Source organism: Ruditapes philippinarum, unplaced genomic scaffold, assembly GCF_026571515.1.
Source record: "Ruditapes philippinarum isolate M1 unplaced genomic scaffold, ASM2657151v2 ctg14851_1_1_1_1, whole genome shotgun sequence".
NCBI lineage: Eukaryota > Metazoa > Mollusca > Bivalvia > Venerida > Veneridae > Ruditapes > Ruditapes philippinarum.
The window spans coordinates 934-73,022 of NW_026861581.1; the positions used below are offsets into that span (position 1 = coordinate 934).

At 32.6% G+C, this 72,089-nt stretch overlaps 1 protein-coding gene across 2 annotated transcripts; it reads left to right on the forward strand.

The window, feature by feature from the left end:
* Positions 1-10,874: 10,874 nt before the first annotated feature.
* Positions 10,875-46,768, forward strand: LOC132716246 (uncharacterized). 2 transcript variants are annotated; one of them, XM_060699481.1, is made up of 3 exons: positions 10,875-11,029; positions 11,799-12,030; positions 43,983-46,768. In XM_060699481.1, the coding sequence occupies exons 1-3, from the start codon at positions 10,901-10,903 to the stop codon at positions 46,427-46,429; spliced, it is 2,808 nt and encodes a 935-aa protein (XP_060555464.1). In that variant the 5' UTR covers positions 10,875-10,900; the 3' UTR covers positions 46,430-46,768. The 2 variants fall into 2 exon arrangements, with proteins under 2 accessions (XP_060555464.1, XP_060555466.1); XM_060699483.1 differs by lacking the exons at positions 10,875-11,029; positions 11,799-12,030 and adding an exon at positions 32,718-38,747 and having other exon boundaries at positions 43,983-46,766.
* Positions 46,769-72,089: the final 25,321 nt, after the last annotated feature.

The following is a 72,089-nucleotide window of genomic DNA, read 5'->3' on the forward strand; positions in this document are numbered from 1 at the left end:
GATATCATTTATTTTAAAAAAAAATGGAGCATATAAAGGAGTCATCGAAATTCATATGTAGGTTCCAATCTGTTCGCTAGATATACATGTATCACTTTTATATTTGAATGTTAAGTTCTGCTAAAGCCGATACAAGGGTACATGGGCGGTAGCTTGCACTTACACAAGTACTGTTCATGAACATGCTTAATCAAACTGAGCCTGCAACATTTTTAATCATGCTGTCTTGGGCGTTCTTTGGGAATTCCATAGTTTTATTTAATAATAGTACAAAATGTACACATTTTCTTTTATATTATCATAGTTGAAAAAGACAAAGTGTAATCTCTATATTTAACGCTAATTATTTACAACTAAATACTGACAATACAATGGCTATATTCAATAGTTTAAGATAATTTCATAGTTTTTATGAAATATTTTTATGCCATTCTATCAAAGTGTAAGTAAACTCTTCACAAAAGTAGGCGTGTGTGTCCTTTACAGAAAAGCAATGGCGGAACTATTATTATAGAACATTTAAAAAATGAATTAGTATCAAGTTTCGTATTCAAGGATAGTTATATTAAACTTAAAATAATTTTTAACGATTTTCGTCTCTTCTACGTCAATAAAGGACATAACTTTTAAATAAATAGATATCAAATGTATTAATATTGAAGACAAGTTTTTGATTTATCCTTTTGATTTTTTTTATTTGCATACCATCTTCAAGACATTGTAGGCTTGCTTCAAAATAGCCGAATAATGTAGGATAACCTCTAACAACCAAAACATCAAAATATAAATATTTTGAATCAAAGATCATTGTAAACATAAATCATAAAATAGTAAACAAAACATACAGCACTTTTATTACGTTTAATGCTTGTTTATTATAATAACAGTGCATAATTATCGTAAAATATTGTTTTTATTGTAGTTATCTTTGCTTTGAATGTAAAATTGAATTAAGTAAAAAAAAACGCATTGTGTAAATAATTTAAGGTTCAGCGTAATAGTACCAATGTACCGATATGTCTGTTTATATGTCACCTTTTCAAAGTCAGATCTTTTGAACAAGCGTGTTTACGACGATAGGCAAAAGTGGAATCAATGAATTAAAAAGACATATTACATTATAGCTAACATATTCAGGTCTATTTATTACATATGAATACATATAAAAGACAACGTTTAAATAGTCTGTGGACTCAAATGATGTGTCGGTAAAGGTTTTTAGATCAACCAAACTATCAATTTATTTTTGAACGGAAATTAGAAATCGTTGATGTTTTGAAAACATAGTGGATGTCGAGTGTACATATGTCCCTTAAGTACATAAACAATCTTCAGTTCGAGCAGTAGTTAAAATTTTCATTTTGTTTAGTTAAACTTGTTTCATTTAATGTCTAAGCAAAAAATTTTTAACAACAAATCTGGGATCTTCAGAACAATTTGTGTGTGTCCAGCTAAGCCAACCACATTTGCATATCAGGTTTAAATTGAGTAAAGTGTTTAAATCATCCAATTCATGTTTAATTGGCGGCATGTCGCTACGGTGCAAGTCAGTCAGAAAAGACCAACATCGTTAGAAAACAATATTATCATCATTTTACTTAGAATTCAAAAGTATATGTATGGAATGTAACTGGCAATATGATATGTGTTAAAGATTTGATTCATATTTAAGTTTTCATGAATAGAATAAGTCAACCGCATATTTTTTTTATCAAAACGTATGGAGCTGTCGGAAAACGAAAAAGTAAACATATGCAAAAGATGACTAGTTTCAAAAGATGTTATAAGCATTGACCATTTCATAATGAAATTTATATCAAGAACATTTAGAGCATTTAAAGTAATATCTGTTACATATACAAATATAACTTAAAATGTTGTTCAAGGTTAAAACTAGTTGAATATTATATCATCATTTACCAAACATAATTAATGGTTTTAATTGTTTCTCTTCGGCCTAAAGAGCAAAACAACTTTAATGATCAGTTTGTTTCATGTCATATTTATTTCGTTATTTTGAGATCGGATGAATGAATGACATTTTTTTCGGCGACATTTTGGTCACGTAGTTATTTGCTTGGACTGAAGACAGTCTCTCAGTTTATTGTTTGTTCAAAATGGTTTAAACAATAAATATAACAGGTATAAGGACATCAGAGTTATTGTTATATGGAAATAAGATCAACTGCTTTCATTCATTTAATCAATTAAATACATAATTTGAGTCTTCTTATATTGTTTACGTTTTAAATCTCACGATCTCACCTGTCATATGTTTTTTATTCGGATATGCAAATTGAATACAGAATGATTTTTATAGATACCATTCATGTCAAGAGACCGTAATGTATTGAATGACTGCGGTTGTCTAAGTGGGATATACTTGTATAGTCTGAATCAGACGTAGTGAATGACCATGCTATTTAAAATGTACTGTAGTAAACAAAACAGAAATATGATATATGCATTGACGTATTCGCTTTTAAGTTAATCTATAATAAAACCTCCTGAGGTGTTTGGCTTTCGTCGGAGTACAGGATATTTAAAAAGTATTGTTTGATTTTATTAACTTGTCAATTACACAGTGGTTATATCGTCAATGCACACAATATAAATCTTCGATAGTTTTTCAAGAATTTCCATGAGATGTACGCAGATGTGTTTTATTTAATTTGTTAAATAATTATACTGAGCGTTACAGCGCAATACGGTAAACAATGTGTTTATGATTTCGATATGTCTTACGTCTTGTAAGATCGAAACGGCGAAGGTCCATGTCTTTTTCAATTTTATATTTACAACATGGTTGACTTGTATTATTGTTTTTTATGTTGTCCATTTTGTGTTAATATATTTTTCTTTTTTGGTCCATACTCTTTGTTAAGAAATTATTTTTTACAATCCATTCAGGTTAAAATCAATAAATATCATTTCAATGCCGTAAAACACAACACATTTACTGCAAAAATTAAGAAAGAGTAGGTCTAAAACAATAGCAACGAGAGGGATCGAACAACATATCTCTCATACATAAGGTCATCACTTAACCGACTGTGCTATTGCGGATATGACGCAGAAGCATACATTAAGCTGATATGCCTTTTCAAAACATATGGTTATATACTGTATCCTAATTATACACGGACAGAACCGAAGTGGAACCGCATATTAAAATCAGTTCTTTAATATATTCATAACTGTCAGGTCAATAAAGCCAGACTATTGTTTGATTTTATTAACCGGTCAAATGCATGCATATTATACGGTCAATGCACACAATACATACATCTTTGATAGATTTTCGGTAAGTTTCGTGAGATGTACGCAGTGAAATTTAATTTAATTTAATTAAGGTCAATGCGCAATAGGGTATATTGCAGTTTTACAGTTTCTAACTGTCCATGTTTTTGTTTTTTGTTGTTTTTTTTTTAATTGATTAATTGAAGCTATTGTTGTTTTATGTTGCTCGTTTTGTTTTAATATGTTTTGCACTTAGTATGGCCCACTGACCTCAAATATAATAGGCAATCACTTTACCGACTGTGTCATTGCGGAAGTGACGACAACTTTAACTTTAAGCTGTTGTGACTTTCAAAATATAATTTATTTACTCCATAGTAATTTTCGTAAACTACACGGACAAAACCGAAGTGGGATCAAGTATTAAAATAAGTGTTATAATGTGTTCATACTTGACTGGTCAATAAAATCAAACTAAACGAAGCTCGAAACCCTTACCATCATAGTTGCGTGCATTAAGTAATTGTAATGAACGTAAGAGATCAATACACACCGACCGACTGATGTTTACTTTATGTTATAAAGCGTTTACATTTTTAGAAGCAAACTTTACATTGTTTACTTTGTTCGGTTTGTTCTTTTAAATTATTCTTGGACAACCCAAAAACCAGACCAAAGACAAATATTAAATTTTGGTATAGTTTCTTTTTATGGATCAAAGAAACTGATAGAATCATAACAATGACTCATATAACATGATAACTTTATAAATTAAAAGTATAAAAAAAGTAGTGGCACAACTAAAAAACTATTGTAATAGTTTCGATATATTTGTATACATTTAAGCATTGAAAAATAGCCAATAAACCAATAACCTTTTTATAAAAGTTATTTCATATTTATGTTATAATTTTATAACCGGCCGAATATATGAATGTTCCATTCGGCAAAAATATTACCTCGCTCGCATAATATAATTTTATTCAACTCGTGCAATAAATTCAATATTGAATTTACACTCCTTCAATATCCTCTATTTTTAAAAAAAGAAATGACAAATTACGGAACGTCCGTTTAACTATACGCTAAAAAGAACGTGGCGTTAATGCGGAAAAAAAACTATGTGAAACAAATACAGAATCTTTAATGAACATTAATACAATAAATTACACATATAATATGGATCTGCACATGTGATACAAAAATTCTCATAATTTATAATAATAAAAAAGCATTGATATGAGATATACCGGTAACATACTATATGTATATGAATACAGACTCAATTACATGCTTGAAAGAAGACAAAGTTATATATTGTATAAAACGTTTGCATTCTTACCATTAGGAGATCATGTGTTAAGCTTATGAATCCAGTAAGAATTTTGTAATAAGCGTTCCATATCATCGGAGACAATCTGTATAGGCATACGTTTAATCTTAATACAATGATTGGCTTTATTTAAGTATGTAGCAACATTGGTAGAAAATAACGGAACTGAAATTTTGTTGATATCAAACCTATGGCTATTCATGCATTTAGACACTTGATGCTTCGGTTGACCAAAATATTGATCTTAATATTAATCACATGTGACAAGATATATAATAAAATTTTTCGTAGAACAATCAGTATAAATATTAGTACTACTAAATATATTACTTTCAAAATGGAGCTGCAATGTGTACATCTACTTCTATTACATCTGGATGAACATTTCGCAGTTTTGTTAGTAGACCTTACATTAGAATTAACAAGAATGTCTTTAAGATTTTTCGGTCTGTTAAAAGCAAACATAGGTTTACTTTCATGAAGCTTTTGTACTGAACATTTAAGTGAAAGATTAAGTTAATCCCAATACATTTTGATGATATTACCAATATTAGGTAAAGTTGGGTTATACTCAACAACAAAGGGAATAACACTGCCATCACTTGTTTTGTTATTAGTACACAGGGTCTAGACATGAAGCCTTCCTACGCGTATTATCAATAATATTTTCTGTTCTTGATTAACAACAGGAAACAATCGGACGTCCAGGATAACCTAAAGGGTATAGCTCACTATGCAGCTTATGACTGACTTTTTTATGTTTTTTTTTTAAATCTTTTAATGTTTGTATATACATCATACAAGAGGGTGCCATAGACCCGTCCATTGCTGTTTCCATGTTTTTGTATATTGTGATCACCGTTGAACTGAAAGTTTTTATTTTCTAGGACTAAGGAAAGAAGTTTACATATTTCATTACATGAAAGTTTCTTTGGGGACATTTTTTTTTCTAAAATATGTTTGCAAGATTCTACTCAGTCTGTATGGGGAAAGTTCGTATAAAGAGACGTTACATCTAACGTAACAAAGTAATTTTCTCCAGGCCCAAGAGAAGTGGTTTTTAGTTTGGCAATAAAATACGTGTCCCTGATATACGAATGTAGATTATGTGTTAATGGCTTTAAGATGGAATCTTAATTGATACTAAGAAATATTTTCTGTTCTTTAAGTTTTTGTTTTAATCTTTTAATGTTTATATATATATCATTATCATTATTTAAGATAAATCAACCCCACAATCTGCAGGTAAATTGTTTATCAATTATTTGTGTTCAATTTCGTTTATGGTTGTCCTATGTAAGTTTTATCAAAACAATTGTTTCAGTAACACCTTCCATTGCCTTGTTATATATAAATATAATTTCATTTATTTTACTGGCAAATCGGCATTATAAATGCCTTTGACCATTCACAATAAAATAACAATAAACAAAACAAGTATAAGCTAAGTGATAATGTTACGACGAAATAAGAAATTAATATATTATAATAATTATTCTGCTTTGATCCGTTTTATGCATTCATTGATTTATAAAAGACTTCTTATACATAAAATTGTTAACGCTTTAAATCCCACAATCCCTTCTACATGTTTATATTCATTCATGAATACAAATTGAATAAAGATTGATTTCAAAGATATCATTCAATTCAATAGAACTTCGTGTATTGAATTTAACTTTGGTTCTCTAAGTGGGGTATAAATGTATATGAAAATACTTTGCATATCCTTATTATAATCAAGGAATAAAAAATATTTCAACGATATAAGATATTTTTTGTAAATCGAAATATCCACCCGAGAAAAGAAGCATTGTCAATAAGGATACAACTACTTTTTATTATAATTTATACCGTGCTATTATGAACATTAAATTGTTTTATTCTCTCAATCTGAATGACAAATTTTGATACTATTTTAATCATTAAAAAATTACTTGTAGGGAAGCATTGTTTACTCGTATTATTTTTATAAATAAAGTTTCAATATTAAATTAGTTATAAGCAGATCGGCTGCTATTATACATGTATAAACTTTGATTCGCTACACAGAAATATGACATTTTCATTGATTAACGTGTTTGCTTGTATGTTTTATCTGTAAATAGACAAGTCCAGACATGTTTGAGTTTCATTGCTGTATAGTATAGAACAATGAATCAAAGGAAAGTCAAAATGATAATCAAAACTAAACAGAAAACAGAAGGGGCAATAGGATTTTACTATAGGTGTAGGGCGCGTAGCCCGGTGAATAACAAGTAACCTCTACTCAAGGCCAATCTTTAACCAAACAAAAATATAAATATGAATATGAAATTATTCCGAAACACAATAACAAATAAATAGAAAAGAAATACAGTAATTTGTTATTGCAATATGTTTTATCACATTTGTATATTAAATAATAGATCTCTGAAACTTGTTGACAGTCAAAGGTCAAGGTCACATACAAGGGCAATACATGTCAGAATGGTGTCCAATCATAATCATGTAAATTGTTTATCACTAAGTCTTTATATTTAACATATTGATTGGTTATAATAAGTTAAAGACCCTTATTGATTTTGGGATCATTAGGGCAAATGTCATTGTTCCATAGAACTTAAATGTTAGAATGGTTTTAAATCATTATCTTAAAAAGTACTTGTTATCAAGTCTTTCTGTTTCACATTTTAATTGATAATCACTAGCAAATGACCCCTCTATTGATTTAGGGGTCACTAGGTCTAAGGTCAAGGTCATAATAAACTTGAATATTAAAATGGTTTCCTCTTATGCTCTTGACACCAATTAGTTACAAGTCTTCATATTTCACATATTGATTGATCATATCTAGTAGATGACCATATTATTTTGGCGTCAATAGGTCAAAGGTCAAGATCACAGTAACCTCAAAAGTATGTGTCAAGGGTAAGAAAGGGGCATATCTGTCGTTCGATATTTCTTTTTTTTTATATAAACTAAATCGATCGGTTGTGTCGCGAATACATGAAACCGCGTAAATTTTATTACACAACATACATTATACAAAATTATATCTGATATAATATTGTTCAAATTGGGATCAAGTTTGATAATAAGTACTATAATTGATTTCAACATAATTAATGTGTGCAATTTTTTATTTATATAATAATAAAGGTATAAAGGTTTATTAACAAATTTGTCCAGGTCCCTTTTCTCATGAACATTCAACACAAAAAGCTAACATAATTTTACGACAATTTCAGCATATATTGCACTTTACATCTCTTATTGTTTAGATAACAATAAATGAACGGTCAAACTGTGATCAGCGGTAATTTTTGCACTTAACTTCAGGTATTAAGGTGTTATAAACAACTATATAACACCTTCGTTACAAGTATTAAATGTTGTATCAAATACTCTTTTAACAAACAAAATCAAAGTATGGCAAAGGATTAAAAGCCCTTTCACAATAAATCAAATATGTTGCTATATGAAATAAAAAACTGCCACTTTATGTGACAATATTAAAAGGTATAAATTCGGCACAGCGAAAAACAATGCAAAAAAAAAGGACAATAAGATATCTGACCCTGTCCCTCTTGAATTCATAAATCGGCGAAATCATTCGGGAAGGGGGTTTTGTGAAATGAAGATCACGCAAATATGAGTGAATATAAGTGATTTACAATATGAAATTGCTCTGCTGAAATGCCGAGCTGTCAGGGCAATCTTTTGGGGCATTTTTAAATTGATTTGATTTTCTGCTGGAATGCCAAGGTAGCAGAGCAATTTTGCCGGAAATTCCTAAAATAGTGTATAAAATGCTTAGCTGGAATACTCAGCCAACACAGCAATCTAGTAGAGCATAAAAATGCTCTGTTGGAATGCTCAACTGGCCAAGAAATCTAGAGGCACCTTCTAAAATAGTATGTAAAATGCACTATGCTTAAGCAGAATATTCTGAAATATAGATTAAAAATGTTCAGTTATAATAATCAGTAGGACAAGCAATGTAGCGGAAAATTGCTTAGCGATTAAAATCAGGTGGACAAGGAATCTAGCGGGAAATTAAATAATAAAGTGTAAAAATGCTCTGCTGGAACGCTCAGCTGGCTATGCATTATAGCAGGGCATTCTTAAAAAAGTGTACAATGCTCTGCTCGAATGCGCGCAGCTGTCTAGGTTATTACGTATGGCATTCCCAAATGAAGTGCTGAATAGGCAATCTAGCAGGCCACACATAGATAATGTGTAAAACTGCTTTGCTGAAATGCTGAGCTGACAGGGCAATCTAGCGGGGCATTCCTAAAAAATAGTGTAAAGCATGCTCAGCTGGCTAGGCAATCTAGTAGAACATTCTGAAAGATCGTGTAGAAATTCTCTTCTGGAATGCTCAGTTGGTAAAGCCATGTTGCGGGGTATTGCATAGTATTGTGTAAAAATATCCTGCTGGAATGCACAGCTGGCAGAGCTATCTTGCAGATGTTTCTAAAAAATATTGTAAAAATGCACTGCAGGAATGCTAAAATGGCTAAGCAATCTAGTAAGCATTCTGAAATATTCTGAAATATAGTATAAAATGTCACTGCTTGAATGCTCAGCAGGCAGAGCAATCTTACAAAGCATTCTTAGACATAGTGTAAAATATGCTGTGCTGAGCTGGCAATGTAATCTAGCAGAGCATTTTAAAATACATTGTGATAGTTTCTATACTGCAACACTTAGGTGTTTAATCATCTAGCAAGATATTCTTAAATACGGTACGAAAATTGCTCTGCTAGAAGGCACAGCTGGCTAAGCAATAAAGAAGAGTATTCTAATATATAGCGTAAAATTTCTCTGCTGGAATACCGAGCTAGCAGGGCATTCCGAAATACAATGTATAGTGTACAGAGGCTCTGCTAGAATGCTCACCTGGATTATAGAAGGGCAGTTTTAAATACAGTATGAAATTTATAAGCTGCAATTTCAAGCTTGCTGAACAATCTAGCGGGTATTACCAAAATATTATAAAATGCAAAGTTAGAATGCTCAGCTGACAGTGAAATAAAGCGAGGGATTCCAAAATGTAGTGATAAAATGCTCCGCTGGAATTCCTAGCTGGCTATACAATCTATCAGAGCATTACTTACTAAAAATGTATAAAATGTTCTGCTGGAATGCTCAGCTGGCTTGGCAATCTAGCACGGCATTCTTTAATATAGTAAAAATGCTGTGCTGAAATGCCGTCTGCAGCTGCGACTGACATCCTCGCAGACTCCCAGGATTTCTTGTACAAATAAATTTATAACCTATTTTGAGTTTAAATTAACGTAAGGAGTCTATTTCCTTCGTCTGCGATTGATTGTTGGGCACTCGAAAACTTTCAGTATTTTTCAATGCAGGTGATGACATTTGTAACTTCTACGATCCCTAATTTCGCTGGTCTGCGACTTAGTCTGGGATACTCGGAGAGTTCACGATCTTGTGTCATTTTATTTACTTCCAGGGACCCTCCAGAGTCCAGTTATCTTGTCTACGACTTATTCTGAGATAATTGAAGACTTCTAGGATCTTTTTTTTTGCCAACTGACATGGCATTTTCGACATTTTTGAAATGGACTCTGGATGGTTCTTAGAAGTCAAAAATATCATTATTCCCATTTGCTCAAAAGATACTGAAGGTCTACGAGTGTACAAGAAAAAGTCATAGACCAATAAAATGGACGCTGGATGGTCCATAGAAGTACAAAGATGTCATTATTTGCATTTACATCAACAACTTCTGAAAGTCTTTGAGTGCTTCAGAACCAGTCGAAGACCATCAAAATGCACTGAAAAAGTAACTAGAAGTCAAAATATAATGTCCATTGGCATCAAAAATTCCTGAAAGTTTGCGTGTGTCCTAGAATGAGTCGCAGACCAACGAAATGGACTCAGGAGTGTCCCTATTCGTTAAAATTGTCTTTAGCTGCATTGGTAAGTCGACGAGTGCCAAAGGATCAGTCGTAGACCAACGAAATAGACTCCTGAGTGTGACTTGAACTCAAAATAGGTTATGTTCCGGTAAAAAACGCTCTCGAGATGAACATTCCAGCAGAGCATTTTACACCTTATTTTGGAATGCGCAACTACATTGATTAGCCAGCTGAACAGAGCATTTTTACACTATATTAAGGAATGTCATGTTAGCTCACCTAGCAAGCTCAGCATTCCATCAGATCAATTTTATACTATATTAAAGAATGCCGCTATATTGTTATGCCAGCTGGGCTTTCAAGCGGAGAATTTTTCACCTTTTTAAAATAATATATTTTAGCAGAGAATTTTATATATATTGATAAAGAATAGATGGCTGCACAATCTACATAACCAGAAATGGAGGTTTGGCGTAACGTCTTCGATCAAAACACGAGGAAGCTCAAAATGTATCTCATCCCCGATGACATTATTGACCTGGACACAGAGTTCGAATTGTTCTCCTTCACTGACAGACGGGATATTAAGGTATAACATCAAATACTTTTATGATACGCTACACTGCACATTGTCTTTCTGATTTAAATTCATCTTTATAGTATTTATACTAAATGCCTGCTAAAATTTTCTTCAGAAATGGAAACAAAATGGAAAAATCCTGAATCATTATAATATTATATGAACCAAGAATCCCAGGGTCAAGAATAAAGTTTGTCCCTGGGATACTTTTATTACAAAGAACCGTGTTTGAAAACATCTTTACAAAGATGTTTTTCTCTTACACCACAAGTGATAGAGCGTAGATAGTATCGGGCATCTAGCTTAGCTAAGCCGACAATATACCTTTTGAAGAAAATTTGGCACTAGTGACAATAGAATATATGTTAAATTATTACATGTACAAGTACACTTTTTTAATGAATAGAATTTTCAAAACGGGTTTTTGTCATTACGAGGACTAACTTCCATAATATCTATAACAGATGGTGTATACAAAAATTAAATACACGTATTCACATTTGGACATTATTTTAATATATTAACTTGAATAGGTTAAGCGACAGTGAGTCTTGTGTGTAGTAACTACCTTTTACTTATCCTTTACTTTATTCAAAGGCTGTTTTATTGTTATTTCAAAAGCTTTATAAAAGTTATAACCAATAAATTTGATAATATTTAAAGATAATTTTGTATGCGGCTACGAACCGTGACCATCTGATATCTGTATCATAATATAAACAGCTTTAAAATGTATATCTACAGTAGATTTATTACAAAAGCAAGTACACTGTTACAGGAAGAGACAAATACAACAAAGAAAAACGAAGCCATTATAACAAAAGTAAGATCAAAAGGCGAAGATGCTTACAAAGACTTCAAAGAACGTCTTAAAATTACAAATCAAAGCAAGCTTGCAGATCTTTTGATTTACTCAGAGAGGGGATTAAGTACAGAGGAGATAGAGCAACAGCTTGACAAAATGTTAGAAGAACAAATAACACGTACGGTATATGGTAAACAAAAAAGAGGTAAGTGAAAGTTTATATGCACAGAAAAGTGTAGGGTCTAGGTGCTTATACTTAGGAGTTACTATTGTTAAGTTATCTTAACTTGTGACTCATTATGTGCAAATGTTTTTTTTTTGTTTCAGTACTTATTGTCCTCATAATATTGTCCTCATTATTTGTTTTCTCAGACTAGTGAATCAAGGAGAGGTGTTGGGTTTCAGCATATCATAATTTATAATCTCCAATTTCGGTGGTAAAAGTGAGCGTCTGACATTAACACATTCTACGTCAAACGTTATTAGTCTGCTCATTTACTGGAGGATACTAAGATGCCTTTCCCTCATGGGTTTGAACGCCACTATGCAATTTGTTATGCACTTCATTCCGCCCAAAATCAGGAAACAACTATAACCGTCGGGTTACCATACAATTCCTGCCGTTTATAATGTCACATGGAAATAACCCCAAATTTCGGTACGTTCCTTTATCCGTTAGTCCAAAAAATATGTTGCGATGATTTATTTAATACATGTAATATTTTCATGAAACATGGCTTAAAAAAAAGCATTTTTGGGGTTATATAGATCTTTAATATGTACATAAACTTGAAATCCTTTTTAAAATGTGATAAGCTCAGTTTTATTTTGTTTTGAGAAAGCATGTTGGTATAAAGAGTATCGTCCGAAGTGATCGTGATTGAGCTATCTATAATTGTCACTGTTTTGTTGTTTTGAGTTATTTTATACTCAAGATGGCCTCACAAAAAAGTGATTATCACGTGTATAACCTGTTAGATGTAAAGTTAGTCTTCAAGAGGCTGGCTAGATATGTTACTGAGCATGCGCAATATGTATACACTTTTAACTTACTTATAGCTGATACTATTAATATAACGTCATATAAGAACAATGTATTAAATGATTTGTGAGTAATTTTTATTAAACAATCTCTAAGTTTCAGCAAACATAGTTAAGCATTATCTACAGGGATATCATTTTGTTAAGTATGCATCATTTTTAATCATTTTTTAAACCATTGTCTGACAAAATACCTATAAGACTGCGTTTACGATAAAGTGAACTTTTTTCTTCATTTTTTTCTGGAGTAGAGATTATATGAATGACTGAATTAATTACTCATTGAGAGTTTTCCCGACGTTTAAGCTCTGAAAAGGATGTTGCATTATTTGCATTTATTAGCTGTGATCAAGGGCATTGCTGATATGGGTAGAATAATGAAGTTTAATCAATACTACTGACGAAACTCCTAGAATAAACTTGCCGTCTCCCCTGCTTTTCCCAGCTCTCATTTTTAAACAGAACGAAATACCCCCTCATCTTTAGTTTCGGAATATTTAAGTGGTCACTGTAAATATATTGCACACTGAAGTGGTTACTGTTACATAAAGTACACCTGGTAGCTGTTATATATGTACGATAAGTGGTTACAATTATAAAAAAAACACACGTTTATGGTGACTGTTATCATACAGCACATTTTTATGGTAACTGTTATCATAAATCACACTTTTATTGTCAGTGTTATCATACAGCACACTTTTATTGTAACTGTTATCATAAATCACACTTTCATTGTCAGTGTTATCATACACCACACTTTTATTGTAACTGTTATCATACAACACACTTTTATGGTAACTGTTATCATACAGTATACTTATATGGTTACTGTTATCATACAGTACACTTTTATGGTAACTGTTATCATACAGCACAGTTTTATGGTTACTGTTATGGTAACTGTTATCATACAGGACATTTTTATGGTTACTGTTATAATACAGTACACTTTTATGGTTACTGTTATAATACATTACACTTTTATGGTTACTGTTATCATACAGCACATGTTAGTGGTAACTTCTTTACTGAGATTTGTGTTGGATAATTGGATATAACGGTAATAAGTATAAGCTATTTGGTAAGTGGAATATAAAGGTTGTATGTATATCTCCTGTCGGCAAGTTGAATATCACGATATATATAGCTTCTCATGACTGTATAGCTTCTGTCTGCAAGTTGAATCAAAGCACTGAATGTACTGATGGGGAGGCTATGACAGACTTTTTAGCTCACCTGTCACAAAGTGACAGGGTGAGCTTTTGTGATCGCTTTTCGTCCGGCGTCCGTCGTCCGTCCGTCCGTCGTCCGTCGTCCGTAAACTTTTACTTTAAATGACATCTTCTCATAAACCACAAGGCCAATTTCATCCAAACTTCACAGGAATGTTCCTTTGGTGGTCACCTTTAAAAATTGTTCAAAGAATTTAATTCCATGCAGAACTCTGGTTGCCATGGCAACCGAAAGAAAAAACTTTAAATATCTTCTTTTAAAAAACCATAAGAGCTAGAGCTTAGATATTTGGCATGAAACATCTTCTAGTGAGTGTCTACCAAGTTTGTTCAAATAAAAGCCCTGGGGTCAAAATTGGCCCCGCCCCGGGGGGTCATTGATTTTCCCTATATGCATATAGTGAAAACTTAAAAAATCTTCTTTTAAAGAACTCAAAGAGCTATGGCTAAGATATTGAGCATCAAACATGTTCTAATAGGTGTCTATCAAGTTTGTTCAAAGAAAAGCCCTGGGGTCAAAATGGCCCCGCCCCAGGGGGTCATTGATTATCCCTATATGCATATAGTAAAAACTTAAAAAATCTTCTTTTAAAGAACCAAAAGAGTTAGAGCTAAGATATTTAGCATGAAACATGTTCTAATAAGTGTCTACCAAGTTTGTTCAAATAAAAGCCCTGGGGTCAAAATTGACCCCGCCCGGGGGGTCATTGATTTTTCCCTATATATGCATATAGTAAAAACTTAAAAATCTTCTTTTAAAGAACTCAAAGAGCTATGGTTAAGATATTTAGCATCAAACATAATCTAATAGGTGTCTACCAAGTTTGTTCAAATAAAAGCCCTGGGGTCAAAATTGGCCCCGCCCCGGGGGTCATAGATTTTCCTTATATGTGTATAGCAAAAACTAAAAAAATCTTTTTTGAAAAAAACCAAATAGCTAGAGTTAAGATATTAAGCATGAAACATCTTTTAGTGAGTGTCTACAAAGTTTGTTCAAATAAAAGACCTGGGGTCAAAATTGGCCCTGCCCCGGGGTCATTGATTTTCCTTATATGTGTATAGCAAAAACTTAAAATCTTCTTTGAAAAAACCCAAATAGCTAGAGTTTAGATATTAAGCATGAAACATATTCTAGTAAGTGTCTACAAAGTTTGTTCAAATAAAAACCCTGGGGTCATAACTGGCCCGGCCCCAGGCGTGTCATTGTTTTTAACTATATGTGTATAGTAAAAACTTTAAAAAAATCTTCTTTTAAATAGCCCAATGAGCTAGAGCTTAGATGTTTAGCATGAAACATTTTCTTATGGGTGTCTACCAAGTTTGTGCAAATAAAAGCCCTTCGGTTAAATTGGCCCTGCAATGTTTTTTTTTTTTTTGGGGGGGGGGGGGTTGGGGCGACCTATATACAGGTGAGCGACCTCAGGGCCATCATGGCCCTCTTGTTAAGACTTATAGTTTCTTTTCTTTTTGCTTAAAATGTGCTGTAATTTCAACTATTACCAAAATAAGAAGATCTGTCCACTGCGCCATTTATCCTTACTGTTGTGTTCAACCATTCATATACTAGTATATGGTTAATATGGTGGACTATTCATTTTGTTTATATTCCAGTACTTTTCATTGAGGTCTACATTCGGACTGTTTATCATGCAAATTTTGAAAAACCTAAACTGCTTATATAAATGACATAATAGCAAGCATGACGACTGTTCATTATAAGAGCACAATATCATTTTACAACTGACGGTTCCTTATCAAAATATTATAGGACTGTTCAGCAAAAATTATTTATGTCATTTTATTATCATTGACTGCAAGTTATGCGTCATTGTTATTGAACATAAAAAATATACATATTTACATGTACCATAACTGATATCAATAAAGATACTGTCTTGTAGGCTACTGTCTTGTGATGAGTATTAATATTCATGCTCTACGAACAGAAAGTTGTCCTCTCCCGAAGCAAATCTCGAATAAAATCACGTTTCAGAAAATTATTCCCATTTCATTACTCGTTGCTGACTAAATATGTCTTGAAAAAATACATATCTACAAAGCTTATTCAAAATTGAATCAACCTAAGTGAAAACTGATCAGGAAGTTATATCTTCTTTTTTTTACCGGCAACACTCAACCAATTTATGGTAGTGTCGTAGCGTAAAATATTTCTGAACAGAAACAAACTCGTTTCAAACAGACGTAGGTTCGATGTTTTAATGAATCCAAATAAAATGGTCTAAAAAATATAATAAAATAATTATACATCTTACAAATACAATTCATATAAAAACAAAATACAATGAAATAACAATATATGCACAATCGACGCGGAATAAGAAAATACAAAAATACATAAGAAATACAATCAATATCTTAGTTTTGATATAATTTCTTACCACAGCGTCTGTATGAAGATATTTACTTATATAAATTCAACTATTTCAATATAAATTGAAATAATTAAAGTAAATGTAGATCTAATGTTAAATGAACTAGTTTAACTATACGTCTGTCAGACTCGTAAGAGATGACTGTAAAGAGTGAGCGGGACAGGAAAAGCAAACAGTGCGCAGAAGTAAAAAAATATTTAAAAGAACCAATGCACATCTCTCTCACATAGAAACATTTACAACAAACAAAACAATTGAACAACAAGTACAACAAAGAACGAGTGACCAGTGTTCACGATATTGCACGGGTGAGATCGACAATGTACATCATTGACGGAAATTGTCGATTTTCCCCCCGGGGGTTAATAGGAAGTTAAAAATTTAGTTAAAAACTGAACCAAAACCGATTAAAAAGCGGGGTGCTAGATGTTTTTTTCCCCTTTAAAAAAAAACATGGAAAGGGCCCGGCTGCCAATTTTTTTATATAAAATTTCCCAAACTGTGACATTAGTTTATTTGATTTGTTTTTAAATTTTAAAATGTATGGGAAAAAAATTTGTTAAAAAGGGTTTTTGGGTTTTAAAAAGTAAATTTTTTTTCAATAATAACAAACATATACAAATTTTATAAAAAACATTTTTAAAACAGGATTTTAAAAGGAAGTCAAAAAAAGCTTATTTTAAAATTTTTTTTTCCTGTTAAAATTGTAAAAAAAAAGAAAATTTATAAAAAGTAAAACAAATTTTTTTGTTTTTTATACCAGTTAAATTAAAAATGAAAATAAAATTTTATAATTAAAGGGGGAGAAAAAAGTGAAATAAGTTAATGAAAAAAACAACAAAGGAAAAGAAAAAAATTTTTGAATAAAAAAAAAATGGGGCGATTATTTTATAAAGAGGAAAAAAAACTTGGAAATTTTTTATTAAAATAATTTTTCAACTTTTTGATATGAACACTCAAAGGGAAATTTTAGTAAAGAAGAATCATTAATTTGAAAAAAAGTTTAAAAAACCCCTAAAAGGGGAAAGAGAAGTTTTGGGCAAAAATTGTCCCTTTTAATGGGAAAGATAAAGGGAGTTTTTTTCACGGCCCAAAAGTTTTGTGATGATTTTTTTTTATTAAGAAAAAAAGGAAATTTTTACTTATTTTTTCAATATAAATTAATTTTATTTTTTTTGTGGGTTTTAGGAAAAATTTTTTCAATTTTGGATGTAAAAACCTTTTGTATTTTTATTAATTATTGTTACATAAGAGACAAATTATAAATCAATGATAATATAGTAAAGGATGAATTAAAAGAATGTTTGAATTATGAAAGCACGTGATCAACGTTCGTAAGTACACCAATTTATATTGTTTATGAAATTATGTAAGGAGTTTAGGCAAAGACAAAAACCCGGCTGTGTGCTAGAATATATATTCATGTACAAGATCAAATATTTTGGCATTTGTTTCATCGCTGTGACCTCTATCGCCAATAACAGTATAGTTGACAATGTAACTGTTGTTATTTGTTTGAAGCTGTTCCTTGAATATGGCTTCACTGGCGGGAAAAATTTGATTACAATTAAAAAAAAAAGTGGCATGAATCTCAATCTTCACCGCACTGACAGAAGGGGTCATCAATATATGTTTTTAGAAAAGAGATTCTTCCTTTAGAATGCTGCAATGGGTTCTAAGTCGTGTGGGGACTTTTTCGGTTTACCGTTTTTGGTAATAGTATATGGGTACTTTTGAGAAAGTGTTAAAATTTAAATTTTTTTTTAAATGTGCCCAAAGTTTTTTTAATTTTTTTTAATTTTTTGACTTCCAAAAGGTAGTTGGGTTCCCCTCACTTGTAAGGGAAAGGAAGAAAAAAATTTTTGAGAAAAATTGAGTTTTCAATGTTGTTTTTTTGGGGATTATGGCCATTTTTTAAGATTTTAAGGAAATGACATTCAAAAGATTCAGGGATAGAGAAAAAATTTTAAAAATTTGGGGGTACCAGGGAAATTTTTCATTTTTTTAGTTAAAAATTATTTAATTTTTTGTTTAAAACCTTTTTAGTTTAAAAGGGTTTTAAAACCCGTTTTTTGTACAGAAATTTTATAGTGGGAACTAATTTGGTGGCTCCAATTATGATTCGACTGGGTTTTTAAATTTTTTCTGTTTTCCCAAATTTCCATTTTTTCCTTTTTTTTCATTTTGTTTGACCCCTTCCTTTGTCAAAGCTTTCGACAAAATTCAAAAGTGAACCCAAAGAACTTTTAAGCTTAAAAAAGCAAATTGAAGAAAAGTGCTGTAATCAAACAAAAGAAATGGATAAAGAATAAAATCAAAATGAACACCACTAAGAAAAATTATTTTTTGTTTGGTTGTAAAACCCCAAATTTGGGAAATGTTAATTAAAGAAAATTGATATTCCCCCGGGGGAAAAAAAATTCAAAAAGTTTAGTGTCATAAGATTCTTAAAGGGGCCTACTTAGACGAAAGGGGGAAGATTCTCAAAAACATGTTAAGACCCCCAAATGTAGAATGCCCTTTTTAAAATTATTTTTTTAGAATAAAGAAACATTCGCAAAAATTTTTGACTCCGGAGCACAAAAAATCCCGGGATTGTCGGGGGTTTAAAATTTAACATTTGGATTTTTTTCAACCCCTATTTATTGTTTGGCATTCAGAAAGAGTTTACAGAAATTTACAAAGGCGTTATTCTAAAGGAAATATGTTGCGCTTAACCTTTGTTTTTTGGCAACGCGGAAACATATGAGATAGTTTCCCATTAGAACTCTATTGTTGGGAACTGGCATTGGTTACCAAATTTAAAGGCTTAGGATCAATTTTAAAAATAACTATATAACAAATTTTGTATAAAAAAACTGTTTTAATGGGGCATGGCTCCGGTTTTATCTAAACAGGAAAACTTGTAGACCCACCAAAGGCCTGTACATTAAAAAAGACCCCAGAATCTATTCAAAGATAATGCTTTGATAATATGAGATTAAATTTTGCTGTTCCCTATTAACCAAAAAAAAAAAGAAAAACAAAATTTTAAAACACAGGGGGGAAAGTAAATTTGAGTTACCGTGTTTCAACTACTCTGGCGAATTAAAATTGTCCTCTGAATCTATAAAGGAACAGTCTCTCGACTTTGGGACATTGTTTCCAAGAGAGGGAAAAAAAAATGTGTCAAAAACCTTACTATATTTTAGAGGGGATTTTTGTATACCGGCATTGTTGTTAAAGGATTGTGGAAAATAACTGCTTTACTTTTTTAAACAGTTTTTTAATAACTTAATTATTTTACACGGCTTATATTATTTAAACTTATTTTTTATGTTAGTACATATTTGTCATGGGCTTGTTTTTCTTTTATCTATATTGTTTTCACATTTACTTATTATATTATTCCTTTTTTATGTAAACAACGCCATTGGGGGGGGGAATATGGTAATATAAAAAAATAAGGCGTTTTAATTAAAATAGAAAACATTTTCAGTTTCAGTTTTCAAAATTGTCCAATACGACGGTCTGCAATGTGCTTAATATTGGCCCTAATTAAAGGGAAAGAAAGTTTAAATAGTTTTTTATGGGGACTTTTCTTGTGCTAGGGTAAATTTTTAAAAGTTTCCCATAGATTAATTGATTTTCTTTTGCAAAAGCTTTTGTGGGTTTGTAATATAAAGTATTAGTGTTACAACACAGACCGGTATGTTTGAACCAAACGTATCTCCAAAGGATGTTTTATGAATTCATTACTTTCAAGAAATTGCGAATTATATTTCATAAAAAAAAAGAGTGGATGAATTATGTGGAATCGGATGTTTATTTTAAAATTTAGTTAAAGATTTGATTTATGTTTTGATTCGGGATTGAAACTTGACAAAGGGGCCAAGTATCTGCCCAAATACTTTATTGTTATTTTAAGTGGGGTCTGAGGTTCATGAATTTCAGCAAGTGGGTGGTAAGGGTTAATATTTTTTAAAAACGATAAAGAGTTTTAAAGAAGATGTTTTACATCCAGCAAAAACAGTCTAATGATTGATGTGTATGGGTCCAAGGGGCAAACGGTCATTTGATATTAGACAAATAAAACCCAAGAGTTCCCCAATTTTGAGGCCTTGAGGAAACACTAGCGTTGATATTAAGTTAAGTTGAAAGAAAGATCCAAGAAGTACAAACTCGTTGTTTGTCGAAATTCAGTTTAAATAGTCTGTTGAAAGGCCATTCAAGAAGTTTACCCCAAATATATAAACCTGGTTAAAGATAATTTTGTATTAGACCTTGTTTGGCCAGGGAACCCGATCAAAGCTGTTTGAAATACTCACAAAAAATACAGGCTCGTAAACTTCCTTTTATTTGCCTTTCATCAAAGAGGCTTGGACAGGAAAACAAGTAGATAAAAATTGAAGTCGAGTTAATTTTACAGTAGAATCTTGGGCAAACAAATCCAGGGGGACTGGAGTTGAAGAAAATTTAAGCACAACCCCCCGGGTTTTTTTTTTTTTTTTTTTTAGGGGAAAACGTGTTACAGTAATGCGGTTTTTTATTTCGAGTTAACGTATATGGAATTTAAAGATGGAGGATTAATTTGTTGGAGGCGGCAGGTAGTTGATTTTTATTCCGGTCCATTACATACAAGTAGTTTAGGTTTCTCAAAAAAGATGTTTTTGTGCCTTTGGCTTTGTTAGGAAACAAAGAATCCGTATCTAGTTTTTCATATATTTTCTTTCAGACCCTGCCACGCAAAGGGATTTATCGCTTATCTGTCTCATTAAAAAAAAATGGCAGATTGGGACCCCAGTTCTTATGGAAAATTTTTGGATCAGGACCAAAACGGCATTTTTTCTCCATTCCGGGGACATTAATTTTTATTGCATTGGGCCTAGTTAAAATTATGGCAAAACGTTAGTTCCTTTTTATGTTGGGGAAACGTTTAATAAAAAAGTTCAAAATTGGCACCAGTTGAAACCTATTTGTTTTTCCATTGATTGGTAAAAATGCGTTTTTGGAAAAAAAAAAACCCAAAAAAAAACAATATTTTACATTTATAGAGGCGGAACGAATTGGATGCAGGATTTAACAGGCATGACCTAGCGATTTGTATCCGATGTTTGTTTCAGTTTAATTTTCCCCGCAGCATTTTTTCGGTTTAACAGATTTTAAAGCTTCGTAATTTTCTTAATAATCTTAATTACTAAAAGTAAGAAAATGGTATGAAGTTTTACATAGACTTTTAAAAAATTTCCTTCTTTTGTGAGCGAAAATTGGTCCTTGGCTATTTTGTCCGTCCAGTTTGTACACATTTTGTGTGTTGCCCAATTCTCAATTTGCCGTCAAGTTTAAAAACCTACTTGAAAACTAAATTGTTATTGAAAAATTTTTACATGGACTTTTTACCCCAATTAAAGTTGATTCCAAAATTGTTTCGTTTTGCAAATCGGATACGGGAAAAACAAAAAAAAAACATAAGATTTGGACAAAAGGCAATGGTTAAAATTTAAAAAGGGGACCCTTCATTGGGAAAAAACCAAAAAAAAAGCATTCCAAACCAAAATCATTTGATTTCCTGGGCTTCATTCGAAATGCTTCTTTTGTTGGAAAGTTTTTTTCGATTATTTTTGTCATTATTTAAGATTTAAAAAAAAGTCCTTTTTATTATTTTCAGGGACAATTCCTGTTATAGCAGAGTATTCATGTTCTGAAAAAAGAAAAACCCAAAATATTTGGGAAAAAGTTATAAGAGTATAAAATTAAAGAGGTTCAAAAGGGGGACAATTTTTTACCCCAATATCTTCTCTAGTTGAGTCTGGGATGGTGGTTTAAACATAATAGTGGCCAGAGGTCGGGGGGATAAGGCCGTCGACTTCAAATTATGGAAAACCCTTGACTGTCTCTTATGTTGAATCAATTTTTTTATTTGCTATTTGTTGGAATGGATTGATTTACTATAATTTGTCGTTTAAGCATGTTAAACATGGTGCCCAATATTTACATTCATATTATCTTTTCCAAAAACTACCACCGCTGGAACTTGTTCAAAAACAGCATGAGTTAATTTGTCAAATAATCATGATAAAACATCTGTGGCAGGAAACAAAAAACCATGTTTTAACCTTGTCCCAAAAGGTAACATGATACTTGTTTTTCAAAACAAACATGTTTAAAACTTGTCGGGGAAGTATTTTTTTTTTTCATTGAATGGGACTTTGTGCAAACGAAATGTTTTAACCTTGGTTTCAAAAAATTTGTTCATGATGACATGTTGCAAAAACAGGCATGTTTTAAAAAACTTGTCAAAATTATCGTGATGGACTTTTGCTCCATGGATAACTTTGAGAAGTTAACATTCGTGTTTTTGCCACCCAAGTCAATCACGATTTACTTTGACAATTAGGGCATGTTTTGTCTGCACCAAATCCATTTCAGGATATTTTTTTTACAAGTTAAAAAAACATGTTGTCTTGCCAAAAAAGTTCAATTTCATGAAAATTTTGAACAAAGTTAAACATGGGTCGTTTTCAGCAAAATTCAATTTTCCAGATACTTTGAAAAAGTTTTAAACGTTATTTTTGCAAAACAAGTCATTCACGGATACTTTTGAGCAAAACATTTAACATCTTTTTTTGCCCACATTGTCAGTGCATGATATTTTGACAAGGTAAAAAACATGCTGTTTTTGGAACAAGGTTTCAGGCATTAAATTTTACTTTGACAAGGGGGAACAGGGATTGTAAATTTTTGCCAACATGTTAACATTGCTTCAAACGGGGGGGGACAAGATATAATTTTTCATCGTTTTCCACCATGATAGGCAAAAAAAACAATGGATCACATTAAGGAGACCAATTTTCCAGGGGGGCGTCCATATTCAATTCATCTTTTCAATTTTACCTTAAGCCTCGTTTAAGTTGGGGAAATTTTCCTTCATGGACTTTTGGGATTTCTTTGTATGGGGGAATCTATTTCAAAGCTAATTTACGGAAGGTTCGGTGGTTCTAGTCAGCGCTCGTTTGTCTGGAAAATGGTGTTCACAAGGGTATTTCTGGGGGTATTTTCTTTACCAACTGAAAGCAGGGATGTTTTCCCCACCATGACTTCAGTTGTCGTTTGAAACTTAAAAAATCCAAAAAGAAAGGCCAAAAAAACCTTTAACCAAAACAAAATTAGAGTTAACAGAATCCAAAAAGAAATTCCAAACACCAAAACAAAATTTTAAAATGTTCATAAAAACAATTTTTAAAATTTTTACTTTACAAAAAAAATACATTATGGTAGTATGGAAATTTCCAAAAAAAAATAGAAATTTGAAGGGTTGGCAGTATTTGCTTTTTCAGTTTTTAAAATAAACTAGTTTTTAATCATTCTTAGGGTATTGGTCTGCTGGTAAATTGTGTTCTTTTGGACAGCCTTAATCTATGGGGTTCATGCAGGGGGCTTTTCCAAAATTACCTCGCCGATTACCCCCTCTCAAAATTTTTTCATTTTGTTTTAGTTTCACTTCCATTTGTATTTCTCGTTTAGGGGACATGCAAATTTCTTTTAAAACCTGGGGGTTAAATTTATTTGGCCGCGTTTCTTAGGAATGGCCAAATTACCGTTGGTCTCGGTTTGAAGGGTTTCCATGATAAAAACCGCCAATATGAACACATCCACAACAGGTGTTAAAAAAAAAATCTGAAGTGTACCCAGTTTTTTATGTTATCGTGGGAATTCTGCGGAAGGCCGGTTGCTGGGAAGGTGTTTTCCGTTGTTGGGACTTTCTGTTTACAGGATTCTTTTTTCTCTATTTTTTATTTACTTAATAGGATTTTATAATTGTGTTTTATTGGCAATTCAAAAAGGCAAATATTTTTTTCGTCTCTTCACATTACATTCGATTAAAAGTTACTGTTGTTTGTCGTGAAAAACCAGTACCTTACCTAGGACATAAACTTATTCTGCAAAAAAAAAAAAGTCTTTCAATCTGGAAAAACTTAAAAGTAAGAAAAATAGGCAAAAACATAGAACTTTTTTTTCTGCTGAGGAAAAAAAAGTTTTAATACAACCTTTTCAAGGAATGTATTAAATTAAGAAAAAGTATGAGTTATTTCATTAAAAAAGATAATGGGGGGGAATACACGAAACTTTGTTTGAAAAATTTGGCAAGTAATTCTTAACTTGTAACAGAAAAATCTGGATAAAACTTAAAAACCAAAAATTGGATCAAAGTCCTCGCTAGGGGTTCTTAATGCTTGTTTAAACCCTTTAAAAATTAAAACCTCCGCCTCTTTATACTTTAAAAACATTGTTATTATTTCAAAACGGCATTTTTTAACCACAGGGGGAAAAAATAGGTTTCAAAACTGGAACATTTTACTTTTTTATAAAACGTTTCTAACATTTTTTAAAGGGGGGACTAAAACGTTATTTGTAGATTTTAACTTTTATTTATGGGCATTGCTAAAATAATGGGTCGGGAAAATGGAAGAAATGCGTTGGATCTTCTCGATTTTCAAATTTTTTTAAAACTTGGCAAAAATCTGCCACCATTTTAATATTTGTGGACACACTATAAGACAGACAACCATACCAATTTCTTGCGATTATGGGGGGCAAGGGGTCTGAAGAAACTTTAATATGGGACTAAGGGATAAACCGGATTTCTGTTCCTAAAAAACAAGACAAAAAAAGCACAAAAAAAAACATTCTTTTTTATAAAAAACTAAACCAAACTAACTTAGGTATATTGACCCTTAATTTTTAAAAAATTCCAACCATACCTCTCTTTCCCATAAAAATAAACCTCATCTTAAAAAAAAAATTTTCTATAACTTAAACCGAAAAAAGGGCGGGATTCCGTTGTAAAAACACGTTTCCTTACAGTGGATAAAGTGTTTGTTATCAAGAACAAGAAGTTGTAAACCATGTTGATGAATAAAAAATTTTTTTCCATTACTTTATTAAGAAGTGGCTAAGAAGTGGAAGATTTGGTTCTATTTTAATTAAGAAAATATTTTTGAGGAATCTTCCCATTTTTTTTATTTAACAACAAGCACCATGACTGGGCTAAATTTCCCACTGTTTTGAAGGAACTTCACCAGACTGTAAAGGGGAAAATGATTTTAATAGGCAAAACTTAGTGTTGGCAAGTTTTTGAGAGATTTCTTTTAGGGAATTTTTATTGTTTTATTTTTTTTTGAAGTCTAAGGGGAACCTTTACCAGGGTTAACCAGGAGTTTGCGCATTAAGATACGTAGGGTTTAACCTTCGACCATTTCAGGGGGCCCAATAAAGGATTGATCAAAACCGTCAGTGCTTATTGAATGGTGGTTACAGATAGCGTGTTTTGGAAAAAAAAAGGAAAAAAAAAAAAAAAGGAAAAAAAAAAAGAAAAAAAAAAAAAACAAAAAAAAAAAAACACCTTTTTTCTTTGCCGGGTTTAAAATGTTTCCAAGTGTTTGTAAAAAAATTTGGAATTTACGAAATTTCCTCTTATTGGGGACCGCCCTAATTAATTTTTTAGAACCACAAATTTAATTAGGTTTTATTAAAAAAAAAAAAAATTATTCAAATTTAAAAACATGGAATCCAACTTTCAGCGGGGGCGGGGGGCACAATATCGTTTTTTCAAATCAAAGTTGTCCGGTAATATTGTTGATGAATCTCCCGAATGCTTGACTGTAAGTCATTGTCGGTATTATTACCATGCCTTTTTTTACTTTGTTGTTTTTTAAAAAAAAAGGCCTCTTGTTTCTATATATATATTTTTTATTGTATCTGTATTTGAAAAAATTTTGAAAATTTCTACTTAACACATGGCCCTTTCCCCCCAAAAATTTATGGATCGTTTTTCCTAGAAATTGGGAATAAACTTTTCTTTTAAAATTTACAACAATTACGGGGGGGATCATTCATTTGATTTAAAAGAAACTGATTATTTTTTGGCGCCTTTTCCTCTGAAATAATATTTTCCTTGTTAAAAAAAACATATTTGGGAACCCACATTTTCTGTCATTTTTAAAACTGTTCACTATACTTCCGATTTTTGTTTGTACAGGAAAACAACATGTTTTTTATTGTGTTTTCTAATTAATTTTGGATCTATTTTTAAAATCCCAGTTTGTAATGAAAATCCCCACCACCGGGTAAACGGGAACTTACGTAGGGTTCTTTGGTCATTGTTTTTTTTATACCCCAAATAGTTTTGAATGTTTTCCTATTGGGGGATTAAAATGAGGGCGGATTTAGTTAAACTAAAAAACAAAAGTGGTGTATAAAATTTCCCTGGGACGCTGTTCTTTTAATTACTTTAATTATGAAAGATTTAGTTGAATTACTATAGGACTTTTCCACCACAACATTATTTCTAAAAAACAAAAAAAGCCCAATAATGGTTTTAAATTTATTTCTTTATTTTTTCAAATTAAAGATCAGGAGTAGGGAATCTATTTTCCCATTGTCAGACGTATTTTTTTTAAAAAAAAGGATACTTTTATGTTAAAAAAAAAGTTTGATTGATGAAAAAATATGTGAGATTGAAAAAAATATGGAGTTAAATTTGTTTTTTTTTTTTATTTTTCCAATGTAAAAATGTATTTCTTTGTTGCTGGAAAAAATTTTGTCGGAGGGTCCTTTTAACCGTGTTATTTTGTAGGTTAAATTTTAATGTTTTTTGGAGGGATAAAATGGTTTCAAGAATTATAAATGTTTTCAAAAAAATATATGTTAATTTTCACCATCCAGGGGGAATTCTTAAAGGTTAAAATTATGCAAAAAATTAATATAAAAACTAAACAGCTATTTAAATTTGATTATAAGCGGTTTTTATTGGAGGCGGGTTTTTTTGCGTTACAGCCTCCTAGGGGTTCTTTAATGAAGTAGTTAGTTCATTTAGTTATTCACGCAAGGGGGCATTGATCCAAAGCGAACAGTTTACACCATTAATATTTGTCTCTTTTCTTTTTAATTATCAAGGCCAATTTAATGAATTTATTTAAATTGCATGATAAATTTTTTACGAGGTGTTTGGCAACGTTCTTAGTTAATGGACCCGCATTAAAAACCGGTTTGGTCCGCTGCGAGTTAATTTTCGGGGGGGGGGGGAAAATTGTTTTTCAAACAAATTAAAAAAAACCCAAATATTTTTCAAAAAATAAATTTCAAAATATTCAGTACTTTTTACAATAAATGCGTTTTGTTTATTCATTTTTTCCCCCAATATAGTAGTTAAAAAAAGTATTAAGGGTTTTAAAATTTTCAGAAACTTATTTTATGAAACCGACTGTAATTGGACCGATTTAAACCAGACCCGCCAGTAAAAAATCCACTTACTCAAACATTTTATTAAATTTTAGGAAAAAGTTTAAACCCAAGCGGTTTTCTCTGAGAGGAAATTATGAAACTTTAACCCCAGAACCAGGCAAGTATTTGGGATGGTTAGAAAACAAAAAAAACTTGTTATTTTAACTTGTTTAAAATTAACAGTAATAACAGTGTTGATGAGTATCAAGCTAAAAATATCGAGGCCGGATTAACCGCTGCAAGAAAAGATTTGATGAACCGGTTCTACGTGAAAAATATTGCAAATCTGGTATTTTTAAATTATATATTTCAATCTGAACCAAAAAACAAAACAAAATATCCTTTATAATATTACGGTCAACGGTCCGTTGGTTTTGTTTTGATTATTTTTCCTTTTGGGAACGTAATCCCTAACGTTGATAAATTAAACCCAATTTAAATTTTCAAAAAAATTCACGTATTGTTGTTTTGATTTTTTTTTATAAAATCCTTCAAGTATTATAAAAAATTTTTTGAGCCTACACTTAAACATTATATTTTTTGTTTGTAAGGAAAAACTGGAGTTCACCTTTTACCTGAAGGGGGAACATAAAACATGTTAGCTTTAATGAATAATACAATTACATCTTTCATTGTGTTTTTAACAATAAAGATTAATTTCAAACAATTTTTTACTTGTAAATTTATTTAGGTTCAATTGTTATGCAGGGGACTATGCTTAAAAAAAAAGCCATTTTCTATTTTAGTTTCCTTGGAAAACTATTAAACCAAAACAATAGGGCCAATATTAAAAACCAGGGAACTAGAGTTTAAAAAAGCTTTGGTCCAAGCAGCCTCTTATTTTTTAAAAAAGATACTGATTTTTTTTTGCTAAGGGAAAATTTTCTTTTAAAAGAAAAAGCAATTTCAAAATTTTATTTACTTTTTTTAATCGGGAAGTACTTTAATTATACATTCATTTGTTTAGTTCGATTTTGTTAAAGGAAGCTTTAAGCTTTATAGAAACACTCTGTCCGGGAATCCCGTTTCCTGGAAAAAAACGGGGACCAGTTTAACTTGAGGGGGCAAATGAGTAGTTAAAGTTTTCTTTGCTCAAGGAAAACACAACGACTTTGCCCCTTTGACGGGTTTTTTTTGAAAAAAACCCATTGCGGCTAGCGATCATAAGGTTATTAGTCTGACGAGTTTGCCACTCGACCAAAGCCGCTACTCAACAAGTACTTTGGCCCCATGGAGTACTTGTTCTCTATATCAAATTTGAAAATAAGTTGAAAGGTGGATAATCCTAATACGTCTTTCCTTTATTATTTGTCCTTGATTTTCTCTAAAATACCGTTAAAAGGAAGTCACTTCAAAACTTGTGGTGAAATATTTGTTGACTTTTAAGGGCAGACAATCTGATAAGCATGTTTTCAGAGTTAGATCCTTAAATTCCTTATTCTATTTTGCTTTATTTTACTTTATTTCATACTTTCAATGTTTTTACTGTAATATATCAGATGATTATATTCTGATATATCACTAGATCTAGACAATCTTACACCGCCTGCCGGTACAGACCGGAATATCTAGTTCCAGCGGTAAACGAGGCGCTGTAAGAACACATTTGTCTCGGAGCACCATTTGTCTCACGAAGTGTGACCGATGTGTTCGTAAACATTCATATTTGCGACAAATTGGAAATGAGACAGATGTGTTCGACACACAATAGAAAGGACACTCGAAGCACATTTGTCTCACATTTTTTTCCATAAAATTCTTGAAAGGTAATAATTATGTTCATCTGTATACAGGCTAACCAGCCATTGATCTGTGTTTTCTGTATTTATAATACCGTTTTAAGGTCACTTTCGGTCAGTCAAAAAATTTCCTGCCTCTGGCATAGGAGACATATATTAACTTAAAGAATATCCCTGTTCTGCATGTCACAATGAAAAATGTCTACAAGTGCAGCATCCAGAACCTAAACACTTATGCAGCAAGTCAATTTTTATCGTTATCAATTGTGATACGTTTATTTTCAATGCTTAAAGTTTTATAGATGATTTATGGCACTAGAAATATTCTAAACAAAAACAAGGTAGTATCTACGGTGGGCATAAAGGGGACAATACAATTTTCTTATTTATTACGTGCGCACACGATAGCTTTTCCGTGGCCACGTGGATACTATTACGTGCGCACGAGAACAGCTATTACGTGCGCAGGCGCATAGGTATTGCCACATTTGGACCCTGACCGGGATCCTCGCATGAATAGCTCGACACCCGTGTATGTGTCGAACCTACAGCGGTTAGGGGCTAGTGGTTATTTGAAATCATTCGGCCACGGAGGCCCTTAAATGATCTATGAAGAAAATAAGAAGACAATTACACACGTATTTACTTTTTCATCAGAAATATATGTATAAAATCGTCATACAAAAATTGCGGCTTTAAGATTCGCCATTTAAAAGGCACTTACAACATATTAACATGCATGAGTTTCTAAAATAATGCAGGTAATGCCATAATTATGGAATATCGGGCCACTCAGAATAGGGCGAGACGCGACATTCCGATGAGACACGAAGCGATGCACGATATTGTAACAGGGGATCTCGCAATGTCGAAGTATACCGTACCAAGAGATTTCAGAAATGAATAAATTACTAGTTTAGATAGGGCAAGTATGGATTTATTAATATTCATATAATGACTTCTGAGGAAGTGAGATGCTTGTAACCAAAAGAAATTCGCGATAGATGTGAAATAATGCGTCAAAAAAAAAAGTAGCAAAATGCATACAATGTAGTATTTTGACTTTAATACAAAATTCTAAATCACTTCAACTGTACAAACTGCAAAAAAATCAGCAAGTGAAAAAATGATTCAGGTAGTAAGCCAATGAGTAACATTTTGGAGCTATAAAAGTATACCCAAAAAATAAAAAGCTTTTAAGGAATAAAGATAAAAGCATTTCTCAGGCATAATAGGCCTTTAAGTGATTTTATGTAGACTATAAAGGGAAAAAGTTCTTAGCGGTATATGATCTGGAATCAAATTTCTTGTCTCGCGTCGACGAACGGGATGCGAAGCGAGACGCGAGATTTCGCGAGACGCGAGATTTCGGCGAGATGCGAAACGAGTCCACGATATTGTATCATTCAATATCAACCGATTACGGTGTTCCGTTTGGACATAAAGTAACATTTTTTTGTCTCCCTGAACAGCTATGCACAATGGAACAAAGGTGAAATTGAGATTGTACGATGGTGCGATGATTAAAACACAATGGAACGAATGGTGAAAATCACGATGCTGCGATGACACGATAGCTAAATTATATCGCGTTTTCATCAGCATGCCATCGCAGTTTCATCATATCGTACCATCGTATTTTCACCATCGTAACATCGTCTTTCACCGTAGTACCATCACGTTTTTCATCATCGAGCCTTCTTTGTTTCACCATCGTACAATCGTTGTTTCACCATCGTACAATCGTTGTTTCACTATCGTTACAGTCGTTATTTCACGTTCGTACCATTATGTTTTCACCATCGCACCATCGCGTTTTCATCAACGTACCATCATGCCATCGCGCAGTCACCATTGTACCATCGTGAACGGGATTTAGTATGTTTCAGTGTACGCCTTTAGATTAAGCCAATCAATTTCTTGAATTAAAAATGTTATAATTAATAGTTCACTGTAGGTTTTCATAAAAAATGCATAAGTAAATCTATTGATGATTACACTTGAGGTAAAACGGCGAACCTCGATTCTAAAAATAATTTCTGCCGTGGGGAAATAATGTGACAAATAATTCATTAATAAAAATGACATGAGACAAAATGTGCTCACTTGTCCCTTAAAAAACTTGATCGGAGCACATTTGTCACACCAATGTGTTTTTTGGGTTAGACATTGGAGGTCCCATTTGTCTCATGTGGGACAAATGCGACCGCATCGGTCTTACGTAAGACAAATGTGCTCCGAGACAAATGTGCTCTTACAAGGCCCTGCCGAGTTTTCGCTAAACAGTTACCCAAGAGCTAGATATTCCCGTCTGTACCAACAACCGGTGTTTGATTCTTTTTCTTGCATATTACATGTCAATTATTTTCGGAACAGAAATCTTGAAAACTGATATTCTCACTACGCACTTTTTCTTATAGTAGCGTATGAACATACAACTTCATTCATAACATAAAAATGACGTCATCCTAAGAACGCGATTCATTCATAAAAGTCGCGCGTCAATGACGTCATTTAAAGCACGCGACTTGTCTTACATGGGGGTGTAAGACAGAGTTTTCTAGCACCGGTGTAAACGGTAGATAATGCTTTCACTCCAAAAATTTAAACATTTTGCAAGTTATATCATTTTCAAATAGTTTGTACACAAAATGTTTGAAATATGTGTAAAAATGTTTCCATGCCCCACCCACTTTAAACTTAAAGGAACTCCACTGAGGTTAATAACCCTAAAAACATAAAGAGGATATTTGTTTAGTTCAGTGTAAGATCGGAATATATTTCACCGAGCGAGCACCAAAAGGTATATTTCACGAGTGGCGCAGTGATCTTACACTAAACTAAAACAAATTGTCTTTTTATTACATGCAAAGTAACGTTTTAAAAAGGCATTAAAACCTAATACTGAATGAAAAGCGCGCCAAATAATAATACAATGTGACGTCATTTACGACGTAATGTCATTAAGTTGGTACCCAGTACTGTGCACGCTGGTAATTTCACTGAAGCAACGTAAGGGGCTTAAATTCAAAACAGTGAAATTATCAAAAGTGGTAATTTCACTGTTTCAAACAGTGAAATTACCAATTTGTTATCACTGATATATTTCTATAAACCACCGAAAAAGCATGTAATAAATTTTTTTAATTGTTCACATAGATCAACACGAGCTATTAAAACAGAAATATAAAATCAAATATAACTAATCTTGAGACATACAGTACAGGAAATACATTAAAAATCGTATGTTTGTGCTATTCTCTGTCCGATTCGAGTGAAAAGCGTTTAAACGCTTTTCAATTTTTGGTCATTTTTCACTATTATAATTATTATTTTGGAAAAACGGAATGAGCTAATGATCTGAAATTTTGCACATAAGTTTTTAGTATAGATCTACATCAAATATAGTAATAATCTCAAATAACTATTTCCAGTCCCGTCATGTCAAAAAACCTCAGTGGAGTCCCTTTAAGAAGTCTAAAAATACCTAAAATTGACAACAATGAGTGGCTGTTTTCAAAGTTAGACTTAACTTTCAGAAATATATTTTGATTGATATTCCAAAATATAAAATACTTTATTTATTTTTTATTTTATTATACTTTGAAAATATCAGGTACCATATTTGCTATTAAATGTGGCATTATTTAGCCAATAAATACCTACAATAATAATATAATAAAGATCAAACAATTTTCCTTTCCAAAAGGGATTTGAGAGATACATTAATAATGTTAAAAGAATAAAAATAATGAAAAAATTTGCCCCTTCTGTGGTTTAAGCTCATGTCACACAGTTACAATGCTATTGAAAGTAATTCTAACCAATTTGAATACTTTTCAAGGCGGAGGTTATGCATTAGGGAAATCTTACCTTAATGTCGCAAAATCAACGCTAAATATCGCAATTAGTTTTATTATACACTTCACTGTCCAGGAAACGTTAAAGTACTTACAAAATAGTATGATCACTCAGATGTCTGTTTCAAACTTTTGTAATGTGCTCTAGCAACGTAAAATATCGCATCGCCTCTAAATTTCAAAGGATGGCTATAAATGCCACAATCGCCTTGATGGTAAATATTGAACTTTCAGCGCTGAATGCCACACACAAAAATTCAGGACCGTTAAATGTCGCAATGTTAACGCTAAATGTCAGTTTTTTTTACTCTCCTGTAAAAAATTAAAGTACTCCCAAAAAATCACTATTTTGATGTAATGCTATCATCATTATGATAAGCTACACGTCATCGTGCTAGTAGCTTCCGGTGTATTCACTCCTGATAAATGCTTATATGTTAATGTACGAAAACTGTTATGAAACTGAACATCATTTTCATAACAATACAGGGCTCACTTTGTCTAAAGCTAAAATGTTGCTCATTAACAACACTGTTTTCAAGTTGCTAACAGAATTTTGCTAATTTGTAACCACTTTTGATGTATAGCCTTATTAGGGTACAAAATTAAAGATGAATTAGGTAAATTTGGCTACAGAAAAATTCTGGTCAGTGCAGGCCCTGACATGTTTCCTTTACCTAGTCATCATCAATATCATGGTCTACATCAACATCATCATCGTCATCATCACCATTATCTTCGACATCATCACTATTATCCATGATCATCATAATCAGCAGGAGCAGCAGCGACAACATCATCATGATCATATTCATCTACGTGCACATGTGACATTTCATGATTTTGTTTAACGGTTATAAGGGGTTACCTTTTAGTGCTACTGTCTAATTTATGGTGTCTGATTTGAGCCATTCGTGTTTTCGCCCCGACCCTGACAAGCGAAAAGTCGAAAATTAACAAGTTATAATGGCCAGGGCGCGGAGCGAAAACACGCTAATTAGCAGTGGTGTGCAGCACGGGTTGACGTTTCATTTATATAACTAATTAGCTAATTAGCGCACCCCGCCGTTCTATTCACCTCGTTTCGCGCTTTAAGTATTGTTATTTAACACAATATATAGAAAATGCACTAAAGTTTTAAGAAAGATAAAAACATTCAAGATCCAAGCTATATTTTGCATATTATTTGCGGATAAGACTGATTTTTGCAGTATAAATCACCATATTTCTATTGCGTTACTAACGCAGTAAGGGCTGTTTTTGCATATCTTGACCACTTTTTGATGATTTTCGTGGATTGTAAGTGCATATTGCAATATGAAAATAACTTTATTTGTTCACTTCACAATATCTTACTTTTAAATACATTTCCAAAATTTTCATGAAAATTAACATGAATCTGGAGGTGTGCTGCTTTAAAGTATTCCCCATTACATTCAATGCATCGCCTGTGGCGGTCAACTACGGTGGCACAAAGATGACATGTGTGTGTTTTTATTTATCTCGTGGCCACGAGATACTATGTCATGGCCACGAGTTACTAAGTCGTGGCCACTAGATAGCTAAGTCGTGGTCACGAGTTACTAAGTCGTGGCCACGAGATAGCTAAGTCGTGGCCACGAGATACTATTCGTGGCCACGAGTTACTAAGTCGTGGCCACAAGATGGCTTAGTCGTTGCCACGAGATAATATCTCGTGGCCACGAGTTACTATGTCGTGGCCACGAGTTACTAAGTCGTGGCCACGAGATAGCTAAGTCGTGGCCACGAGATAAAAAATCTCGTGGCCACAAGTTACTATATGTCGTGGCCACGAGTTACTAAATCATGGCCACGAGATAGCTAAGTCGTGGCCACGAGATACTATGTCGTGGACACGAGTTACTCAGTCGTGGCAAAGAGATAGCTAAGTCGTGGCCACGAGATAGCTAAGTCGTGGCCACGAGATAGCTAAGTCGTGGCCACGAGATAATTAACCAATCATAATACACTATATATATGTTATTCATTTTTCAAACTTTATAACTTACATTTACATGCAACATTAACCTTTGAAAATACTGAATATATTCACTTTGAAGAATTTGTCTTTAGTATCATATTAGAAAGTAACCTTCCGAGGTCCATCAGACATTAATTTTGACAATAGCTCTTTGTTGGGACAATTTTGTGATCGAATTGGTCAGTTTGTACTTACTACGGCCTGTTAACGTTGTTTATACGACAACATTCATGAGAAGATTAAGCCCTGGTGTATTTTATTTGGAAGGGACATTGCCCATGAACAGTAGATAGCCTGTATGGTAAATCCTTGTCTGATGAATAATTTAGAAGGGATAAGACATGTTTAATATAACCCAGGAAGATCATTGCACCTGATCAGTAGATGACATCTAATAATTTCAAGGTCATTGGGTAAAAAAGTGACGCTAAATGTAAAATTATTGACCAGTCAATAAGTTGTATAAAATGGCACTTTTACAGGCTGGTGAAGTAGGGACATCATTGTACTTTAGCACACGTCTAGTTAATTAGAGAAATTCATATAAATGGTGTAATCTGATTGGTTATTTATCTCGTGGCCACGACTTAGCTATCTCGTTCCCACGACTTAGTAACTCGTGGACACGACATATTATCTCGTGGCCACGACTTAGCTATCTCATGGCCACGACTTAGTAACTCGTGGCCACGACTTAGCTATCTCGTGGCCACGACAGAGTATCTCGTGGCCACGACATAGTAACTCGTGACCACGACATAGTATCTCGTGGCCACGACTTAGTAACTCGTATATCGTGGCCACGAGATAAATAAAAACGCACTGATGTCACCTTTGTGCCACCGTAGTCAACCCACTTCCTAAATGTAATCCTGTAAACGTCACTTGGAATTGTTCAAATTATTCAGAAACCTACATTTTGAAGATCATGAAGTGTTTTTAACTGTCGTTCCTTCAGCTGTCCTTTAATGTGTGGAAAAATATAAATATAATCATAGGACAGAGAACCACTTGTGTACCAAACTAAAATAGGAACACTTCTTTATATAAAGTTACGGCGCCATTTAATATATTTATTGATTTATAAAAATACAAAAAAATATGAGACCCGTATACCAATTTATGAACTCTTTGACGACCACACGAAAACGTTACAATAGGGCAAATGACGTAATAATTTCTAATGACGTCAGGAATACGTACACGTACTTTTCCCTGAATTTTGACGCTTATAGGATACTGTGATACATTAAAGTACTGAACTAACCCAATTTTTGTCGTGCGCCGGTTTTACGTTACTAAGGTAATGAGTCGTTTTCACGACACGCTGGTTACACGGCTTTTTATTTGAGAAAGATTTTACCTTCAAGTGATATACATGTATAATTCATGTTTTTTTATCAGTTATTCTCACGACAATAACTGCAGTGCACAAAAACTGTACGGGACCGGGCAATACAGAAAAACAATCGAAATCTGTGAAAAATGTGTTTAAAGCATATCGACCTAACGGAGTAAACACTAACGACGACATACAACGACATAACGGATGACGCTCACATAACGTCACTTCCTTTTTGGTTTGTTAAAGTATATACAGATTAAGCTGAAGGAGCATGATATCTGTCACCGGTACTGGGGCTATTAAAGGTGACCAAGCAGGTAGGAAGTCAGGTAGGTAAATAGGTAGTTAGGTAGGTAGGTAGGCAGTCAGGTAGGCAGGCAGGCAGGCAGTTAGTTAGGCAGGTTGGCAGTCAGGTAGGTAGGTAGGTAGGTAGGTAGGCAGGCAGGCAGGTAGGTAGGTAGGTAGGTAGGTACGCATGTCTGTAGTAAGTAGGTAGTCAGGCATGTAGGCAGTCAGGTAGGTGAGCTGGCAGACAGGCATATAGTAAGGCATGTAGTCAGATAGGTAGTCAGGCAGGTAGGTAGGTAGGTAGGTAGGCAGGTACGTAGTCAGGCAGGAAGCAAGTCAGGTAGGTAGGCAGGTAGATAGGTGGGTAGTCAGTCAGGTTGATAGTCAGGTAGGAATGTAGGTATGCAGTCAGGTAAGCAGGCTGGCAGGTAGACAGGTAATCAGGCAGGTAGGTACATAGGTAGGTAGATAGATTTCTGTACGTTTGGATTTAATATAGAAAGGACATTGGTCGATCAACGGTATGAACCTTAAGGTGACTCACATCCATCTAATATTATCTTTGTATTGTTATATCGTTCTCATATTTTTTCTATGTCTATATGGCAAAAATTAAACCTTTTAGAAATCAAAATATCATTTGAATACCTGAAGATGACCCCAACCTTATTAAATGTAGATAAAGTTAGTGCATACTACTTCATATTTTGCTGCAAACCATTTACATGTAATTTGTTTCGGCATACCAATAACATATATTGGTACTTAATGTTCTCTTAAACTGCCAGGAATAATGTACCGATATGTATATATACATGAAGACATCATGCTTAAGTATTAAATTCAAAGCATATTTTATCCTGTAAGCTAATTGTCTATGTTTAGCCTTTTTACAGTCTACAAAACTTGCGTTAGCGAAAAATTCTATTAATTGAAAAAAAAACAAGAAACGGAGATAACAAAAACTATCTCTTGAACAAAACTAACATTATATAACCAAATGTGTGTGTAAATGATAAGCGTACTACGTACCTTACGTACACTTATTAAATAATAAAATACGCTAAAACGTGTCGTAACAGAGCACAATCTTGAAACACACTGACAGTCACAGAAGTTATCATAAGAACTCTAGGACATTTTCAGAGTTATCGCAAGAACTCCGTGACATTTGGAAAATCGGGCCTGGGCATTACATTCGCAACTTTCCATTATAATTAGGTAATAAGGTATGGCAAAGAGGAAGATCACAAATGAAAAGGTCAATATGTTCGAGAGAGCAAGTAATTTAGAATTTTTACACAAAACTACAAGATTTTAAACAAATTTAATGGTCTTTAAAGTTTTTTTCTGAAATAAAATACAAATTTGTAAGGCAAGCTAAATCATCAAAGTTTAATTTTGCACTTAAACTCCCCGTTTAACATTTTTCACGTGTGTTTCTCCAGGATATAATAAAGTTTTCCGACGAAATCTGTTACGTTTTCTATGAACTCCGTGACAAGCTATCATTATAACTCCATCCTTCGTGTAACTGTTCCGCTCCCGTGATAATATGCACTGTCTTACCTTAAATCCTGGCTCCTCCCCTTGTTGGCTATGCTTGTCAAAAAACAATAAATTTCTATTTATAGATATATAATGTTTGTTTCAGTTGTCCGCGCATATTCACCAGTGATAGAACATTTTTTAAACATTTTTCTTTTTTGTTTGTTTTTGCGTTTGATGCGAATTTTTTAGTAGTAGTGATAGAAATGGTAAGATTTTGATTTACTGGAAATTTATTTATTCTGTGTTTTGAATGTTTTAAAAAATGTCTATTCAATATGTTATTTTGTGACGGAAGTGATAGCAGACGACAATTACCCTGTTTGCAGGTATTCTCGCGGTACTAAGGAAATAAAGTCATATAATGACAAACAAAATATTTACCTTGTTGTTCTTTCCTTTTCTTCATCCAAGTTAACCAATAATTGATTTATTTACATGAAAAAAATCGATATAAAACATTTTCAATTTTATTTTCCGCCATTTATAAACAGGTACCCTGACCTTGACCTTTGAATAGAAGTTATTTATATTCTCTCGCGGTAAAAAATCTATACCATACAGTAAGGCTTTCAGCAAGTCAAAGATGTATAAACTACCTAATGCAATTTAACTGAACAATAACTGTACTAAAAGTTCAAACAAGTTGTGACTTTATAATTAATGCAAAAACATGTCTATGATCAAATTTGTCTGAGCACAAGGTAAGTTGATTTGTAATATTTCCTGTCACAATAGTTATTCTTCAGTTACACAATGTGGGCATCTGAACACAGTAGCCCTTCTTACTACTGTAATTGGTGTACAAAATCTAAGATGTACCCAATGAGAGCAAAAATTACACTGAGCCCACTTTGTGAAGACAATACTAACACAATGCTTGAGTTGAGTGGGTGTGTAGAGCTTGCAGACACAACATTTGTCTCTCTCCTCTATCTCAATATCCAGTATCACTGTCTGACATAGGTGCTGGAGAGTCCAAAGAAATAGGTACCCCTGTCTTAGATGTTCCAGATGTGAGAGTCTAGGAACTGGTTGTTTCAAGCTCCTTACTCTTCCTCTGCTTCTTAGATGGTGTTTGTATGGGATTTTTTTGTCTATTTTGAACAGTTTTTCTCAGATTTGGCAACCCTTAGACTTCCTTTGATTTTGCAGAATATGTGTATTTTTTTCATTTAACAGATTTCCCATTATGTATGGTGGAATGAATTTTTTCTTAGGTCTTTGTTTGACAGTGTTAATTTGTCTCTTTGCAAAGAAAGTGACAGATTCATCATACAAAATGGTTTCTTGCGAGTCAGAGGGCTCTTCTGGTTGCTGTGGTGCCTTTTCGGTCGATTCAACTTGTGTATCCAGTCCCTGGCACTGATCATGATTTTCACTGGAATAAATTGATGAAGGTGCAGTGTCACTCTTGGAAATTTGAGACTCATCAAATGGATATATTCCTGATTTTTTGAAAGCTGATGTGATGTTTGATGGAGAGAAAGCTTTCAAGTACGGCTTAGAAGTTAGTGAAGCAATTTCATATTTGGTGATGTATACACCCGGGTTATGCTGCAAATACTGTTGACACTCAGTGTAGTAGAAGGCTTTGAATGGGCCATAAACACCAACATCCAGTGGTTGCGTGAGATGACTGGTATGTGGGGGAAGTACAAAGAGGACAACATTCCTCTGTCTAGCCCACTCATTCAAAGTCAACGATAAATGACTTTTGTGCCCATCATACAGGATCAATGTGGCTGGTCTATCTGAAGAGACAGAATCAAGGTTACAGTGCTTCGCAAGATGTCTCGTGACATAATCTTCAAAAATTTCACCATTCACCCAACCACTATCCGACATTGTACCATCTGCACCAGGTTGAGCACCTTCCATGAACTGAGAATTAAACCTTTTCCCAGGGAATATATAAAAAGGAGGCACATGATTTCCAAGGGCATTTGCTCCTCCTATTATTGTTACATTGGAAGATCTTGGGGAGGTAATTGCCTGAGGTTTATCATTTTTCCCACAAACTATTTTAGGTGGTGAGTGCTGGGTGCTTACTCCTGTTTCATCTATATTATAGATTCTTTCAGGTGAATTGATTAAGTCATTGTCATCTAGAATATTCTTCAGTTTTTTGAAATAGTTGTTTATTTTTTCTTCAGAGGCACCTTTAGCTCTGGCCAAATCAAGCTTTTGAGGCTTGACAGCTTTCAAGTCTGAGTTTCTTTTCATGAAACTATAGTACCACACAGTACTTAAACCATCCTTCGCAACAACTTTCTTCCCCATTGACCTGGCATAGTCAGCAGCCATAAATCTTATGTTGGTCATGGTGTAGCCATATCCGATACTGGCCATATACTTTATATGATGTGCTAACTTGTCCTCCTCCAGAGAAGACAATAGAGTCTCTGGTCCAGGACGTGCCTCAAGGGTGACATTATGTCTAGTCCTGTCTCTCAAAGTAGACTCCGGGACATGGTACACTCTAGATGCCCGATAAACAGACATGCCATTTGAAACACAAGCTGCATAGGCTCTCTTAAGGCTTTCCTTGTCATATGGCTGCTTAAGCCTGCTTTGGGACCCCTGAAAAAAAAAACCAAAAAAACTATGGTATGGTATAGGTTTTGAAGTTTTAGGCAACAACAACAACAACAAATGGAGTCCTGTCAGCAGACGGAAGATGTCAATCTTAAAATGGAGGAAAGTTACCAAAGAATAGACATTTTTGTGAATGATTTAGTTAAAGTTTTGCATTTACAAGGTAAAATTTGTGATTTACTTACCTTTAGTCGGTTCATTACTGTAAAATGTTACTCAAAACACTGCTGAATAAAAGTAGGTCACAAATATTTACTATAGGTGGCGCTGTGATTCAACCTCGTGAAAAATAAAAATAACGCGAGAATAGATTTAACGCGAGAATACCAGCAAAGAGTATAATTGTTTTATTTTATTTCAAATTATTGGTGACTTATGATGTTATACATGTATAATTGTATATTAACGGTTTCGATAAGATATTTACCACTCATTTATATTTAAAGCTCACAGGGGGGAAACGCTGTGACGGCCACCAACCCCCCCCCCCCCCCAAGCTGCTATTGATATTTTTATGGGTTGTAGCAGGGTCTTCGGGGGGAGGGGGCCGGGCTTATGTCAGATCACAGCGTCTTCCCCCTGTGATCTAAATGGGTAATTGAATATTTGCCTACTTCAAAACACATCATCTATTATTCTTGAATAGTATGTATTTGGTATTTTGGTCTAACCTAGCAAGTATCTAACTCTGTAAATAGCAATTTAATGATTGGAGTTGATGACTAAGTTTTTTTCTCTCCCAATATGTATAGGTTAGAGTGCATATTGGGTGTTCTTCATAAATAAGAAAGCTAAAAAGGAGCGGAGATTGCGAAGCGACTGTAGCTTTCTTATTTATGAAGAACATCCAATATGCACTCTAACCGGCTTTAAGTGCTCCACCCACATTCGTTTTATAATATAAAACGTCCAGTTTATATAAAATCTGTTCTATTAAGATTTGTAACCTGAAAATTGAAAAATCCTCGTCGGTGATTGGCTTAAAAAAATGGCGAGCACTAAATCAAGTATAAGTCTACCGAAATTAAGTAAATTCATAGATATAAAAGTAAACAATGCATTATTAAGATTATGGTTTAAGAAATCGAAAGTACAAAATGCCTACCTTTTGACATAGTCCAGTATGTTTATATAATTTGATTTTAACATGGTTGTCAGACATTTTCAATCAAAATTGTACTGAAACAGACTTTTTTTTAATGTCAGACATTTACATCGTGTTCTTTATCAAAGACAACACGTACTCTGTGTTTTACATATAAAATCACGTGGTAGAAATACTTTTATAGTCTAATTTTATTGACCTGTTAAATATGAACATGATGAATACATTATAAGATTAATTTGAATATTCGATCCAACTTCGGTTATTTCTTGCATAGCAGACTGGCGTTTTTAATTTCATTTTTCAAATTTTCAGGTTACAAATCTTAATAGAACAGATTTTATATAAACTGGACGTTTTATATTATAAAACGCAAGTGGGCGGAGCACTAAGCCGGTAATTAGAGTGCATATTGAATGTTCTTCGTAAATAAGAAAGCTACATTCGTTTCGCAAGCTCTGCTAGTTTTTAGCTTTCTTATTTACGAAGAACACCCACTATACACTCTAACCTATACTTAATATGGAATATATGAGCCGTGTCACGACAAAACCAACATAGTGGGTTTTCGACCAGCATGGATCCAGACCAGCCTGCGCATCCGCGCAGTCTGATCAGGATCCATGCTGTTCGCTTACAAACCCTATAACAAGTAGAGAAACTGATAGAGAACAGCATGGATCCTGATCAGACTGCGCGGATGCGCAGGCTGGTCTGGATCCATGCTGGTCGCAAACCCATTATGTTGGTTTTGTCGTGACGCGGCTCAATTATAATTTTTTTTTTAAAAAGTCATAGTATATAAGTCGTTATCACATCCTGTTAAAGTGATTGCCTGGTATACGACTGTCACTGGTCAGTGGATAACTGTTGTCATAGTTTTTTTCTTTATTTATTTTTTAAGTATTTTTAATAGAAATGATCAAGTGTTTACAAAAATGTAGAACAAACCAGCTAGTGGTACTCCCCATTGCGTTAACTACATGTATATTACAGAAACAAATAAATGTAATCACATGCTATAAGGTACTTTGCCGAAAATCTACAGTATATCTATATATTGTGTGCTTTTACCGTATAATCAGTATGCAAAAATCAAACAATAGTCCGTATTAAGTCTGATTATGAATAATAGCCGAGGAATACCGATTAGGCAAAATCAAAATGATGGACAAATCAGGAGGAATTCGTTCCTGTTTGAGTAAAAATTCCCCCCTTCTTATTTTCCCTCCGTGATAACTATTTGTTTTCATATTTTTAATGTAAAAATATCATTTGATCAAGATTTGTTTTTATATTTTTAATGTAAAAATGTAAAAATATCATTTAAAAACGGCTCAAACATGTTAAACATATATCGTTCTTGGTGTTTGTTCATGCAATGAACTATGAAAGAAATATTTTCTTCTTTAGCTGGTCCACCTCCCCCACAAATTCTTTGTGTTCAGAATGTAGAAGAAAAATGCTAATTTTTCAAGCATACAATGTATTAATCATAACGATGGAAATACTTCGTTTTGTATATAATTTATGCAATTATTAAAACAAAGTTTAGCTTTAATTATGCATTGTTAATGTTAAACATAGCATCTGAATATAATATTACATATCTACTTCTTATTTGTCATTATGCATTATTTGTTCCTAACCATGCAAAATTGAAGTTATTAACACCTCAGCACTTTATATATTATATAGAAAGATTGTCACTGATTAACACTTTTTTCTACTCTCTTTTCAGAACTTCAAGGCGACCTGATTAAATTCTACAGAAAAAGGTGTAGTTCAATACCTCTCTCACCGCTTCTTGAAGAAATAAAGACACCTTTAGCTGGGTTCTACGTGATGCCCGATATAGTCGCCGTAAAACAGAAGTCCCTAACTTGTCATGAAGAGGAGAGAACACCGATAAAGTCTTTGAAAGACCTGTTTTCAACCGGCAGTGCAGATCAGCAAGAAATTTATCTATCAGCTGATGCCGGCTTTGGAAAAACTGCTTTTTCAAAATATCTTGCAATCATGTGGTGTCAAGCTCATTGTCCTGACGAACAATACGATGCTAATGAGTGTTTTAATGATAATGGGTTAAAAGCTCTATCTAAGTTTGAGTTCTTATTTGTGGTTTTCTTAAGAGATACCTCTGTTTCTCACATTGACGATATGATTAGACAGCAATTTTCTTTGCATCTTCCTGCATTGAAATCACTAGATGAAAATTCATGTAGAGAAAAACTAAATGAAGTTTTAAGTAGAGAAAAATGCTTGATTATATTGGACGGTCTTGACGAATGGACTAACCCTGTAAATAGTTGTGGCGAAGTATCAGAAAAAATCCCACATCGGTGCGTACGTGATAATTGTGTTATTCTAACGACAACCAGACCGTGGAAGCTCGGAGTCGCAAATCTCGAAACAAGTCAAATAAACAAAAAAGTAGAATTGGTTCAATTAAGTGCAGATTCTACGCAGCAACTAGAAGAAAATGCTATAAGAAAAATGACAGGTATCCATGACAATAAAGAACTGAAGAGTAAAAGACAGGACTTTAATAAAGTGATACGTGACCGTCGCCTAGAGCACATGCAAGGGATTCCACTCCTCCTCATGTATATAGTTTGCCTATGGTGCAACAACATTCCTATAGGAAATTCAAAATATGAAATTTACACCAATATCATTGAATTTCTATTATCAAGAACGTCAAAGAAACACCCGGAAGTTCAACCATCTCGTGAATCGTCTGCCAGTGAAATTCCAGGTTACTTCAAAAGTCATGAATTTTGTAAAAAGTTTTACAGTCTTATAACATCATTAGCAGAACTAGCTTACCAAACATTATTTAACAAAAACAGAGAAAATACACTGGTATTTGATAGAATGGTTGCTGATAAATATCTCAAAGCAGACGACATGAAATTAAGTCTTCTCTCAGGAATACTGTCAGAAAGTAGAAGTAAAACTTTAATTAAAGAAATTATTAAAGTATCGTTTTCTCACAAAACAGTGCAAGAATTCTTTGCCGCCATATTTATAAGTTCTGAAAGTGACGCTCAGAAAACTGTTGTAGAAAAATGTAGAAATGTTCAAGATATTCTGGACATGTCAAAAATTTGTGAATTTATAAGTGGAATGAATGCTGACTGGATGTGTGAAATATCAAATGATTTGATGTCTGTGATAAATGAAGACAAGAAAACACGCCGCTATAGAACTAGGACAGGTGACGAGGACTTCGTGTACGATACTCCACCATTGTATAACATTCAGGAAATGTTCTTGTCGTGTTTACAAGAAATGCCTGAAAGTGAAAATATTCAATTATGTTTACAAGATTTCTTCATTAAGCAGTACACCGTGTACAGTAAGCTGTTACAACGTTTATTAAAACAAAATAAAACCAACATAAAATCACTTTATATATACATGTACAATACTTCCAGCAGTTTACGTGAAATTATAGATTTATTCTCTCTCACAGATCTCAGTCATATACAGAAACTTTACTATAATGGTGGCAGGAAGGAGGCTGAGATACCCCGGATATTGTTTCCCAGTTTACAGTACGTTACTTTGTCGTCTGGTACATGGATAAATGATGAAGAAAATCTGAATGAAAATTTAGCGCCATTACAAAACTTACAATATTTATATATTGGCGCCTTCACGTTACCTCACAAAATACTGGAAACATTTTACAATTTTATCTCCGCTCAAAAATCAATGAAAGAGTTAACATTGGTGAGGTTAGACTGTAAAGAACATGGCCGCCATGATTGTAAGAGATTGATGAACTTGGACTTGTCTCAACATTCAACTCTATCAAAGTTAGACTTGCACTGGTTACCTGGGAGGCTACAATTAAATATAACAACAACGTCATTAGTTAATGTTAAGTTGTACAACATCAATCTAGATGATGGAAGTTCATTGTTACTGTCACGTGACATGTTGAATATTGAACGTGTGGAGTTGAGGAACATAGAAATGTCTGCAGAAAGTTTACAGAACTTTATCCCCGTGCTGGAAGATCTGCCGCAGTCAGTTACAGTAGTGATGTACCGCATTAAACCGGAAACAGAATATGGCCGTGTTAGAGAAAATATTCAGAGTTCACAAACTTTTCATGTGATACAAGACGACGACAACGGCTTGTTTGAGTTCAAAACAATAAAAACAAGTAAAGAATAAACAAAGGTAAAACATTGTAAAATAAACTGATGAATTTACTTCAATAATTTTAAATGAAAACAATTTAAAAATGGACACTTAAAAAACAAAATGGCCGTTTCTTCTACGTTATACATGTACTGTATAGTTTGGTCATTTAATTTACAAACATTTATTTAAGTTTAAAGTTTTATTAAGTGACAGTTGTTTATAAATAAATAAATAAAAACAATTTTAAGAGGAGAAATAATTCAAGGACGTTTTTTAACGGGAACTTAATGGATAACTTGGAATAATTAAGGATTTGGAAATATTTTACAGGTAAGAGATTTTATTTTTATGTTGAATTTTTTATTGTTTTATATTATTTCATTTTACACACCTAAGTATTGAAATAGATTATTCTTATTGAATTATATAATAAGATTTTATTTAAATTAAATAAAAACACTTTATATTATAATAAAAAATTCTACTTTTAACATTTTACCATAATTTTTTTTTATTTTATAGTTAGAATAAAACTTAGTTAATAAAGACACATGAATATGTATGAACAATTGTTAAAAAGCTACCCCCCCCCCAATCTGTAGACAGGTGGAGGTAACTCTATTAAGCATTTTAACAGAATTATGTCCCTTTTTTGACTTAGAATTTATGCTTAAGTTTGCGTACCACCTCAAATATTTTCAAAGTCCATTGACATATGGCTTTGTTACTTTGTATACTTATTCACCATCATGCCCCCAACATGTAGACAGGAGGAGGTAACTCTATTAAGCATTTTGACAGAATTATGTCCCTTTTTTACTTAGAATTTATGCTTAATTATTAATAAGTTTGAGTTACCACCTCAAATATTTTCAAAGTCCATTGACATATGGCTTTGTTACTTTGCACACTTATTCACCATCATGCCCCCAACATGTAGACAGGAGGAGGTAACTCTATTAAGCATTTTGACAGAATTATGTCCCTTTTTTGACTTAGAATTTATGCTTAAGTTTGCGTACCACCTCAAATATTTTCAAAGTCCATTGACATATGGCTTTGTTACTTTGCACACTTATTCACCATCATGCCCCCAACATGTAGACAGGAGGAGGTAACTCTATTAAGCATTTTGACAGAATTATGTCCCTTTTTTACTTAGAATTTATGCTTAATTATTAATAAGTTTGAGTTACCACCTCAATATTTTCAAAGTCCATTGACATATGGCTTTGTTACTTTGCACACTTATTCACTCATCATGCCCTCCCAATCATGTAGACAGGAGAGTTATGAATTATTCTCTTTTAGTCATTGACTAGTACTTATGTTCCCTTTTGACTTTATGTAATTATGCTTAATGTGTTCATATTATCTTTCAAATTATTTTTCTGATTATTGTTCTTCATTGGTTCTTATGTGCTTTTGTGTTTTTCTTTTTGCACACTTATTCACCATTCATTCCTCTCTTTATACTAGGTTTAGTTATCTATTGTGTTATTGAGATTAACTTCTATTTAATTTGTTCATTTTTGATCTAGAATTATGTCCTCTTTTTACTTTTATGAATATTTTGTCTTATTATTTAATAAGTTTGTTATTGTTTATTCTTTATCTCTTTTTTCTAATTATTTTCATATAGTCTTCTTATTGTATCTATTATTGTCTTTTGTTACTTTTTTTTTTTTTGTTTATTTCATTTTATTTTCTTATCTATTCTTTTTATGTTCTTTTCCTTACTATTTGTATGTATCTATTGTATTGGAGGTTATATTTCTCTTTATTTTTTAATGTTTTTTTCATTTTTGACTATGAATTATATTGTTTCCTTTTTTATCTCTTATGTATTTATTTATATTTGTTCTTATATGTTTTTTTATGTATCTCTTTACTCTTTCTTAAATATTTTTTTCATATTTCTATTTGATCATATGTGCTTTGTTATCTTTTTTGTTCTATTCTTTATCTCTCTTTATTTCATCTCTTTTTTATCATGTATTTTTTTTTCCTTATACTATTGTAGATCAGTGTTAGTTGTATTTATCTTTATTTAAGTTCTCTTATTTTATATTTCTATATATTTTATGTTCTTTGACTTTATTATATTTTATTTTATATGTTGTTCATGTTACTTATTCTCTTTTTTTTCATATATATTTCTATATAGTTTTCTATTTGTGATCTATATTTTTGTGTCTTGTTTTATTCTTTTACACTTATTTTCTTATTTCATCATTGATTCTTTCTTATTCTGCTTCTGCATTATTCTTCGGTGGATGTTGGTTATCTCTATCTTAAGCTTTCGTTGTCTTATAATCTTCTCTTCTATCTATAGTTATTTAATATATTTATATGCTCTATTCTACTCTTCATTATATTACTATAGTCTATGGATCATTATCTTGTCGTAATATACTCTTATTTGCTTGTTATTCTATTTCTATCTTTCTATTTTTAGTCCCCTCTAACCTGAGACTCATGAATGGTAAGTATTAATTTTTATAGATGTATTATTTATGATTAAATATTTGTTCGTGTTGCCTTTATGTCTTCTTTGTTTTGTCTGTCTCCTTTTGCATTTGTTTCTTATATATATGTTGGTCCTTATTTTATATAACATGTTATTACTCTCATTTTATGGTATGCAGTTCATTGATGTCCTAATAATAAACTGTATTTTTAATTGAATATGTAAATTAACATAGTTATTTCCGATGCCTCAGATCCTTATTTATTGGTAGTATATTAGAAGTGGGGATATATTGGCACTAAGTGACATAGTTATTGCTAATCACATTTGTCGGTCTGCAGTTGGTTCTTTCTGTCAGTCAGTCTGTAAAACAAACTACGTGTCCAGTTCAATTTAACTTATAACAGCGAACTTTTGTCTTATGAACTTCAAACTTGTGATGGATGGGTTTATAAAAGCTATAGATACATATATAATTTGATATTTTATACATTAAGAGCCTGGGCACTTATAACTGTATTATATGCAGAGCTATAGATATATAATACTCGATTATTTATAATTGATATAAAATCTGTATTAGCTCTTTAGTCAATTGTTGGATTAAGCTAAATATTGCTTTTCATTCTTTAGTCATATATCTCTCTCATATATGAGTTATATATAATCTGGACAACAATAGTGGTCATAACTATATCATCTAAGATAGGTATACTACTTCAATATGGTATCATTACTGGAAATAAATTATCAGTTCCATCATTTCTAAAAACCTCAGTGGAGTCCCTTTAAGTTTTGATAAATATTTCTAATATCTTTTTGTTATATAAATGGTATCTATGTTATTTAGACTTGATAAATTATCTTTGTCATTATTTCGACATGTACAACAAGGTTCATAACTCCCAACATCTTTATTTTAAGAGAAATTTCTTCTTTGAACTTTAGATTTATTTTTAAAATTTCTTGCTCTTATCACTTTTGTTACTGAACGGAAAATGACTCAGATTGTTGCCTTTTTAGTTAGAGCATAGAAATGTATGTTGAACTTCTATAATGACATGGTGTCATGCAAATAATGTGATGCAAAAATATTGAACATATAAATGCTTTCTTGATACCTATACAAAAGTGTGTTTGTATCATAATTATTTTTTTTCATAGTTTTGTTTTCCTTTACACATGGATTTATTTAGTAGAGTGTGTTGTCTACGGAATGCCGTTAGGGCCATCGCCTATGAATGTGTTGATCTAAAACGCGATAGTCGATAGTACGATGGTGAAAACAAGAAATCACGAAACTACGATGGTGAAAACGCGAAAGCACGATAATGAAAACGCGATAGTACGATGATGAAAACGCGACAGTACGATACTACGATGATGAAAACGCGATAAACTATCGTGTTTTCACCATCGTACTGTCGCGTTTTCACCATCGTAGTTTCGTGATTTCGCGTTTTCATCATCGTACTGTCGAGTATCGCGTATCGCGTTTTAGATCAAACCATTCATAGGCGATGGCCCTAACGGCATTCCAGAATGCCGTTAGGGCCATCGCCTATGAATGTGTTAATCTGAAACGCGATAGTCGATAGTACGATGGTGAAAACACGAAATCACGAAACTACGATGGTGAAAACGCGATAGTACGATGATGAAAACGCAATAGTACGATGATGAAAACGCGATAGTACGATGATGAAAACACGACAGTACGATGGTGAAAACACGATAGTACGATGATGAAAACACGACAGTACGATGATAAAAACGCGATAGTACGATGGTGAAAACGCGATAGTACGATGATGAAAACACGACAGTACGATGATGAAAACGCGAAACCACAAAACTACGATGGTGAAAACGCGACAGTACGATGGTGAAAACACGATAGTTTATCGCGTTTTCATCATCGTAGTATCGTACTGTCGCGTTTTCATCATCGTACTTTCGCGTTTTCATCATCGTGCTTTCGCGTTTTCACTATCGTAGTTTCGTGATTTCGCGTTTTCACCATCGTACTATCGACTATCGCGTTTCAGATCAACACATTCATAGGCAATGGCCCTAACGGCATTCCGTAGTTGTCTCCTCTGCCAGCTCTTGTTATTATTACTGCTATAAAATATGTAAATTAACAAAATAAATAAAATCCATAAAGTAACAACGGTTATGGCTGGTATAGTTTTAGACGTGCCCATTTTTGTGCCCCCACTTTAGTGGCGGGCATTTAGATTTACCCTTGTCCGTCTGTCCGTCCTTCCGTCTGTTCACTTTTGTGTCGCACATAACTCAAAAAGTATTTGACCGAGAGTCATGAAACTTTACAAGAATGTTGATCAGCATGTGTAGATGTGCAACTGGGTATTTTCGTGTGGATTTATTTAGTATTTTTAGAGTTATTGCCCTTGACTTAGTAAAATTTTGCAATTTTCAACTTGTGTCGCATGTAACTCAAAAAGTATTTGACATAGAGTCATGAAACTTTACAGGAATATTGATCAGCATGTGTAGTTGTGCTCCTGAGTATTTTCGATTGGATTTATTTAGTATTTTTAGAGTTTTAAAGCCCTTGACTTAGATGTTTTTTACAATTTTCATTTTGTGTCGCATGTAACTCAAAAAGGATTTGACATATAGAGTCATTAAACCTTACGGGAAGGTTGCTCAGCATATTTAGTTTTGCACCTGGGGTTTCGCTTGTGTATTTATTCAGTATTTGTAGAGTTATTTCTCTTGAATTAGTAAAAACCGTTTCATTATGTTGTTATTTGTTCCTTGAGTGCTTGAGTTAGAATCAACCAACTTTACAGAAATAATAATCAACATCACTAAATTACAGAAATAATGATTCACATTACTGTGAAGCTATGAACCTGGGACTTTGCAATGCCATGTGGATTTTTTTCAGTTTTGTAAGAGTTATTGCCCTTGACTTACAGTAGTATAAATTTGCAATTTTCAACTTGTTCATGCATAGCTCAAAAAGTATTGTAGGCCTGAAAGTTTACAAGAATGTTGGTCAGCATGTGTACTTATTATGCATGTGGATTTATTCAGTTTTTGTAAAGTTCTTGCCCTTTACTTAGTAAAAGATTTTTAGTTTTCAAAAAATATTTGACCTAGAGTCATAAGATTGACAGAACAGTGGCGCGGTGGGGGCACCTGTGTCCTATGGACACATTTCTAGTTATGTTTGTATTTTTTGCTAGTTTCAGCATTCCTGAACCAGTTTCATTGATGATTATAGGCAAAAGTATTGATTTTATTTCAATTCTGTATCGGTAATTGATTGACAAAAAATATCAACTATACATTAAATAGAGGATATTGAATGAGTGTATGTTTAATACTAAATTTATTGAACCAGTTGAATAAAATCATATTATGCTAGCCTCTGGCGAGCATAATTATGTTTTATTCAACGAGTTCAATAAATTAAGTATTGAATCTACACGAATATATAATATTCTATTTATCACATATATAAAATAAGAATGTTAAACTGTTAAAGAGTCATTTTTCATTGAGGCGCCTTTAGTGTAACACTAACATAAACACGCTTTAATGCTTTATAATGTTATTAAAGATTATAGCGCAAATGACGTCATGTCAGAGTGTTATTACACTATAGTGTTATATTTTTTTTTATTAAATGGCTTTATTACACTCCTGCGCTGCTTTTTATGTAATAATTTATTTTATGTCAATGAATTCAATCGGTCCCAAATCCCAAATTATATGTGCTGTGTTTGCAGTTTTTACTTAGATGACAATAACATTTCTTTTTAGTTGCAATACAAGAGGTCAGTGAATCTACTTGAATACTCTCCGGTTTGGTTCTTTCACTCTAAGCCTCCTGGGGATAACATATTCTATACCCATGTTACCAATGCAGACCACGATCAGCCGTCATATACATGAATAGTTTTAAGTTTTCCCTAATATGGTGAATGGTTCCGTCCAGACTGAATGATTGACAAGTCTATTTAAGTCATTTGGATTGGTTAGCTCGAAAATTGACAGGAAAAAATCAGTATATTCAAAACACATAAAATATTATTATACTGTTAGAATAGGAAAATCCTACTACATGATCTTAAAATTATGACTTTCCTTTATTTCAGAATATCAGCTATAATAAACCTACAGAGACAATGAGGACAATCACAACTGTTTGGCTTTTTATCCATCAATCTCCGGATGATTATCAGTGGGATGTTCTGAATGACAAAGATGTTAAAATTCATCAATAGTTCGATATTATGATTTCACACCTGATACCTGGTTGTATGGGGACAGACGTGGATTAAATTTGTGATTAACAGCAGCAGAAAAATCCCCCAACCATCATTACTTGCCAATACATTGAATAACATTCTGGTTCCTGGCTTAATGAAAACATAATAGAAATTTTTTTGCATCAAACAGATATCTGTTATCTGTTTTGTACAATTAGAATTTGAATCTCAATTAGACCACTGTCAAATATTTCAGTATTCCTTTAAATAAACTTTTATGTTAAAAAGATCATTGAAATAATTTGATTTAATTCAATATACAGTACATGTATAAATCTGTTTCTGCAATTTAAGACTGATATTATATATCAAGAATTGTTAAATTATTTTTTTTGAAGGCCTATTACACTAAATTTAGAAATTATATCAGTTAAATTTCATTTTTTCAATATTTTTTATTTTAGTTATCATGTTACAGTTTCCAAAAATAAACCCTTTTGCCAATTACCGGTATACATAATTTCTCTAATGCTGATTTTGTTAATTGTTGGCAATTGCTATAATAAAAGTTTATTAATATTAGTATGGAAGCCAAAATACTACTTTGTTTACAATTTGCCACCTTAATAACACATTACTGCAGGTTCAGTGCTATTTTTTCACTTGGTAAACATCTAACATGCCCTTAAACCATTATCAAAACATTTTTGTTAGAAAATGCTTGAATTTGCTAGAGAATATTTATTTTCTTAGGCATACTGTGCCTTGTTTAGTATAGCGTACTGTTTGTTAATTAGCATTAAGGGAATTTTGTCACTCTGGTCTGGCACAGCCAAGTGACAGATTTAGTATTGACAAATTTAGTGTCGGTTTAAAGACTGTAGTTGTTGTCAGCATAAGGAAACTACATTAAATTTTGTTCTGTGTTGATAAAATGAACTTAAATTTAAAAAGTACAACTATATTTGTAACACAAAAAATTACCATATTATATAATTTGTTTGTTTTGCATGTAAAATTGAAATTTATTTCACTGAGTTAACAACAGATGCAATATTTTCATGAGTGGCGTAAAAGTCACAAGTGAAAATATAATAGCTGGTGTTCACCAATGAAATACATTTCAATCTTACATGTAAAACAAATAAATTTTCTTTTTATTTCATGCTTTTTAAGTGATGTTTAGTATTTTTTACTGATTTTGCCACATAATGTCGCACATTTTCCTTTATGACGTCATAATATGAGCCGTGTCACGACAAAACCAACATAATGGGTTTGCGACCAGCATTGATCCAGACAAGCCTGCGCAGTCTGATCAGGATCCATGCTGTTTGCTATCAGTTTCTTTACTAGAAATAGAGTAAGTAAGCGAACAGCATGGTTCCTGATCAGACTGTCTGGATCAATGCTGGTCGCAAAACCATTATGTTGGTTTTGTCATGACACGGCTCATATCATGACGTCACATCATCAATTTTGAATTCTAACACGACCCGCATTTTTCCCCATTGAACATAGAAGAACCGGAAGTGTGTGTTATTATGCTATAAAATCACTGTTTGACGTTCTATATTTAGACATGTGACGTAATCATTATAAACGTGACGTAACCACTAAAATGTGACGGGCTGACAATAAGTACGGACACAAATCAGGCGCAATTTAGCTAATTATCATGTACGGGCAGCATTTATTTGTTGATGTCGTGTTAGAATCGAAATAATATATCCAAATCGGTGATTTTATTGCTTGATATTGTCGTTCGGATGCGCATCATTATATCACTCAGGCTACGCCCTCGTGATATAATTCCTCTCATCCAAACTCCAAATAGTGATGTTATTGAGCAATAAAATCACAGTTTGGGATATATTATTTCTTAAATAAAGTTCTGTTAAATTTCTCTAATTTTGTTACATTTTTAAAATGATGTACAACTTCCTTTTCCTAAAGAAGCAAAATTTACGTATGAGTTACTGCATTTATTTTTGCCCGTTATTCCAGTTAGTTATGAAATTATTTTCATCCGCATTCAGATATAGTCCGGCTACAGTGAAAATTATATTTTATGAATTTCACTAGTGGTTTATTAGAATCTGATATATTACAGTAAACACTGGAAAGCATGAAATAAAAAAAAAACACTATATAATTTAAACCACTTATTCTAGTATAATAAGTATTACAAATGTATAGTTTTGTAAATAGTTTTTGAAGTGTGTATGATATTTACATATTTTCTAACAGTTTCACTCTTCTTTTTGATATAAATTCAGTTTTCTGAACAAATGTTCACATAACATTTTTTTTATTTTGGCGATACACGGAAATTAAGTATATGAAGATACATTATGATTCTGACAGGTTAAATTGCCCAATATTACAAACTTTAAGTATGTAACCAAAGTCACAAGGTGTTGGTTATATAACAAAACAACATTTCATGCATGGCCATATATAATATTTCATAAGTCTTTTATAACCAAATTTTGATATTGTTCTCATGCTCCATTCCGGTCTGTAAATTTTTGCTTCGAAACATTAAAGGAACTCCACTAATGTTAAAAAACATAAAATTTTTATTTTTCACTTAGATAAACATGAGCTATTAAAACAGAAATATAAATAAAATATAACTAAGAAACATACAGGAAAAACATTGAAAATCGTATGTTTCTGTCCGATTCGAGTGAAAAGCGTTTAAACGCTTTTCAATTGTGGGTTATTTTTCCCTATTATTATTATTATTTTGGAAAAACAGAACAAGCTAATGATCTGAAATTTTGCACACAAGTTATTAGTATAGATCTACATCCAATGGAGTAATAATCTCAAAAAAAATATTTCCAGTCCCGTCATGTCAAGAAACCTCAGTGGAGTCCCTTTAAATGATAATTTGCTGTGTATATTCTAAGTTATAAAGATTCTGAATTTGGTATATATAACCCGAGCTGCTAGGTGAGGATTATATTGCTTACAACTGTTTATATATGGCCATATTACCTATAGAGCAAAATTCCTTCATAACCCTTTCCCCCATGAGCATATTGTGAAAAATGGCCGTTTTCGCTGAAAAGCCTCCTGTTACAAGTTCAAACTGCTATGAAACTATGAAAAATGCTTCAATACTAATCAAACATGGCACAAATGTTGACTGGACCATTGCCTTTGTAACGACATGCTCAGTCGTTAATTTCCTGTTACCATGGCAACGAGGGGACATCTCAAAATTGCCAAAAATCACTATTTTGCCTCGATTTTTTCCATCAAAATTTATTTCAAAGTGCTGCAACTGTTCAAGGGATTGAGATAGAGTCAAAGGCTTTTCGGCGTTGGTTAAACGTTACATTATGATCGACCTGGGGTCATTTTTAGCCTCTCACAAGTCCAAAATTTTCTTGGCGATGAGGGGGACTCCGCCCACCTTCAAACCCCCCTAACAGAAGGGGGCACATCGCCCTTCTGGCAACCCCCTGATGTATCTTTTGGATGGGGGCGGCGCCGAAAAAGTGCTCAATATTTTAAACAACATTTCTCAAACGAAAACTTATGTTTGGGCATTTTTTCACTATTTGAGGCCTTAAAAAGGGGGGGGGGGTCGAAAGTGCGTTGTTTCGCGTATATATGTGGTAAAGGGTTAACAGAAAAATAAAGAATTTATAAATTGACAGAGAGATGTATATAGTATTTATAAATGTCATGATTATCCCATGAAAAGTGAAGTTTCAAGTGTGCAGTATTATTGAATTAAACTGTATATTTGTGTTACCATTGATTTATTTTAGCTAGTGTATGATTTATCTTATTTGTAAATAATCATTGTTTGGAGTGATATCACTTTAAAGCTGCATGCCTCATAGATTACTATAGAATATTGTACATTTTGGAGATAAATTTGATAACAATGTTGGCAGGCTTGAGTATTTTAATGACAATACAGAGTGCACTTCTGAACAATAGCATTCGCAATATCAAATTGCACATTTTTTCTAAACTGTCAATATATATTTATAATGGATAGATATGATACGAATCATCTAAGCATGCTTTTCAAACAGCATGCCTCCCGATTCTTTGAAAATTTGGAAGATGTATTGAAAAGTAAAATATTGTGAAGTGAACAAAGAAAGTAATTGACACATTGCAAACGATGCTTACAATTTTATATAATTCACATAAATTACCAAAAAGAAGTCACAATTTGTTGTTTAGATACCCCTTTCTATTTTAGTATAGGGATGTTTTCATTATTTAAATTAGTCATTAAAATTACAAAACATGTAAACAAAAACCAAACAAAAACATGTAAATTATATAATTATTAATTGAATCATAAATCTTTTTACTTTTCTTAAAATGTGTGTACATTTTTCTCAAGTTTGATTTTATTTAACTATTTTAGCTCATCTTGAGGCATGCAGCTCTAGAGCTGAATGGATTTTTTATTGGAATTTGTGTATATAGATATGCTTATTGTATAAATTTATTGGAATTAAATTTGTATATAGATATGCTTATTGTATAAATTTATTGGAATTTGTGTATATTATAAGATATGCTTATTGTATAAATTTCTCTACATATCTATATAGAATGTAAAATAATAAGAGGAAATTTTTGGGTTTAAGTGAAATATTTAATATATTTTCACGAAACATGATGATGAAATGAATACCTGAAGATAGCCTTTGCAAAAAAGAAACATCTTAGAAAGTAGTAACTTTCATATTTATTTTTTATATTTGTTTTTTTCACAAATATGATATATATTTGGCTGATATAGCACCATATTTCATGGATAAAATTAAATAGATTCTTTTATTTTTCCTAATACTGGAAATTATTAAAGCGACACGCCTCCAGTTTATATAAATTAACCCCTTAAAAATGGCCCCCATTCTTATCTGGAGTGTGATACATATTTACTTAATGTTTTTGAAATACAGTTTGTATATGATAATTTTTGAAACTTTATTGGTTGATACAATTCATTGAGAATTTGAGCGCAGTGCACAAAAATGATATTTCTTCCCATCATACTTTTTAATTATTTCCCTTTTTGTTTTGAAAGTGTCCGTAATTTTCATTTAAAGTTTGTCTTCTCTTCATAGTGTAACACAAAATGTATTTGAGATGTAGACTGGAAACTTCAGAAGTATTTTGGTTTTATATGAATTTAGATGTCCTGTAAATTTCAATGATATTTGTTTTGAAAATGTCCTTTGTTGTCATTTATAGTTTGTGTTTTCTTAGAACACAAACTATTTTTGAGGTATAGATGTGAAACTAAAATCAATGATGATTTCTGTTTTGAAAGTGTCCTTTCTTTCATTTATAGTTTATTTTATAACATAATTATGTTATATAATCATGTATATTTGCATGTCATACTACCAGTCGTACAGTTTCGTTTTGGTAAGACTGATTAAATATGGGATTATTGGTATAATAGGAATTTATATGATATAATCTATGTCTCTTGCCTCAATAGTGAGGTAAGATAAACTTATTTAGTTTAATAATTTATGTAATGTAGTGAACATTAATTATGTTTGTTGTAAAACTACTTCATAGATTAATATGGTAAATTATATCATTTTTTGGGTAGCTAAACATTTCCAGAACAGAACATTTAATTCATGCAATCATTTTAACAGATAGGAAGTACATGAGACAAACATAAATCAATATTTGCTTACAAATAAGTTATTATGACCTTCTCCAGTAAAGTCATTATATTGTGATAATGTTTTGTATGTTAATATATGCACTGTTCGTTATCTTGTAAATATGCTGTATTATGTCATCATGAGCTTATAAGCCTTATTTGATTCAAATAAATTTTCTGCCTGTCTTTCTTTGTATAATACAAAATGAATTTGAGATATAAATTGTTAAAAAGGAGAAGTTAAAAATTTATCATTTACATTTTTTTTAATTATTGCACTTTGAAATTTGTCATGATTTACCATTTTGTTATAATTTTCATGTTTTATTGTTGCACTGTTTCTTTTTTGCATTAAATTCATCCAGAACTTAATTCATCAAAGCTTTAATGTTAAAGTTACTAATTTGAAACAAATGAATGATTATGCAGTTGACAAGAATGTCAACTCTCAATTTTATAATATGAATTTCTTGTCAACTCTCAATTTTATAATATGAATACTTTATTTTTTTCTTAACACAATAACTCAAAACGTTATTGAAATATAACGGCTCAAACTAAAATAGAGAATAACGAAATCCTTAAAGAACGCCATAAAAATCAAAATTGAAAAAAAAAATGTTGTAGGCTGGGAGCTTTAAAGATTAAAACCCTTTCCATGTAGTGGAATGTTACTGCACCAGTTTTTCAAAATTTTATTCCAAGTGGCGGAGAAATTTTAAGTCTGCTATCACTGCCTTTTGTATATTTTTCTGTAAATTACATGCTTCTTATTAATAGTTTATAGTCAATTTTACTGATTTCCATGTTTTCTTTCAGTTTGTCAAATGATGACATCACAATATTATTTAAGTTTTTTTTATTTTCACATTCAAAAATAACTACACAATAGTTGCAATAACTATTTAGATACTATTTTGATTAGAAAAAAAAAAAACATCTGAGATAACTATATCATGACATTGTTGTTTTTAATATTACATTTTAAGTACTGAATTAAGCAAACAGGAAATGTTAACAACACATTATTCCATTGTTTAATAATTAATGCTTATCAAATACTGTTTTCAATATATTTAATGATAATAAAATTATATAAAAAGAGTCAAATTTTTTCATCATTAACACCTGGCCTTAACCTAAAAATGACTGCGTTGAACCCAGTCATCCTGGATTTGAGCTTTATTAGGAGAAATTAATATTCTATGACATCAGTACTGGTAAGTCCAGGAAATCGAATCAAGAAAAACTTTAAGACAGTGTCTGCTTGTAGTAATCAAATAAATACCACAGGATTTTTGTGGCAACTTTAAAGTAAATCCATTCAGTAATTATGAATTTATGATTAGAGTGACATCATGCTCATATTTTCATCGTCAAGTTGAACTAATTTGACATGATGTTTCGAAAGATTGACTGTTATAATGGTCTGTTTATAAAAGTCTGATTCAGGGGCAGATAACTCAAAAACGAGAATGGTGACCCCAATTTTTTTTTCACTTAAAATGTTTCTGTTATCATATTCTAACAATATCCCGAGTTTAAAGAAATTTTATTGAATAGTTTTAAGTTTGCCTATATGTCTATATGAAAACTCCCGAAAACGTCTTTAAATATAAAAAGACTGTGTGAGTGCCCCACTCTTTCTATAAATTGACCGTTTCAGGTTAATTCTGACAGATATTTTAATAATTTTTGGGGGGCCTCGTGTGTAATTTATCAGCCATGCGAAGTAAATTATAAAACTGAAAGGAATTCTGACAAAATGTAAACTTGTTCTGACTTTTACCTGTTTACTTACTACATGTACTATATACCCTTGTATGGGCATGATGTCACTTTAATGTTTAAGTTTTTTGGATTAATATTCTTAAAGGTCTATGTCATACAGGGTCATATCACTGAAATATAAGAACAGTTCGACCTCGGTTATTTAACAATCCTTTATTCCAATACCCATTATTATCCAAAGAAGACTGGCGGTCCTGTTTGGTAAGTCGAAGTTGAAGGGACTTGCGTAAAAACTTCGACACATCATTCAACTCATGAATCGGTCTCAGTTTCATAACAAAATTTCAACCTGTTGACGTATACAAAAGGCGCAACAATAGGAAAGGGCAATAACTTAACCAGCATTTAGTAAATATCTCGCATGTGATTATCACGCAACACCAGGTCATGGAAGTTCTCAAATGAAAGTACATGTAGTTCTTACTGTTTACATTCAATAACCACTGCATCAATTTTAATGGTAACAATTAAAGCATAATATTACACATTAAATGCATACAAAGGCTGTTTGAAGACACGGCTGTGTAATTAACACCTATCACCAAAGTTGATTTGAAATCCTCTTCGCGGCCAGATAAGGTGTGAAAATGTCTTGAGATCAAAAAAATCAAAGGACTTCGACTTATTTGTGGTAAATTGTACTCGATTTATTCTATAAGGACCATGAAAAAACTTCAACACATCGAAAAATTCGACACATAAAATTTTGACTCATAATTGGTTTTTGTAAGGAAAATATAGAGGAGAAAATCGGGACTTTCATTTTACTTCGACACATTGAGAAAATCGACTAATCAAAGTTCGACTCATAGAAGTTCTACTGTAAATTCAATCGATTATTCGAAATTCATTATCTCGATTAATTAATGAAAACAAGTTTGTATTCAACGGGACTTTTGCTATGTTTGGCAAATAGTTTAAGTTGAATAGTTGTCGTCTAACACTTTATTTGGATTTCGATTATTCAAACCAATTGATTATTCGAAGTAATTGTTCAGTCCCAAGCAATTCAAATAACCGAGGTTGGACTGTAATTTGAAAGGTCTCGTCCAAAAGAATTGTTGTGTCTATTATCGTGAAATATTCTGTTCAGTATCAAGGAAGTTATGGCCAACGTTCTAGTTTTTGGATATATAAGCCTGAAAGGTCAAGGTCATTATGAGGTCACGGTCACAGAAATATATGTTGTTGGAAAGGGTTTGTCTAAGAGGTTGTTGTGACCAAGTTTGAAGTAATTCTGTTCAGAAGTAAGTAAAATATGACCTATGGTATAGTTTTTGAACACGAAAACCTAAAAGGTCAAGGTCATTTAGAGGTCAAGGTTCAAATAAATATATTTCATTTTAAAGGCCTTTTGGCTAATTCTGAAGTAACCCCATTAAGTCATAAAGAAAATGTGGCCAATGCTTAAATTTTCATTAACAAATTCCTCCTATGGGGACATTAACAAGAGCTGTCACAGGAGACAGCAAAGCTCAACTGATTAAATACTCAATGTAAACAGTAAAGCAGACAAAACTATGAAAGAAAAATCAATTAAGATATAAATATTTCTCTTAATCAGTATAAAAAAGCACTCAAATGTTCAATATTTTTGCACATCATACATTTGTAATATGCATAATAAGGCCCCCACGATTACACGTTTAAACGGATTCGTTTCGATTTTCATTCATAAACGTTTAGGATATTGTTTACCGTTTAATCGAAATGACCATATTGTCTTACAAAATTTCTTAATCATTGCCTGTAATCATGGATTTTATCAATTCTAGTGGTTTATTCCAAAGTATACAAACTGAAAATAGGTGTTTAAAACCCTCCACACAGCATTACGGTGCAAAATTGCTCGTGACAAAATACATTTTTGGTAAAAAAATTGGGTTACAATGCAAATAATGTGTGCTGACTCAATCGTGATGAGCACTGTACATTCTTTATTTGTACATGTGTAAAAAATAGAAAGAAAGACATCATTTGGCGACTCAAATACATGGTGTGTATAGTACATAGAGGTACCACCGTTTAAACGGTATCGTTTCGGTTCTTAGCAATCGTGTAAACGTTTACAAAAAATTGTAAACGTGGGAGCCTTAATGCATAATAATAAATGTTAAACAGAAATTTCTATGCTTTAATGGAAAAGACAACAATTTGAAATCTGAAGTCAATCCCTTCAAAAACAAAAATGATAAGTGCAAAAAAGAATTTGAAGTTTTTAAAGTAAAATTATAAGTTCATAGAGGAAATAACTCTTGAAAACAGATGCTAGATTTATGAACCTTGTCATGCATGATGTGAGTAATGACTAAGAGCAATTAATCATCTAAAGTCCAGAGTAGATACCATTTATAATAACAAAGATAATACTAAAAAGTATATATATCAATAATTCTGGAAATAGTCAGGAGCTTGCGTTATAAATCGTGAAAATTGTGAAAATAGTCATGCTAGAGTTATGAACCTTGTCACACACCAGTTGGGTAATGAAAAGAAACATATATTTGAAGTTTGAAGTAGATACGTAAAAAATAAAGAAGTTATAATATTTATTTAAAAAATTCTAAGTTCAAGGGGAGATAAATCTGAAAATATTGCTTCTAGAGTTATGAACCTTGTTATTAAGATGTTTTTGATGATAAGGAATGTGTATTTGAAGTTTGAAGTAGATACCTTTAAAACTAAAATGATTTGACAATGTTATATTTTTGTAAAATATCACTTTTCTCTTGCTAGAGGTCATGACCTTTAGATTTACTCAAAGCAATTGAACTTTTTTCAAAACAATTGAATCACCAATATGTTAAGCACAAATACAAGACATTCCAAAAATGAGTTGCTTCCCTTTCGTTATTTAACGCAAGGCTATTTCCATAGCAAGGGCAGTAATTTTAAGAAAAGCAGTGACCCTTAGGGAAGGCAAATTTGGACCCAGAGCTATAATTTGAATAATCTTGATAGTGGTCCACTAGACAATGTTTCATACTTAATATCTCAGTTCTATCACTTGCAGTTTTGAACAAGGTTATACTATATTTTACTATACATATATGGAGAACAAATTACACCTGGGGTGGGTCCAAATTTGTCCAAAGGGCTATACTTTGTACAATCTTGGTAGCATTCCCGAAGAAAATACCTTGCACAAAATATCTATATTTATATCATTTGAGGCATTATCGTTCTAGAAAAAAATAAATATGTTTCTTCCTATTATTACATTCGGTTGCCATATCAACCAAATTCTTGCAAGTAATCAAATTCTTTGAATAACTTTGGAAGACCTTAAACAAAGAAACAATCCTGGCAAGATTGGTTGTATTTGGACTTGTGGTTTTTGAGAAGAAGATGTCTTGAGGCCACTTTGTTGAATACTCATAAACATACACACACACACAAACACGCACACATGCCCATGCTCGCATACACACATCTACACACAATTTCATAAAACAAACATAATGTCCTTAAGACATTTAATATTGTTACTTGCACTTTGTCTTTGTCAAGGATATATTTTTCTAAATTTAAAATGTTTTTTCTCTTCTTTATAGTCACAAATATTCTGATTTTCGACTTCAGAAAACCTACACACATCTACACACAATTTCATAAAACAAACATAATGTCCTTAAGACATTTAATATTGTTACTTGCACTTTGTCTTTGTCAAGGATATATTTTTCTAAATTTAAAATGTTTTTTCTCTTCTTCATAGTCACAAATATTCTGATTTTTGACTTCAGAAAACCTACACACATCTACACACAATTTCATAAAACAAACATAATGTCCTTAAGACATTTAATATTGTTACTTGCACTTTGTCTTTGTCAAGGATATATTTTTCTAAATTTAAAACGTTTTTTCTCTTCTTCATAGTCACAAATATTCTGATTTTCGACTTCAACTTTGAATGGAAGACTTCCTTCTTTCTGCAGTGATGTTCTAATATGACATGGATGTTCTATTTCCTCTTTATATTTACCTAACGTGCTACCAAACATGTCATGAAAGTCAGACTTGTAATCAAACAAACATGCTGGAGTTTCTTCACTAAGAACCTTGTAGTTAAGAACAAGCCATGTAAGCAAAATCACATAACTGACTTCCCTTCATATTGATACAAATCTAAAGGGTCCATTTATAAAAGCACATCATTCATACTATCATAAAAACGATAGCATAATTTCTCCTTTGAAAATCCAATGTGTGGAATCAAAAAATATTTTGCTTTTTCTTTATCCTTTTCCCTTTCAATTTTATGGATATAAAAGCTAAATCCAATAACTTGTGCTCTCATTTGACATTTATCCTTCTGCGAAAAATGATCACCTTCTTTTGCTTCCATGTCTACACTGCTGATATCTCCAGTCACAGTCTTCTGATTCTGAGTCAGAGAATTGACACTGTGACACAGATTGAAGAGGAATTCCGTAGAGCAAATCTGCACTTCCATGCCGTAGTGTCTTGCAACCTGCAAAATATTTGTAACAAAATGAAAGAATTTGTCCATAAAAGAATGCCAGACCAACTTAATATTACTATGCAGAAGTCATAACTAGAAATAAATCAACCTATATAAATATAAATTGTGGTGGCTGATTTGTGCCATTTGGTGTTTTCACCCCTTGACCCTGCCAAGCAGAAAGCAGAGAATTAACAAGTTAGTCAGCGTGTTGTTGTTCCCGCACCCGTCAAATTATTCTTATAAAACTTGTTTAGACGTACATGGCTACAATATTTACGAATCAGACTGAGATTTGAAAGCAGACATGCAATTGAGACCCGGTTTAGACTGTTCCTAACAATTGGTAGATGGCAACGATATTTAATCGATTTGCATATTAGGTTATCCCAAACATTCATATTGACGATTTTACATTGCGTGCATGTACCCCCTGTTTACAATTTTTATGCGTGCATGTAGAATTTTGTGGGTGAATTACTAACTGTAGTGCATGAATGGGCATGCTGCAGCTGACCAGTATTCAACTTGAGCATGAAATCACCTTAATTGGCTTTCTGACAAATTTCCAGTATATTTGGACTGAAACAGTAGCCTCTAGAATATTAATATGTTTTTTCTAGATTTTTAATTCTATTTTTAGCTATTATGATCTACTTCTGCATCAGACTGAAATCATTTATGTAATAATTTTGTAGAGGATCACAAAAGGATCATTCATTTGGAGTTTTAATTTTTAGTCCTGCAGACAAAGCCTTCTTAAACTAGAGCCGGTTGAACCGGGTGATGTTCCCCGAATAGGTTTTGGACACAGGAAGGTAAACTATACCTCTTGTAGTGTCAGAGTTATGTCACAGACAAAGTTCAAAGTGTTAAAACAAGGTAGCGACCCAAATGTTGCGCGCGACACATTGTCTCAATATGGTGATCATTTCTGTGAAATAGTTGTAAAATCCAACTTCAAGTAACAAAGTTATGGGCCGTACATGATTTTGTTGCAAGGTCATGATGTGACCTTGACCTTCAAAGTAGTGACCCAAATGTTGCACGCTATACATCATCTCAATATGATGATCATTTCTGTGAAATAGTTCTTAAATCCGACTTGAAAGAGGGCTGTCATTGAAGATTGCGATATCGATATATCATCGATATTCATTATCCGATACAATATCGATACACACTTTCACATTATCAATATAAGCTAAAAAAAAATTTCTGTTAGTGAATAAACCTCTCTATTGGCTTATAAGAGAAGTCACTTTTTTCTAGTTTTCTTGGCTACCTTGAACTTTAAACTCTGTTTTCAAATGTCAGTGACAAGAATAACAGAAAAAACAAACTTTCTGCTATATTAGTTTGTAGAATTTGTAATGTGTAATACAAGCATGCATAACACCATGATTCCAATTTATAACACGTATATAAATGTTTTTCATTGTATCTACTGGCAAAGTCGATATAATGCTGTATCGTCAATATTTGTCTCTCGATATATCAATACAAAATTTTCATCAATGACAGCCCTACTTGAAGGAACGAAGTTATGGGCAAGACAGGAATTCGGGACGTACACGTACGGACGGACAACCTGGCGACAATATGCTATATACATTTTCGGGGAGCATAATAATCCCCCCCCCCATTCCGCACCAGCACCCCAACTTTCCCCTGACTATTTATCTCCGAGAAAAGTAACAAAACTAACTATGTCTTACCAAAGCTGGTAACACCAAATTTTACCAAAAAGCACTTATTTTTCTCGACAAGGACATGCTTTAGTTGTGGAAAGTCTTTCGTATTTATTATCAATGGTGTATTCCTTTGAATGGCTGAGCTGTGAAAACAAATGTTGTGCCATTTTTAAACACCAATTTCTTTCATTTTCCTTCTTCAAATTAAGCTTGAGAACCTGAAATGTAAGAAGGTATTTTATATTTAAATGCCTGAAGATTTAACTTTACTTTATGGGGGGTCTTTTTGGCAAAAATGTGATGTGACATTTTGAAAAAAACATCTTTTTCACAAAAAAAAATAATAACAGGTTGTGGAAAAAAAATAGTAAAAATAAACTTTTGCAGAGCTAAATCCTATTTTTAGAAAATTAGGCCATTTACAGTCGACCCCGGTTATAACGAATTCAAACTGCTTACCATCTGATTCTTTTGCTATTTATTTATAATTGTTAAACCAAACAAACATCAACAAATAGCAAAAGAAATGCAAACAAAAAATCGATTATTTGGTAATTATCGGGTATTTACAGCAATCAACAGAGGGTGCGAAATACAAATTTTTCGTAACAAGTAGGAAATTATGTTGTGAGAACATTTTATCAAAAACTTTATTCCCTGAAGCCATAACCAACCTGTGCAGTCATTTGATTGTATAATTATCGGATAGCGTTATTCATGTACTGATCCTAATCGAGAACATCCAGATATTTCAATTATAACAGTGTGTAATAACTGAGGAAAATTACATCTTTTCCGTCAAAAATTGTTCGTTATAGCCGAAAATTCGTATGAAGCGATGTGATTTAATATAAAATTGAGAAGGAATCGGCCGGGGATGTCTGATTTAGTTCGCTATTAACGATAATTCGTTTTAAGAGAGTTCGTTATTAGTGGAGTCGACTGTACATTGCAAATTTTGCCTTAGCAAAAGTGATATAAAATTCCAAATGTACATTAGAAACATACATGTTACAGGAATATTATTTTCACTTTATTCAAGATCAAAATAGGAGGGTTCACAGTCCTGGAAGTTTGCGGAATTGTGCTAAAACTTTTTCCAGCCTAAACTTAATTAAAATACATATTTTAATCATAGAAAAATAGTATTTGATACCTTTTCAAGAATGACAAATCATCATGAAATGTAAGTAAATACACTTCAAAAAAATAAATATATCACTAACAAGCACCTAGAGTACACTACCAGCCTTTGTGTCATTGTTACAGTTACCATTAAACTTTTAGCACACTCAAAGAGGACACTTCACCCTCTCAAATAATTATGTCATCACAAATTGCAACACATTTAGAATATTTCTTAATCCATCTATTGAAAATATACTAAGAAGCATCATAGGAAATGATAATGTCTTTTGTGAATGTTCTAAGTTATAAGATATGAAATCTGAGCATACATGTATATTCAGGCCTCGACATCAGCGGTGGTCCATTGGTCCGATACCACCTGATTTTGGCAAGGACCACCTGATTTTGGCAAGGACCACCTAATTTTACAGTAGACCATTTGAATTTTCCAAATGGTGCAGGGCTCATCTGGGAGAATTGTTATTTGGACGAAAAACCAGCTGTTCTATAATTGTTGTTTAAAACCATTTCTCCAATGTACAGGTAGATGTTCATTCATCTCATTAGTTCAAAATGATCTTAAAACATCCATACAACTTGTTATTAACTCGCTAACAGTGTAGTTAAAAAAGTAGAATTTTATTTTTGTAAATTAAAGTAAACAAGAGCTGTCCGTAAGACAGCGCGCTCGACTTTTTTATTGCTTGCCAATAAAAAAAGTTTTTGCAGTAAAAGGCAATACAAGAATCTCTGTATTTTTAAAGTGAACTAGTTGTTTGATACCCTTGAATATTACAGCAATGTTTATATGACATAATTTATGGTAAAGTGAACAAGTGGATAGGAATGAATTTTTTTAGATTTTTTAAGTTTTTTAGTGCTTGCCTATAATACAAAACATTGACAGTTAAGGGCCATAATTCAAATAAAATCTTTGACAGAATTACCTTCTCCTGGACATGTTTGGGAATCATGATTGTAAACAAGTATTCCAACTTTCAAATTAATATCTCAAACAGTTCAGTCAAAAAGTGGACTGGTACTAAAAACTTAACCAAGATTCTAAGTCGATAAAAGGCCTTAATTTTTAAAACAAATCCTTGACAGAGTTACCTTCTCTTGCATACAGATGGGGGTAATGATGTGAAATAGCATTAAAAGTTTCAAAGCAATATCTCAAAGGGTTAAGGCAATAAGTGGATTTTACCCATATTCAATGTATTTTCTAAGTCAAAAAGGGGCATAATTCTGTCAAAAACCTTGACAGAGTTATGTCCTCTTGTCTGTTGATGAAGGTCGTGATGGTAAACAAGTATGGTCAGTTTCAAAGCAATACCTCCAATGGTTTTGAAATAAAGTGAGGTGGTACAAAAAACTTAACCAAGCTCAATACACTTTCTAAGTCAACAAGAGCTGTCAGAAGGACAGCGCGCTCGACTTTTTTAGTGCTTGCCTATAAAACAAAACTTTGACAGTTAAGGGCACACAAGACTTTAACTAGGAATTTCTAAGTACAAATCAAGAAACATTTTCACAGAGTTATCTTCTCTTGCTTACAGATAGGTCTCATGATGGCACATAAGAACTCCAACTTCCAAAGTAATATCTCAAATGGTTAAGTCAACAAGTGGACAAGAATGAAAATCTTAACTGAGTTTCTAAGTCAAAAAGGGCCATAATTCAAATAAAATCCTTAACAGAATTACCTTCTCCTGCCCATGTTTTGGGACCATGATGGTAAACAAGTATTCCAACTTTCAATTTAATATCTCAACCAGTTCAGTCAAAAAGTTGACTGGTACAAAAAAGTTAACCAAGATTCTAAGTCGATAAAAGGCCTTAATTTTTAAAACAAATCCCTGACAGAGTTACCTTCTCTTGCGTACAGATGGGGGTAATGATGTGAAATAGCATTAAAAGTTTCAAAAGCAATATCTCAAAGGGTTAAGGCAATAAGTGGATTTTACCCATATTCAATGTATTTTCTAAGTCAAAAAGGGGCATAATTCTGTCAAAAACCTTGACAGAGTTATGTCCTCTTGTCTGTTGATGAAGGTCGTGATGGTAAACAAGTATGGTCAGTTTCAAAGCAATACCTCCAATGGTTTTGAAATAAAGTGAGGTGGTACAAAAAACTTAACCAAGCTCAATACACTTTCTAAGTCAAAAAAGGGCCATAATTCTGTCAAAAACCTTGACAGAGTTATGTACTCCTGTCTGTAGATGGAGGTTATGATGGTGAACAAGTATGGTAAGTTTCAAAGCCATACTTGTAATACTTCTGAAATAAAGTGGGGTGGTACGAAAAACTTAACCAAGGTGTGACGCCAACGCCGACGCCGACGCCGACGCCGACGCCGGGGCGAGTAGGATAGCTCCCCTTTTCATAGAAAAGTCGAGCTAAAAAGGGCCATAATTCTGTCAAAAACCTTGACAGAGTTATGTACTCTTGTCTGTAGATGGAGGTTATGATGGTGAACAAGTATGGTAAGTTTCAAAGCCATACTTGTAATACTTCTGAAATAAAGTGGGGTGGTACGAAAAACTTAACCAAGGTGTGACGCCAACGCCGACGCCGACGCCGGGGCGAGTAGGATAGCTCCCCTTTTCATAGAAAAGTCGAGCTAAAAATTCATTCAAATGTCTCTTAAGTACTGCATTGAATTTATAACATTGTATCACTATGGGATATCGGATAAACACATAAATAATGTGCAAACAAAGGCAAAGGAAAAATTAAATATCTAGTAATCTTTGGCTACTTTTTTAAACGATCAGAGATCCATTTTTTTCTTATTTAAAGTACTTTAAAAGGTTATACATACTTTGTCAAAAATAAATAAATTTCAACAAACAAGCATGTATAATAAATCTGTGAGGAAGATAAGCTCAATTATAATGTAGGAATTTTTCTGTTTATCATTAATATTTCATTGTTTCAAAGACAAGAATACATGTATAATAACTTAATAGTTTAATTAAAAATGTTAATCTATAAAAAGCAATTATTATTCTTATAAGATGTACCAGGAAACAGCAATGAGTATTTGAATAACAGTAAGGAAATAAGTCATTCACAAATGGTTTCACTATTCCCTAACTTGAGTTGCGGAAGAAGTCACTTAACCGAAGTACGAGTACTGTCATGTTTTTTTCAATGAGATAATAAATACTAAATAGGATTACAATGACTTACTATCTGATTAGATTGAAATAGAAACAAGAGCCATCGCCGGGCGGGGGCAACGCTCGACTTTTTACTTTCTCTAAAAGCAAACAAAGAAAATTAATGTTTGAACAAAATCTTAACGTTTCCTTTTTTATAAAATTAATCATTCTGTCTTGTCACATTAGTTTTGTCTATATATATTTTTTATATATAAATATACTTATTTATTTATATATAAATAGAGACACGCAATTCTATAAATAGAAAATTCTATAAATAGATACACTTGGTGGAGACCCACGATGGAGACCCGTGGTGAAGTCACGTGGTGGAGTCACGTTGTGGAGTCACGTGGTGATGTCACGTGGTGAAGTCACGTGGTGGTGTCACGTGGTGGTGTCACATGGTGGAGTCACGTGGTGGAGTCACGTAGTGGAATCATGTGGTGAAGTCACGTGGTCGAGTCACGTGGTGAAGTCACGTGGAATTCACGTGGTGAAGTAACGTGGGAGTCACGTGGTGGAGACACGTGGTGAAGTCACGTGGTGGAGTCATGTGGTGGTGTCACGTGGTGGTGTCTCATGGTGGTGTCACATGGTGAAGTCACGTGGTGAAGTCACGATAAACAACAAGGTCTTGTCCTTAAGTATGTTCTGTTATAATATGAAGTTGAATCCTTCAATAATAGCAAAGTTACAGCCTGAGTAACAGCCATAACAAAGTCAAGGTCATTACTGAGTGAAGGTCAAGGTCTGTAGGGTTATTTTTAAGGGTTATCCTTGAAGATTATTATGTTTTTAAGTTTGAAGACAATCCATTCAAAAATAACAAAGTAACAGCCAATAACAGCATGAACAAGCAAAATTTGGACTTTTAACCTTGAAGGTCAAGGTCATTTATGAAGGTCAAGTTTAGTGTGGTCTACTGAAAGGTCTTGTCCAAAGGGTTGTTGTGGCCAAGTATGAAGACAATACACCAAGAAATAAAAAAGTTATGATCCAGGTACAAGTTTGCGGACGGCAACGGCAACGCCGCCGCAACTTTAACAATAA

Bases quoted from the DNA above. Each gene is read 5' to 3' on its own strand.
- LOC132716246 (XM_060699481.1), top strand. From the start codon at position 10,901: ATGGAGGTTTGGCGTAACGTCTTCGATCAAAACACGAGGAAGCTCAAA. The intron at 11,030-11,798 runs GTATAACATCAA...ACACTGTTACAG, and splicing joins CTGACAGACGGGATATTAAG to GAAGAGACAAATACAACAAA. The intron at 12,031-43,982 runs GTAAGTGAAAGT...CTCTCTTTTCAG, and splicing joins ATATGGTAAACAAAAAAGAG to AACTTCAAGGCGACCTGATT.